This window comes from Mercurialis annua, linkage group LG7, assembly GCF_937616625.2.
Source record: "Mercurialis annua linkage group LG7, ddMerAnnu1.2, whole genome shotgun sequence".
NCBI lineage: Eukaryota > Viridiplantae > Streptophyta > Magnoliopsida > Malpighiales > Euphorbiaceae > Mercurialis > Mercurialis annua.
In genome coordinates, this window is record NC_065576.1 from 2570378 (window position 1) to 2627466 (window position 57089).

The 57089-nt window shown below is 30.2% G+C and overlaps 3 protein-coding genes and 2 long non-coding RNA genes across 6 annotated transcripts; 3 read left to right on the forward strand and 2 right to left on the reverse strand.

Annotated features, from left to right (window-relative positions):
* The first annotated feature begins 11266 nt into the window (after nucleotides 1-11266).
* Nucleotides 11267-18183, forward strand: LOC126655747 (BEL1-like homeodomain protein 4). Of its 2 annotated transcripts, none has more exons than XM_050350031.2 (5): nucleotides 11267-11591; nucleotides 11796-13151; nucleotides 14242-14627; nucleotides 15534-15594; nucleotides 17336-18183. In XM_050350031.2, exons 2-5 carry the CDS (start codon nucleotides 11904-11906, stop codon nucleotides 17909-17911), a joined length of 2271 nt encoding a protein of 756 aa, XP_050205988.1. In that variant the 5' UTR covers nucleotides 11267-11591; nucleotides 11796-11903; the 3' UTR covers nucleotides 17912-18183. The 2 variants fall into 2 exon arrangements, with proteins under 2 accessions (XP_050205988.1, XP_050205987.1); XM_050350030.2 differs by having other exon boundaries at nucleotides 11267-11581.
* A 7504-nt stretch (nucleotides 18184-25687) lies between these two features.
* LOC126655316 (purple acid phosphatase 5-like) lies at nucleotides 25688-27949 on the reverse strand. Its single transcript, XM_050349436.2, has 8 exons — nucleotides 27696-27949; nucleotides 27407-27613; nucleotides 27201-27312; nucleotides 26894-27120; nucleotides 26669-26807; nucleotides 26342-26562; nucleotides 26118-26239; nucleotides 25688-26031 (listed from the first exon to the last, which is right to left on the reverse strand). Exons 1-8 carry the CDS (start codon nucleotides 27849-27851, stop codon nucleotides 25836-25838), a joined length of 1380 nt encoding a protein of 459 aa, XP_050205393.1. The 5' UTR covers nucleotides 27852-27949; the 3' UTR covers nucleotides 25688-25835.
* A 759-nt stretch (nucleotides 27950-28708) lies between these two features.
* On the reverse strand, nucleotides 28709-33020 carry LOC126655315 (BTB/POZ domain-containing protein At3g50780). The gene is made up of 2 exons (XM_050349435.2): nucleotides 31685-33020; nucleotides 28709-29919 (listed from the first exon to the last, which is right to left on the reverse strand). The coding sequence occupies exons 1-2, from the start codon at nucleotides 32321-32323 to the stop codon at nucleotides 28951-28953; spliced, it is 1608 nt and encodes a 535-aa protein (XP_050205392.1). The 5' UTR covers nucleotides 32324-33020; the 3' UTR covers nucleotides 28709-28950.
* A 12057-nt stretch (nucleotides 33021-45077) lies between these two features.
* On the forward strand, nucleotides 45078-47688 carry LOC126654815 (uncharacterized). The gene is made up of 3 exons (XR_007632706.2): nucleotides 45078-45229; nucleotides 46346-46437; nucleotides 47406-47688. It is a non-coding gene; the product is annotated as an uncharacterized LOC126654815 (long non-coding RNA).
* A 4822-nt stretch (nucleotides 47689-52510) lies between these two features.
* Nucleotides 52511-55162, forward strand: LOC126654816 (uncharacterized). The gene is made up of 3 exons (XR_007632707.2): nucleotides 52511-52693; nucleotides 53810-53901; nucleotides 54880-55162. It is a non-coding gene; the product is annotated as an uncharacterized LOC126654816 (long non-coding RNA).
* Nucleotides 55163-57089: the final 1927 nt, after the last annotated feature.

The window sequence follows — 57089 nt, forward strand, 5'->3', positions numbered from 1 at the left end:
ATGTACATCTAAAACAAAAATTCTCAACATTGTAGGATTTCAACTTTCTGGGTCCAATTGAAAAATAAATTATAAATTGAATAAGCATTTAAATAAAAAAGATTTGGTGGTGCAGGAGGGTCACGAGGCATCAATTAAAATATTTAATCACATTATCTATCTTTAGCTATAGATCTATTAATTATATTATTTAGTCCATCTCTTTTTTTTTTTTTTTTTTACCAAAGGCTAAAATTTCCATTAATAATAACGAAAATTACATGAACGGTTTCTCAACATACTGAGTCAACTATTCTAAAAGAGATGATGAGAGCTGTAAAAATACAGTCATCGACTAGGGCTAAACTAACCACCAAGGGTCACCCAAATTTGTAGACTAAAACTAGATCTAATAATAAAATCTAGATTTATTGAACGTTCTAAGAAAGTCTAACTTCGAATGCACGACTGATCACATCTTCTGTGATACATCTGTTCTCTTGAAGATTAACAACAACATCGATATTGACGCAAAACATACCTGTTCTTGATGAAATCCGTCGTAAGATGTTGTCTATAATTGTTTCAGAGATCCAAGTCGTTTGCACCGCAAAAAACAATTTCATCTCCAAAGATGAAAAAAACTACTTTTAATTTCGATTAGATTAGATCTAATCTCAATTAAAATACTATGGTAGAAAATAATTTCTAGATCTAAACCAAAATTGGCCAAGAAAAAAACTTTATTCAAAAACTAAAGATAAAAACTATGAAAAAAACTAAATTTGAGAGATTGGTGGGGTGATTTTTGGCCAAAAATGGCCAAAAACCACCCCCCAAATAAACAAGAAGAAGAAAACTTACTAGGGTTTGAGAGGTTTTTCAAAAGAGAGAGACGGCTAGGGTTTTTCAAAAAGTCACAAAATTTTAGTCCATCTCTTAGAAGAAGAAAAAAGTTGGTTAAGGCTTAACATCATTATTAGGTAAGAATTTTCCAATTTTATAATTATTAGAATTGCAAACAAGCAACTAATTAGATATAACTAGAGTATGATTATACATTTCCAGGAAAGATTGGTACAACTTTTATTTTATTAAAATATGTGTTAATTATAACCTATGGTTGGCAGTTCTACATTGCAAAACATGAGGGGCATAGAGTATAAATTTGCCAAACTATATAGATGATGTTGGAGGGCTATATGTGACAAAAACATAGGTTAGTAACTTAATTTATTTGGTTTTGATTTGGACTTGAGTATGATTTAATTTGTTTGCTTGTGGGCATGCATCTTTTCATCCAATTTTTCATTAATTCTTGATAGTTGAGAATCTAACTCTTATTGTAAGAAATTCTAACTAATTTTAAAAGAGAATAAATATCTTAAAAAAATTATTAAAGCATCATGAAGAAATAATAAATCTATTGAAAAAATTCTAAAAAATTGCGAGAGAAGTCACCGATAAAAAATAAACTTTAATAAAAATAATTCATACATGAAAAGAGAAGAAAATGAGAAAGAAAACAAGAAAAAAAAAGTAAAATTCTTTTAAACAAATTACATATGATTGTGATTATAATTAGATCTAATGGTGTTAAAAAGTCAAGTCTTTTTAAATTTTTGGAAATAAATTCAAACTTTTCAAAAATTATAAAAATATATCCAAATTTTACAAATTCATTATCCATTTTACTAAAATTGATTTAATTATGCCTATGATATCAATTGAATATGTGAAGTTTTTTCAAAATTGAACATAAAAAGAATTGTCAATTATGATGCCACATGATTCCGATAAATTAATTTTAAAAATAATCAAATCGATTTTAACAAATTGAGTAGATTTCCAACGAATTATCGAAATCGGGGTAGATTTTTAACTTTTGAAAGGTTTAAATATATTTTCAAAAAGTCAAGAAGGTTTGTTTTTTTTTTACACAATTAGGCCTTATAATTAATTTGTCATAGTTGACCTGACAAGATTTTTAATTTAACTACATAGTTAACCAAACCTTGGAACAATGTTATTGTTTTTGCTAATTACCAATTTCATTTAAGATAATGGTATGATACTGTAAATATATTCAATTCACCCCTCTCATATTTGAAGGAATTTTCAATTTCTTTGATTCAAACTTTTGACGGTGTTGCATAAATAGTTAAATACTGACCAAAATAAAACAATGATTAAAGTAAAATTAGTTTTTTTTACCAAATAACTCATATTGAAATTCGAACTCGATCTTTTTATCTCTAAAAATAACGAATTGTCTGGAAAAGGAAAAGGAATAAAAATGAGAGACATAAAAGGAGACAAAGAGAAGGTGCAAGGGACCATTTTATTTCCATTTTCAATCAAATGTCATCTTATAATATAATGCAAAAAGGAATGAATTTGTGCAATTTATTATGAAAGTTGAAAACAAAAGAGTGAGTTTTATTTATTTTGTCGTGCTGTGACTGTGAATTGTGACAGTCCCTTTTTAAAATTTTTTTTTTTGGTGTGAATAATTTCCTTTTTCTAAAATATTCACCAATGTATGCATCAGCTTGAGCTTTAAGAAATGAAAGGGGACAGTTAGAAATTGGCGTTGACACTTCCTCGTACCCATTTCTTTTCCCTTATTATGCCCTACCAATTCTCTATTTACCTCTTCTTCCTTCCCCACTTGTAATTTTCCTCCTTCTTTCACTCCCAACCTAACCCGGTCGTGGCCGATCACGGCGGGATTAGAGCCGAACTTAACCGGATTTGACTCGTTTAAAATAGATCTATATAAAAACTGGGTCAAATTAGTTAAGAATAACCCGCACGTTAAAAAACAAATTTAGTATGAATTCAAATTCAATGCAAACATAATAAAAATAAATATCTAACCTCGGTTCAAATGGACTGATCATAGTGGTAGATATCTAACCTAGTCTTTACACTCGGTTACACCTTATTATTGGGTTGATTGTTCATTTATCTCGTCTAACTTGATCTCTTAAATTGAATTTAAACAGTTATATATGACTTCAACGTTAGTCCAAATCAAATCATAATTGAATTTAGATTCATATTTTAAAAATCAAACATGCTTGAATCTTGTCCGAACATAACTCATAAGAAAGTATATGCTCAATTTTATGAAAACCTGCTTGAATCTCGTCTCAACATGACCCATAAGAAAGTATACATTCAACTCTACAAAAAAAAACCCCATTTCTATATATATCATGACTAGTGTCTATTAGCATACTAGAACTTGAATTTTAGGACTTGATTTTATCATCCATTGATTAATTTAAAATTAAATGATATTTCGTAGAAGAATCATTTTACGATATTTTAATTTTTGAAAGAAATTTGATTAAATTAAAAAGAAAAATGAATTTGACTTTGCTGTATAATTGACGAGATCAATAAAAAGTGGTATTTGTTTTACTATTTCATAAAAATTGATGATATGTATAATTGTATATGCTGGCTGGCTTCATCATACCCTACTATATACATTCTCTAAGAAGTCGACTCTATTCAAGCATCATCAATGGAGAGAAATATAGTTATTTTTTTTTGGATAAATGATCAATGAATTAGCTCATCCAAAATGATGGATGGCAAAAGAGAGGCAAAATAGGACAATGTTAATAAAAATTACAGAATAACTCTATGCTTCTAAAAACATCACTGCTCGTGTATGAAAATCCTCGATTATGCGATCTGTGAAAATCAACTGCCTTACAAACGGTCCAAAAAACCAAAGATATCGCATCTGATGGTTCATCCTCAAAAACCCGTTTGTTTCTAGCCTTCCATAAATGCCAAATACCATAAAACCAAAAAAGCTTCCAAAGCTTGCGATGTCTTCCGTCTGACAATGAGATCCATTGAGTAAAGAATTCATCCAAAGACCCCGGAGATACCCAGCTAACGTTGCACCTCGATAATAAAGTAGACCAAAATTGCCAAGCAAAATGACAATGCAAAACAATATGAATGCTCGATTCTACCTCTGAACAAATAGAACAAGAAGATAAATCATGATGCAAAATCCCTCTCCTTACCAAAGTAGCTTTAGAAGAGATACGATCTCTAGCTAATAACCAACCGAAAAATTGAATCCTAGGCGGGAGAACCTCCTTCCATATTCGCTGCAGGAGGAAAGAAGAAGGCCGGTAAGAAGTATTGGCGTGAAGCAGCTTGGACATGGAAGCCGAGCTGTATTGCCTATCCCTCAGCCATAGAGAAATATAGTTATTTATTTATGAATATCAAGATTACTTTAATTTAACATGAATCTGTCACTAAATTGGTTGTTTCTTCTGTGCCAAAAAAAGAAGAAGCTTTAAAGCACTAAAGTTCACAAATTTAGAGCTTGTCAGCCACTAACAAATTATATACTCCCTCCGTCCCGTTTAAGAAGGGACATATCTCAATTTTTTTTGTCCCACATAAGAAGGCCAAATCATGATTTTTGTGCCATTTTACAAGGAATTCTCTTTTATACCCTCATTTTCTCTTTCCTTAATTAAAGCTAATACTCTACACACAAACTACAAGACAATAATTAATAGGGGTAAAATAAGAAAAGCCAAAAGTAATTATCATTTTCTTAATATATGTGTAAAAGGGATATGTCCCTTCTTAAGTGGGACGGAGGGAGTATAATATTACCATTTTCTATAAAAGATTCAGTTTTAAAATATAATTTTTGTTATTAATTATGAAAAAACCTTGTATTATTATAATTATCTTCAATTTAAAATATTTTTTTATAATTATGTCTAAAATTTTGAATATTATTTTTTAAATTTAGATGATTATATAAGGAAATTATGATCAAATTTTAAATTATTGTCTAATTTTTGGAAAAAAATATAATATAATTTAATAATAATTGAAAATAAAAAATTTAAAGTCCTGAACACGACTTTAAAAAAATTTAAATCAAATATATATTTTTATATATATTATTATAAAATTAATCAAAAATTATAAAAGATACAAAATCTATATCTTAAAATTAATTTGGCCAAAAAAATTATCGACATTTGTCACAGATTAATGGAATCCATAGATTTGAAAAGTGGATTTAACTTATAATTAGAAACTAAAATATTTTGGCATTAATTTAGAAAACTTGTACCTAATTGATACCATTAAAAACATCTCCACTGCATATGTTAAATTTTGTGCTATATTTAGCACAAATATAATAAATGCTCTATTTAGTATAAATTTAAGATTTTAATTCCAATGCATGATACTATATTTAATGACAAATTTATAATTTTATATTAAATTTTAATTTATATGTAAGAAACGCAAAATATTTATTAATAATTTAAATTTAATTTTAAATCTCATTAATAATTATTAATTAAATATTAAAATGCATATGTCTGTAATAGACAATTTTAATACAATAATATTATTTTTAATTTAAATATACTATAATAAAAATAGTAAAAACATTAAAAAAGTTAAAAATAAATTATTTTAATATTCTTTATATAATATGATATTAATTGACATTTCAAAAAATTTAAAGATGATTCTAAACAAATGTCTAACAACCTTGATTCAACCGAGACAAATACACAATTATATCATTAAAACATAGTACAAAAACAATATAAAGTTTTTAAAATCTATATCATTAAAACATAGTACAAAAACCCATAAAATATATAGATGGAGAGACGCTAATTTTTTGATAAAGGGCTGGAAATCTCTCCTTCCACCAACAAACACTAAACTCTAAAGTATCCAAACTTTTCTTTGAATTCTTTGTTTGTCTATATAAGTTGTAAATTGCATTTTAATTAAAAAGAAGATTAAAATCTTAAATCAAATGGATCACTACTCATAAAATATTAATAATTTTTTCTATAACTAGACACAAATATTCTAGACAAGAAATGATTTCCCTATCAAAAGAATAAGACAACAAAGATTGCCACAGACACTCACATCCGAATTATTGTGGTTTTGTTTTTGTTTATACGTATAATTATAAACAAGTGAGACAGATGGAAGCTAAGCTATAGCTAAATTAATTAATGCTACCTACATGGAAAGATACAAAAGCTAATTATAAGATGCGTCACATTTCAAGCTGCAATGCCACACCATATGTATTAATTTCATCATTTACATTTTGATGTGAACATTTTTTATAAAGTATAATCAATTAACTTGTGAGAAATTTATGTTACCCCACAACAACGGCGCAACTTAACTTTTTTTTTTTGGGTAAAAATTAATTTTTTTATTAATAATAATAAAAATTATATAAATAAATCGTTTTTTAACAAATTAAAAAAATTATTCTAAAATAATAATAAAAGCTGTAAATACAGTAATCGAGTATGACTTTTCTAACCATCAAAAGATTAACCGAATAGTACAATATAGTTCAAATATTGAAATTACGATTTTAGAAGTACTCGATCCATTAAATTTCAAGTTTTTCAAGTCTTATTTTCAACATAGATCTGAAAATTATTTAATTAGATAAGAACAATCATCATATTACATGACAAGTTATTGATTCATTAATCTAAAAAAAATACAAGTTGTTGATTCATTAATCATATTATGGAATTTATCCTTTTCTTGAAAGAATTTTTTATAGATAATTATCAACGTCGATATAATCTGAATTATTATTCTTTTTTATATATTTTTTAAATCACAAATTACTTTTAAATTGCCTCATAACTTACATATATATTCGACCATTGAGCTACTCAAAGTTTGATAGATATATTAAATTATGTCACATAGAAGTAGTTAAGATGAAAAAATTGTTACTAAAAATACTAAAAATTGGGAGAGAAATTAAAAGAGAAAGATTAAAAAGCACTTTCTTTCCCAACTACAAACCGGATTGATAGTTGACACCCTAACCTTCTCCTTCTATACCATCTGTACCTTCTTTTGGTTCATTGCTCACGTGACTCCCACCCTCCCATGACACCTCATCATTTTAGATAGCTGTCACGTGCCAAAGTCGCACGTGTACCCTTGCTTTTCTTATGCGATCACTACACCTACCATACTATACTACGTCGTGTGCATGATTAAATGTATATATATTTAGGGTATTGTGCCACATATACTATATTTATACTGATATTAAATGAATGTTTAAGATCTAACAAAATTATTTTGTTTTTTTTTGTTTATGACTAACTTTTTTTATTTTTGTCAAATATGATTAATTTGATATATATTTTTTGATTGAAAAGAATTTTTTGATCATAAATAAAAAATCAAAATAATTTTGTTTTTGTAAATATGTCTAAGGGTTACAATTGAATATATTTGCAAAAATTAGGTTAAATTTGATGTTTTTTAAAAAATTAGTTACATATAAAATTATTACATTTACACTAAATTCAAGTACTATTATGACCGTTAAAAATTATAAATTTTGTATTTTTTTTATAATTATGTTACCGTTCAAAAAGTATCATCTTTATTTTGTTAAACAATTATACTTTTTCATAATTACATCAATTATTTATGACATGTGACTTAGAATTGCCATATCATCTTCGGTCTCCATGTCAATTAGGAACTAATTGATTTTTAAATGTGATAATATAATTACAACAAGATTAAAAGATGGTGAATTTTTTTGATAATTAGAGAAAGGGGAGTGAGGTTCAAATTTGAAACCTCTTACCAAGATGTCTGTGACAATTACCACTATATTATACAGCACTGACATAAAAAATGGTGAATTAAATTGATAGTTCAAAGACAGCGATAGAATTGCAATTTGGTGTAAAAATGATGATTTTATATATTTATTAACAATTTTAAAAATATCAGATATAAATAAAAAATATTTAAAAATAATTAGACCTATGTCTTATGATTATTTTGTATTTTACTTTATATTTAACAAAATAAATGGAGCTAAACAACAGTGTCGTCGTTAAATTGCGACATGAAACTTTCATCGCTTCTCTCTCTAAAAATAAACTCTCCCCTTCTCTCTAGAAAAATTATAAAACTAATCTCATAGTTTTGAAGAGGTAGTTCTGGCCGGAAAACCACCTGATTCATCTTCTCAATCTTCACCTTCTTTATCTAATTAAGTTTCACATGGAAAACTTCTCATCTTAAATGATTGAAAATGAGGTTGTTTTGATGGCCGGAAATCTAGTGATTTTCTTTTCAAAGTCTAATAAGAGAATTTTTAGTTTTTTTTTTATTTGAAGAATTTTCGAACCCTGTTAAGAAATTTAAAAGTTTTGTTGATTGGATTAAGATTTCAAACTAAAAAATAAAGTCTTAAAAAAACTTTTAAATTTAAGTTATATTTGATTATCTTTTTAAGATGTTTTTTATTTTATAAAATTACGATTTAAAAAATCATATCCAAAATTAATTTTTTTAAATAAATTAGTGAGTTTTTTTTAAAAAGGAATAGATTGGTTAGTTTATTTCTAGAGAATGGTATTACCATAATTGATGTATAATGTCGTAATCTCAACATTAAAATGGGGATGAAAGGTACAAGTTGAGAAAAAATATAATGCATTATTTTTAAGCATCATTCTTCAAGTCTAGTACAATATTCCATTTAAAGAAGGACAACAAACATAATATCCTAATACATCACTATAATCGAGTGGAAAATCTTAGGGCTAAAATGAAGGAATATTTTTAAGGGTTAAAGTACAAAAATGACCCTACTTTTTACCCTGTGGCTCACATTTCCTCCTAATGTTTTTTGAGTCTCAAAAATAATTTTAACGTTATCAAAATGGAACAAATATACCCTCTGTCTACCGATAGCGTGTTTGAATATTAACTCGGCTGATTTGGCATACAATTAGCCGTTGCCCTAATGTTTTCTGAGTTTTAAAAATGACCTGAACGTTATCAAAATGGAACAAATATAACCCTAACATTATTAAAGTGGAACAAATATACTCCTCCGTCTAATGGTGGAGGGTATATTTGTTCCACTTTGACAAGATTAGGGTCATTTTTGAGACTCGAAAAATATTAGGGGGGAATATGAGCCACAAGGTAAATATTAGGATCATTTTTGTACCTTATCCTTATTTTTAATAAACGAAAGGGCAAAATAGAAGGAGAACACATTAATTGATATGTTGATTGAAATACTTATATGAAATACAGTAAAAAAAGTAAAACACTAATTAATTTGAACTTCACATACATAATACCTACAATGACACTCTATTTCTTGCCAAATTTTGATCTGTTTGTATCAATTTACATCTTATGTTTAATTAAAAATTTAATCTAAATTACAAATAAATTATCAACATTTAAATTATTTCTTTAACTCTCGTGCCTCTTCAACAAACTTTTTAAAATTAAATAAAGCATGATTTTTCGTAAAAAGAATAAGACTTTTCTCTTTTTTTTTTTTAAATATCACTAATTTAAATTAAACTGGAGAGACTAACAAACAGAATAAAATTCATTTAAAATATATTTTTATGTACAAAAATCGAATCAAAATCGTACTTGAATAATAGTATCAATTTTGATACTTTCAATAAATATTTTTCGTGCGTGCATCTTATTTTTTTTTAAAAAATAAAAAAGTAATTAGTAGCTGATGTAAAACCAATCATAAGAAGCATAGAAGATTGCAAACAACCTGTAATACATAATTGTATAGCTTAATTATTATTTTAATAAAAAGGTTAATTGCTAAGTAGACAATTATGGGGCCATATGGAAAGGTGTAATATAAAGGCTTAATTACCAAAAAAACCATCACCTTTTAGCCGCTTTTCAGTTGCACCATGACGTTGTAATTTTTTCAGTTGCACCCTAATTCGCACCTTTGAGTTTCAATTCCACCCTCAAAATCAAATTGGACTTTTTTCACTTAGAAAAAATTCATAAAAACCCTTATAAAGTACTCGTTTGAACTCTTTTTCACATAAAAAGTTAAAAATGGATGACTTATTTTAACTTTTTTCAAATGAAAAAGAGATCAATTTAGTACTTGAGGGTGGAATTGAAAACCAAAGGTGCGAATTAGGGTGCAACTGTAAAATTACAACGTCAGGATGCATTTGAAAAGGGGCTGAAAGGTGGGGTTTTTTTTTGTGATTAAGCCCTAATATAAAACATGCCTATCTTGACATTACATAACCAAAAAACGGTTATATGTGTTTTTCACACCTTCACTCTCTAATACACTACACTAACCTAACTTTTCATTCGCACGTACGAGAGGCTTTCTTTTATTTATACAAAAAGGTGAAATAAATAATAATGTTTATATTCTTAATTAATTTTCAACTATATTTAAATTAGAAACCTACCATAAAAAATAAAAATAAAATATTACCCAAGTACCTTATCGTTTTAATATTATTCAATTAAAGGCGATATCAATTTTTTTTAAATAGAAAAATATTCTTGATAAATCACTGATTTAGCATATTAATTTTTTTATGAATTACCATATAAAATTATACAACTTTTAATGGCGTTAGTGTAAAATTATTCTATAGAACACTTCATTATTGCAAACAAAGTCACATTTCTTTATTTTAAAAATAAATATTACTATATGATATAGTTAATTGAAATTTTACCAAAAACTAAAATGACTCCTATGCTTTTCTTTTCTATTTTTGCTTTATAAATATATTTATGCCCATCTAGCTAACTTAATTCGGTTGTGCTATTAATGCATAAAATATATTATTTAATGACCATATTACCCTCACCAACTAGTAGCTTTGGTATATCGGAATTAATAATTAGCTAGGGCAAAATTGGTCACAAAAATAAAATCAAGAGGATGGTGGCAGTTTGGATCATTGAGATGACCTTGTACTGACCTTATCTTTATTTTATTCCGTAGCTTGCGTTTGTTTCCAAAGGACGTAGACAAAATGACGATAATAGCCGACAATTAACATTTAGTAATTTCTCATTAAATATCAAAATTTCAACTAAACATTTAATAAAAAATTAATTAGTCCTAAAATAAATTACTTCGTTCCACAAAAATAACAAGAATTTGACTGTTTATTATTTACATTAATTTTAATTTGTTTGAAAATGTCAGTTTAGATTCTTTGACTTGTGAAATTTCAAGCATAAACATACCCTAAATTCTTGGAATATCCAAAATCAGGGGTATTTTAGTCATTTTTAATTTTTAATTTAAAACAACATTAGTAAATTGTATCTCAAGTCTTTCTTCTATGTTATTTCTATTTATTTTATTATTATCAAAAATAAAATATATTAAAAAGAGAAGAATATAAGCAAGAACAAACAAAAAAGAGAGAAAAAAAAAAGAATAGTGACCCTTTCACTCTTTCTTTTTCTTTAATTTTCTTTCTTCTCCTCTCTGTTTGGGACTGAATTTTCTTTGAGAAAAAGAGAGAGAGATCAGTTTACTTTAAAACCCACCATTTTTTTAATTTTTTTTCCTCATTTTTCCACAAAAATTGGTTGCATATTACAAAAAAACACAAAAAAAAACACACACACTTAAGCTAGTAAGAGCAGCAAAGAGGAAGAAGAAAAGGAAAGAAAGAGACTAGCTGAGAGCTTTATTACATCTTTTCATACTCTGCAACTTCTTCAGGTACTTATATGTAAGTAAATATTTTAATTAGTTTATGTAACAAACTCAAAATTTTAAAAGCTATGGCTATACTATATAGTATATATTAATATAAATATGTAATCAAGAAAATATATTTTCTCTCACTTTTTTTCTTTCTATTTATCTCCCTCTTTCCTTTCTTGTTTTTTAGCTATGTTTCTTGATATGTTTCTTGATTTTTTTATGTCTATAGATGAAGAATTGATCAAGAATATTAAAGAAGTGAATATATAAAAAGATTGTTGAACATGATGATGTTGATGATGATCATTAATATCAAGAAAATTTTATTGATATTATTATGGGAATAGCAACAAAATCACTCAATTATCCAATTCATTCTGAGTTCAAGAATCATAATTGTTCATCTATGTCCCAAGATTATCATCAAGCTGGTATTTTTTCGTTCTCTTCGAATGGATTCGAGAGATCGTCATCGTCGACGACCGAAGGGTTAGCTCAAGCTCATCAAGAACATCAGCATCACTTAGCTCAACAGATCCGAAGAGATAAGCTTCGAGTTTATGAACCAAACGCTTCACCACCGGGTCATTCATTAGTAGGTATTGATGTGGAGGAATCCGGTGGACTTCCGGTGTATGAAACAGCCGGAATGTTATCAGAAATGTTCAATTTTCCTCCTGGAGGACCAGTTACGGCAGCTGAATTGTTGGACCAGTCTAGTTATCACCACCATCATAATCATAATCCTCATCATCATCATCAGATTTCAGGTATTAATGCAAATTCTGCAGCTGCCATGCAGCTTTTTCTGATGAATCCACCACAACAAAGATCACCTTCTCCTGCTCCAGCTCCGGCTCCGCCTCAAACTTCTTCTACACTTCATATGTTACTTCCAAATCCGTCATCTAATTCTCTTCAAGGGTTTACTGGTAATTTTGGAGCTACTAGTAGTGATCATCAAATTTCTCATCCACAATTCAGTTGGGTTCATGATAATAATTCTCACCATGAAGAACACGGCAGCAACACTGTTGCTGAAAACCAAGGGCTTTCTTTGTCATTATCATCATCTTTGCAACACTTGGAAGCAGCAAAAGCTGAAGAATTAAGAATGGGAGAGACTGGATTATTGTATTATAATCATCATCAAACCGGAACCGGTTCATCGTCTAGCGCTCAATATTTCAAGAATTTAAGCGGCCAACAACAACAACAGCAACAACAAGCATTGCATTTACAAGCCGGAGTCGGAGTGGGAGTCGGAATTGGACAGAATCATCACCAAGTTCATGTCGGATACGGATCTTCTCTCGGAGTGGTTAATGTTTTGAGAAACTCCAAGTATGTGAAAGCCGCTCAAGAATTGTTAGAAGAGTTTTGTAGTGTGGGAAGAGGTCAATTCAAGAAAAGCAAACTCACTAGACAAAACACAAACCCTAATTCTAATACTCCAGGAGGAAGTAGCGGCGGCGGCGGCGGCGGTGGTTCGTCTTCTTCGACAAAAGATCCGCCTTCTTTATCAGCTTCTGACAGAATTGAGCATCAGAGAAGGAAGGTCAAACTTCTGGCCATGCTTGATGAGGCATGTAATCAACTTTTCAACTCTATTTTCTTAATTTTCTTTAATTTTCTTTTAATTTCTTGCTCTACTCTTCTACCTTCTCCCTCTCTCAAAAGTCATCAAGACCAAATCTTAATTAAAAATTTAATTATCAATCAATTAATTTGATTTCAAATCAGAAAAATCCTACTTGTGCTTTTTTTGTTCTCCTGATCAAATTATTTTAAAAATCCCAAATAGTATAGGAAAATAAAGCCGGCTGGTGCAATAGGGTTGCATAGGATCTAGTTGGTAGAATTATTAGATTAGTGATTGAGTGATTAGTCATCATTTATTTAATTCTTTAATTTGTTATAGAAAATTAAATTAAATATCTTTGATTAATTTAGATTGGTGGGTAGTTTTACAGTATTTTTAAGTTACCTCTTAGCTAGAGCAGCAAAAAAATGGACGTTCCTCCTGATTGGGAAGATGACTAGAAAGCCACCATATTACATTACGTGTATTTTTAGTATATTTTTTAGTTGACTTAGGCAGAGAAGAGATTAATTTTTTTTTTACTTTTTCTTTTTCTTTAACCTTTTTTCTTTAGTCTATGCTCACACATTAAACAAGTTAAGACTGTCAATTGGCTCAATTGGGCATAGATAGACTGGTTGATTGATTGAGGAAAAAAACATAAGTATATTCCTATCTATGAACAATCATTATTTCACTGTACCACTCTTTGATTCTCAGCATTTAATACTTGTTTTTTTTCTTCATTTAGCTTTCTTTAAGAACAAAATCAGAAATTACATTTTGAGTATCATGTAATTTTCTAATAGGAATTTGTTTGCATACTAATATTCAATTTATTATATTTTGATAATCGAACTTTCATTTTTTACAACAATAAAAGGTTACTTTAAACATTCTCACGGATAATTACTTATCTGAGAACAAAAATGGTGTGCTTATCTAATTTTACCGTCGCCTCATAAAAGCAGTTATTAGTCTGAATTATCTTCAACTGAATGTCGGTAATCGTTCTGTAAAATTTTAGCTAACCCGTCTGAAAAATTAGTTTTTTAATTCTTTCTTGATGACATAATTGGGATTGATGATGCAGGTGGATAGAAGATACAATCATTATTGTGAGCAAATGCAAATGGTGGTAAACTCATTTGACCTAGTAATGGGATTTGGGGCAGCAGTGCCATACACAGCCCTAGCACAGAAGGCAATGTCAAGACATTTTAGGTGTTTAAAAGAAGCCATAGCAGCACAATTGAAGCAAAGCTGTGAAATACTTGGTGAAAAAGATGGAGCAGGAAGTTCTGGTATTACCAAAGGTGAAACACCAAGATTAAGGTTATTAGAACAAAGTTTAAGACAACAACGAGCCTTTCATCAAATGGGCATGATGGAACAAGAAGCTTGGAGACCTCAACGAGGATTGCCTGAACGTTCTGTCAACATTTTGAGAGCCTGGCTTTTCGAGCATTTTCTTCACCCGTACGTTTTCTATCTAATTTCTACTTTTATTTAAGTTCACTAATAATTCATACAATAATCGGTTGAACCTTGTTCACTACGTAGAATAATAATTTTTCTACTAATCATGTGAATGCAACATGTGGTATTTATAATGATATTGAATGAAACTAACCAATAAAACATTGTTTATTGACTATATATTTTCATTCAATAATATCATGTGTTACAAAATTAACGAAAACATTTTAATTATAGAATAATTTTTAAATTTGCATGGATGTGTATACACAAGATCCAAAGTTGCCTTCTTTCTTTTCTTTTTCATACAATTTATGATTAAAGGAACAGTGCTATGCAGTGTCCTTTGCATGTTGTCTCCTCAGTTAAAAGCTGTCAAAAGCAGTTCTCTTTGCTTTCCTATTTTTATTTTTTTTTCATATTTAAGTTACAGCAAATAATCTGTTAGTGTCTAAAATAAAAATTCTACCGTGTAGGTCAAAATTACATTTTCTCCTTATATTTTTAGAAAATATAATTTCTCTAATGTTCATGTATTAAAAACCTTAGAATTTGAGCTAAATAGAATCAAAATATAAGTAAAAAACAATAAAAAAAATAGGTAAAGGGCAAATTTTTCTTTGTCTTTCTCTGTGTTTGAAACAAAATGTAATTAAATAATTAGAGAAGATGGTGAAACTTTGACCTGCTGCTAAGTTTCAATCCCTAGAGCTACAGACTGGTAATTGCAGCCAGCTTCTTCTGCATAATTTTCTTTTTTTCTTAGATTCTCACGCCATGCAGAGAAACAAGATAAAAACCATTGATCTAAATTCTAAAGGGTATTAAATTAATATATATATAATTAATAGAGCATTATATAATCTGTGTCTGATCTCTAATGTCATTTTCTGGTCTCTTTCTCAGGTATCCAAGTGATGCTGATAAGCATCTGTTGGCTCGGCAGACTGGTTTATCAAGAAATCAGGTTAGAGAATTTATTATTACTCTTATTTAACAAGAAAACAAAAATAAATATATATATATTAACAGCAGGAATTAAAGATAGAAGAAGAAACATAAATCAGAAAATGGTTGCATGGATTTAGGTTTTATTTCTCTGGTTTTTATTGTTAGAGAAGACAAAAGACAAACATGTTTTGATTTTGATTTTTTTTTAATTGAAATCTTTGGATTCTTTTTGAATAAACAATAGGGACATAGATTCTGAAATGGACATAAATACTGAGAAACTGCTCAGACATAAATAATTAAGATCAGATGAGTGAAGTACACAAATAGATGAGACATCAAAGTTTGCAGCTTTCATTCTCTCTCTCCATCCAACCACACGAGAATCAACCATTAAAGCACTCTATTATTTTCATTTTCTTTTCTTCCCATCTTTTTCTTAGGGTTAAAAATAAAATAGATTCTTATGTGGTTTCGGTGCTCACATCAGTCTATATTTTAAATTGCAAAATAATAGAAGTTTATGTTTAAAGTGACAATTTTAAAGAATTTTTTACAAAATTACAAAACACGCTAAAATTTTGTTATTTATTTTACAATTATCCTAACCTTTTAACATTACATACGTATTTTTTCTTTTAACTTTGCAAGATGGATGATTGGGATTAAAAAGTTGCACTATACTAAACCATATGTTATTTTTGCCAAAATTGTTGTAGTATAAATCTCTCGTTAATGTAAAAAAGTTAAATAATCAAAAATTAAAGAAATGAAACAATGATAATCTTTCTATAAAAAATCAAAAAAGTCTATAATTCAGTGACCATAAAAAAAAAATTTAACCTTGGTTATTTATCATCAAGAATGTGAATAATGTGCTAAAGTATATAATAAAAAATTTGTGTGTCATCAAAACTTTGAATTGGAGAGAAGTTAAAAATGGAAGACTATGAATTAAGTGGGAGAGAAAATACAAAGAAAACAGACGCACTTAGTTCTATGTCTTTAGGTTGTGCAATAAATAAAACTCAGTGATTTGATATTAATTATTAAAAAGAAGAGTCAGAAACATTGAGGTTCAGGCTGTGAATTAATGAATGAACAGAGTGCCCTCACTATGATGACTTTTGAGTTGTCTTTGGACAACTCCTTCCCATGAGTTTCCGCGGCTACAATTGCATCTCGCAATTATTATTGTCATCACATATAGCTCAAGATTCAGATTCTTATCATATACGACTAGTACTAATCTTCCCTTCTATTTAGGTTTCTCTTATATTTATGAATCCCTAAAAAAATTGCAACATAGTATTAAAATTGTAGAGTTAACACATGTAAAAATTAAGAGATTCTTACATCGTTTCTATAGAAATACATGAATCCAGCTAATCAAATGTTAGAGATAAAAAAATTGATTTAATTAATTAAATCCGGACATTTTCTATGAACTCGTTGGAGTTAATGATAACTATAATTGGAGTCTCATCTAACAGTTTAAAGTTATTTTGAATGAATTAATTATTTGATATGGTATTTGACGTTTGTATAATTAAAAGGTTTAGAATTCGATTTTGAATGGAGTACTAGATATTCACATGTGATACTTTATTAAGGATCATAAACGATAATATCTTTAGTTAGTCCACTGTGCTAACTTAATCTTTTGAATGAATTAATTATTTAAAAGGCTGCAATACAATAATTTTTTATAGTTAGGTTATAATTTAGTCATCTTAATGAAGTAATTTTGCATGCAGGTATCAAATTGGTTCATAAATGCTAGGGTTCGATTATGGAAGCCAATGGTGGAAGAAATGTATCAACAAGAATCAAAAGATGAAGACGAAGATGATGATAAAGACAATCAAAAGAAGAACAAGAACAAGAAAAATAATAATAATATTAATGCACAGATCTCAACAACAACAAACACCACAGCTACACCAACACCATCTTCATCTCCCACCATAACCTCAACAGCCAAAAGATCCGAATTTCCCTACGAAAACGACCCGTCAACCAATGTTATTACTCCACTCACCACCGCCACCGCAGAGGTGGCGCCACCACCACCGCTACTAGCACCACCTCCTCATGCTCATCATCAGAATTTTCATGTCGGCGAAGACACGTGTCGACGTGGCAGTATAGTTGCAGGTGATTATGGGACCACTGGCAATTTAGCAGCTGGAGCTGATCACTGTATTATAAGGTTTGGGACCACCAGTGGTGCTGCTGCTGGAGATGTGTCGTTAACTCTAGGGTTACGCCATGCCGGAAACATGCCGGAGAAGACCAATGCTTTCTCTGTTAGAGACTTTGGCAACTGTTGATTTATTTTATTCTTATAATTTATATAGAACTTAATTTTGGAGATTTTATTTTTTATTTTTTTCTTTGTTTACTCATAATTTTCATTCTATTGAGAAGAAAATACAGAAAAGTAGCAAATATTATAAGTTAGCTGTATTGGAGTATATTGTAATTGTATAGTAGATTTTGTTTCTGTTTTTCTGTTTTTTCTTTTAAATGTATTTATAAGGTTTTTGTACCATTAAATTGGCTAGAATAATATGAATGAATTTTTTATATTTTGGGAGGTATATTTGGAGGAGATTTAGCAGTGATTGTTTTTTAATTAATGAAGATTTTCAAACTATGTATTATGATTAGTTTACTTATTTTCCTTCTTTTGATTATGCAAAATTAAAATCCAATTGATATGATGGAATAATCTTTATCTACTATGCCTAATGTGACAATGATTGAATAATAAACATTTTGTTTTTCAATTGATGCTTGTTAGGCAATCCTATAATAGGGACATTTCTTGGAAGTTTCAAGTTTGATTTATTTTCCATGCATGGATTGGGATTCCCTCAAATTCAAATGAACTTGAAGGGATCATGTTCACGATTTATACCGTTTATTATAAAGTAAACGGTATAAATTAATTTGATTAAAATTGTGCTTTTTTGATCTACACCGTTCATTTTATAACGAACGGTGTAAATCGTGAACATGACCCCCTCAAGTGCAAAATGAATTTGAGAGAATCCCAATCCTCCATGCATTATGATCGAAAAAGTTACTTTCACTTCTAAACTTAAGTCAGTATTCTTTAAACTTTTAAAATTATTGTCTTCACCTTCATATTAATCTTATCACTTCCTCTCCAACCATAGAAATATTACTAGAGGTTAAAGTTTTATATCGTTGCTAAATTATAAGTTTTTACGAAATTGTCACTGGTCAATCATTTATTATATTTCGTTAACTATATTTTTATTTTTATATTAACATGGAGATTATTATAGCAATTCAGACTAAAAATTATTTATGTTGCAATATAGATATTGAATAAACACACAAATATTTGTTGCAACAAGTAATTTTTAATTTGAACTATTATAGATTATTCCGTTGATTTAAAAATAAAAGTTTAATTATTAAAATATAGCAATTAAGTAACGATAATCGACATATAATTTGGTAATTCCCCAAAAAAAATTAACCAACATTACTACATATAATTCAACTACCGATCTAGAAAGAGAAATTGTAATTATAATTGATTAACGAAAAATAAAAGAAACAACACAGCTTAAAAAGGGCAAAGATCTAGAAAAGGTACAAAATTTCTGAAATGAAAAGAAGATCTATAAAAAGAAACTTTATCAACTAATTACCCTTACGAGGTAGATACAAATGCAATTTTCTTTCCCTCTTGAATTTGGACTTTAATTTAATTTAGGCAACTGAACATAGAACATAGAAAAATACAAAATAAATTATCAATTTGATCAGACAAATGGAAGGTTTAGAAGACATGGTTAACATCAAATTATAGCTTTAATTTGGTTTTGTTATATTAACTGAAAACAGACGCAAAATGAAGGTTCCTTTAATTCCAAACCACTAATAAACAAAGCAACAAGTACATTTTACCTAATTTGTTGCTTTTCAATTTAGAAATACAACACTGTAACTAACCCTAAAAAATCACTATAATTACTAAATTTAGATTTACCAAGTTGTTCTGCTGCTATGATCATTTCCACTTTTGAATTTTAATGAAAATTGCATATTCAAAAAAATAAAATTATAAAAATCTTCTGAAGATAATGATGTTGCAGCGGTTAAATTGTATTGTTGCTAGGAAAAATACAAACCCTTTTTGGAGCTATATCTGAGTGTTTCATTTTCATATATGTATGTAAGTATGAAGTAATGTCATTTTCAATTTGGTTTTTAATTCTTTGATGGTGAAGTTTGCTTAGAAACAAGCAAAACAAAAATGACTGAACCTTTGTGATTGTAGAAAAAATTATTATTATTATTATGCAATTTAGATGCTAAAAGAATCTGAGTTTTTAATACTTCTTAAAAGTTGATTGTTTGTGCAAAAACAATAAATATGATGAAACCCTAGCTTATAGGTAAGACTATGAACATGGGGATTGATGTTCAATTGTAAAAAATTGACTGTACTTCCTTGATGTGAGAGCATTCTTATTCATCATAAAGGTTAAAATAAAAGGGTTCAGTTTCATTTTTAGGGTTCATTAAACAAAAAGCACAAGTTAATGAAAGTGAAGTTTCCAGTTAAAAATCTGTGAGTTAATGATAAAAAATTCATACTAGTACTATTAATTTTTGGATAAATTAAGAGAAATTCTTAGGTAGACTCGGTCTACCACGTCATCCGTAGACCAAACCTATCACATTATGACACGTCATTAAAATGATGGCAATCTTGTAATATTACTATTCAAACGTGTAAATAAGTAAAAAATGAATTTACAAGATTGTCATCATTTTAATGACGTGTCATAATATGATAGGTTAGTCTACGGATGATGTGGTAGACCGAGAATTTCTCATAAATTAAACCACCGGTGAACTATTAAACCATTTAAATCAATTCAACTTTTTGAAAGTGTATTAAAACAATAATCTTAGCCATTTTTCGATCACATGGATACTGATAAGACCAAAAAGTTTAAATTGATTTAAATGGTTTGATATTTTAATTCTATATATAATTGTCTCATAGTGTACACAATTGTCATTTATTTGTAGAATGTATAGATTTAAATAAAAGGACGTGTGATCGAGAGACGGTTAGAAGCACTTGTTTGATATATTTTCTAAAATCCGAAATATTAATATATAAGAAAAGTAAAAGTTCAAACACCAAATTAAAAGATTTAAAAAAATGCAGCACTGATGTAATTTTTTTATTTTCCAGTTATAAAATGATTTAAAGGATTTTGTTTCAATTTTATCAGGTGTTTTTAATTAAATAAATTAAATATGATTTTTCTCACGTGATAATTGTTGAATGGTGGCCTATTGAATACAAATTCATCCATTAAAACAAGTAAACACAAAAATTACAATCATCCAATGACTGTCAAACAAATAAAATTAAATTCGACTGATTCGATTAAAAAAATTAAGAAAATTCCTCCTACAAGCGCTCCCCCTCTTCCAATTATCAAAAAAAAAAATTAATATTGTTGAAAAAATTAAAAAAAATTTGGTTATAATTTATAAAAACAGTAGAAATTTGATTTTTTTTCTGTGTCGTTAAATTAAAATACGGTATAGTTCTTTATTAAAAACAAAATTAAAGAAAATACTCCAAAGGGTCGATAAAAATGTTATAAACCACCTCTCATTCAATGAGATATAAATGTTGGTAAATAGACCCCTGCTGCTTTCTCATCATCAACAAGGGTCGATAACAACCCAAGAATGGTTTCTTTGTCCTGTTTGTGCACATAAATTACAAATTTAATGTCAAGAAGCTGACAATGATAAATAAAACAGGGATATAACTGTTTCAATTCTTTATTTATTCATTTTCTGGAAAATTACAAAGAATTTGGACCTCAAATAAATATGTTCAATAGAGGACAACACAACTTTGTAGTGGCCCCCTACACTAAAATTTCTGCACTGAAAGGTGCCCTTCAGATCCAATCCAAAGGACTATCAACCAGCCAGTCACCTGTAAAAAAGAAATGGTAGGGTTAACATTGGGAAATGAAGATGTTTAGGGCTTAATTGGGACCATCCTCTCATTTGCCCTACTATAATTTCATTTTAAATGATGTAAATTTTTTAATAGCTATATAATTTAAAAATATATTACTTCTTCCATTCTGTGACAGACTCCTAAAAAAATAAACAAGATTTCACAAAAGATTATAAAATGAATAAAATTGATAAAATTTTATATGGCCAAACAATTATACTATTAAATTCTATATTTGTATTTTTTTCAAATATTTAAAATAATAAAGTGGATCAATAAATGTCGACAATAAACTCTTCTTAGATCGTTTTTGCCTCTGTTTCAATTTATTTGTTTTTTTTATTTTTGATGTTCTAAATATTTTGTCACATTTATTTATAAATTTTTTATGCTTCTTACATATAAAATAAAAATTAATATAGAATTATAGATTTATCATTTAATATAGCATTATGCATTGGAGTTAGATTCTAAAATGTGTGCTATATGTGCTATTTTTAATTATATTTTTAATATTTATAATTTAATTAAATTAACTCTTCAAAGAAAAAAAAAACTCTATTCTCATATTAAATACGTATAGTAAATGCACTGCACCAAATTTATTGGAATAATTTGGCATATTAAATATCTAAAAAAGAAATATAAATGGCGAATGGCTGGGCCAAGAAGTATTGAAGTGGAAACGAAGTGCAATAAAGCCCAACATTTAATGAAAATGTGGGCTAACTGGCCCCACACATCCCAGACATGGGCCGGTAAATGGATATGTCTATTAAATAAGAGCACATTCACATTCTGAATCTTAAAAAACCAACGGGACCATTATTTTTCATTAATTTTAAAAATTCTGCTCAAAGATCCTTTGCATTATGTGACTATTAATAAAACCCCACTTTGTTGTCTATAACTTGTTAGATAATAAATTTCACATCAGTGTTCCATAAAAGTAAATAAAATATAAAAATAATATGAATAATATATCTTTCAAGAATTGATTATAAATTTTCTCTCAAAAAAAAAAGAATTGATTATAAATTAAATTTAGTTGATAGTAAAACTTTGAAGGATAAATTAATAATAGATCAAATGCAATTCTATACTTTACTCGAATGTTCTACCTTCAGTTTAAGTGTAGATTAAGAAGTTTTGGAAACTAAAAGTGTGTCACAATATAGAGAATCGAATTTTGCAGAAAATCATCTTATTTTGTGTGATGATTATTTAACTAGTTCTTTTTTTTAATAAACTACTCTAATTGTTAGCAAGGATAATCGGGAGTTAATAATTAGTATTAGACTTTTTTAAAAAAAAATCCTGCTAAATGAAATTACACATATGCGATAAACATTCAGATAAAAATAAATAAAAATCAATAGCTGCATATAAAATCTAGAATTTTAAACTTGTGTCAAGACCTACGGGTCAAGAGACAGTCTCATATAGACAAAACGAAAACGATTGTTGTGTATGTATTTTTTGACAGACACCCCATTATTAAAAAAGTTATAATTTAATGCTAAAAAGGATAAATATAAATCTGGTCATCAAATTAGAATAAATTAATAGTTGGAATACTCTAAAAATTATTATCTATAAATTCTGCAGCTTGTAGAGTAGAGAAATAAAATATTCTCAAAAAGCATTTAGCAAAGCAATGAACAAAAAAAGCACACAACACAATATATAGTTAACGACTATGCCAATACAATCAATTCCTTGGTAATTAAATTCATGTGAATTTTACTTATGTGTCCATAACAAATTTACTGGTGTCAATGATTGTAAGAACAAAAAAAAATACACAATAAATTGAAACAAACAGAAGAAAAGACAAAATAAAAAAAAGGTAGTAATGTCTGATTTCTTCTTCTTTTTGTGTGTGTCCTCATCATTTGTGTGCACGTGAAAGTGGGGTTGTGGATAGTTTCAGTGAATGGTATTCAGTAGTAATGGCTATATAGAGCAATGACAAAACCACATTAATTTATCACAGAAGATGTAGATACAAAATTTACGTATCTATTTGAAACATATATATACAATCTTATGTGTATAATTACTTGCTCGTGTATCTGCTACTATATTTTAAAATATTCAAATTGGTTGTCAAAATTTTGAGATAATTCATTCCGGGAGTTACTAAACTTTTCCAGATACTTCTATTAATGATTGTTTAATTTTCGATAGACATGGAGTTATGTTATGTGCGGATATCAAACACCATGGATCACTAAACTTACACGTTATTAAAGAAAATATTAAACTTTATTTTACCAGCACGACGCTTGTATTGCTCTCACACAACTCCGTTTTCACGGTTTAGGCTGCTCCCATTTCGTTCGCCGCTACTATGGAAATCGCTTCTGCTTTCTTTTTCTTATAAAAAAGAAACATTTAGTTATACCTTGTATTACAAAAAATATTATACATGTTGTTGTAAATAGGATATTGAAATTCTTGTGAATTACAAAGCGGTCACTGAGGTATACATTCTATTATAAAAAAGTCATTGAGCTATGTCCTTTTTTATAATTTCGGCTTATGATCACATAAGTAAAAAAATTGTGTTTTACATAGATGAATCTTGTTGTAATAAAAGATATAAACCATTAATTTTTTTATAATAGAATGAAATTTAACATCCTTTCTGTAATAACATGTAATTCAGTAATCCATATAATTTAATATTCTATTATGTACATTATTTCACGTCATATGGGTTAGTGTTTTAAAAACCAAATCGGTAAACAAACTGGTAAGACCATCGGTTTTCGGCTCAACCAGTTTAATAATTTTTTTAAAGAAATAAAATTTTTTTTAGTTTATCAGTTTTTTACCGGTCCAACCCGGTTCAATCAAAAAATCCAATTTTTTTATAGTTTTAGAATGGACCATTCGCCGATTTTCTGTTTAACCGGTTCGACGGCCGGTCCAGTCCGGTTTTAAACACTGGTATGGGTAATGACAAAGCTCTGAAAAATAATAAATCAAGCTAATAAAATTTAAGGAATGTGATATTTATGGCACGTATGATATAATTTTGGATTGTTAACTTTTTATTATGGCTTCTAATTTTCTATCTTTTGGTTAGTTGGATACATTGATAATTTGAGACGATACATTATACACTCATAGAGCCGGTCAGAACTTCCAAGACTGCATTGGCTGATCTTTTTATAGCTAATCAAGTAATTTTAGTTATTTATTTAAAATTTTAAATAAAACATTAAGAAGTATTCAGGTCGGTTTATCTCATCAAACTTGTACTAATTCAAGTCTATAGAGAGCTTAAAGGTGTACCTTAGCATATACATCATAAAAGTAATTTACTATTTTTTTTTGGAATTCAAATGTAATTTACTTAATTGAGTTCTTGCTATTGTTAGACTTTTTTTAAATCTAAATTATACCACGTCAGTTTTTCATTAAATTTATATTTATTTATTATACAATCTCCATAATAGTTAAACTTTAAACTAATAAAGATTTCACATTTTCATTTATTACATTAATATAATTTAAAAGAACAAAACAAAAAAAGAGAGGAATATTAAGCACTCCACAATGGCAAATGTTCAATACTAACCGGTTATTGAGCTTTAAATATTTTTCATTATGGATGCTTAGCTTACCGACTAAATTATACATTTGAAAAGTGATAAGATTTTATATAGATAAGATTCTAAAAGTATAAAAACCTTTTAAGTTTTACAAAAAAAGCACATAAAACCCTTTTAGTTATTTTTTGTCACTTGAACACTTAAGTCAACGCTTTTAAATGGTGCAAAAAAAAAACTCTTTAATATTATTAGAAAGAGCACATAAGCCCATGAGTTTATCTTGTCTTTAATTTAGCCCCTTGCATTTTTAGTTATTTCTGTAAAAAAAACAATTCCACGTTAAGGTCTATTTGCACTGTTTAATTTTAGAAACCTAAACCCTAAATAACTACCTTCAAGTTAATTACTTAGTGCTAATTAATTTTGCAGTTTGTAGAATAGTTATAATCTTCTACTCACTAATGATTACAGATGCATCATTTATCTACTGAATAAGACAGGCATTGGAGACAAAAAGATTTTCATTAAAAAATGAAGTACTCTAAGAACAGATAATATCTAAATACTAGGGAAACTGATCAAACTGACTAGTCCTAGAAAATGTTTATTATAAAATCAACCTAAAAACAACTAAAGATAAATCTCTAAACCCTAGTTCATAGAGCTTCCCTCTTCTATTGGATTAAAAACTCGATTATAAATCCAAAGCGAATCCGCTGCAACTGGATTATCATCTTGATTTCGATGCCAATTGTAGTATGCATGAGTCCTATTCTTTATCTCAAGAATCGCATGCCCGAAACTAGCCTCACGGTATGCGGAGTAATCCGGCTGGGGATCGGTAAAACTGTATAAAAATATTTAAACATCGGTATTAATAAAACGATCATCAATTAATAATTAATTTAATAAATTTCAATAGTAAATGTATACCTATCAGCACGGCCTTCAATATTACCACCATCTCCAATAGTAATATATATCGGAGCTGAAGGATCTTTAATTGGAGTGCTCAATCCATTCGTTATGTTATATGCCACATTTGATACCCTCTCCTATAAAGTTCAAAAAATACACACATAATATCATATATAATGTATATACATTATGTATATAAATTTATCTAATATGCCTATATTAGAATAAGATAAACTTACGCAACGTTCGTATGAATGCACATGACCGGCAAACACAATATCGACTTTGTTTTGAACAAACCACGACTCGAACATCACTCTCATCGTTTCGCCCTCCATGTAATGATACGAATTGCTATTGTACCACGGTGAATGAAGGAGAACGATTAACCATGGAGTCTCGGACCGGTTAACCTTTGGGAGTTCTTGTTCGAGCCATGTGTATTGAGGAGTGTATTTTCCTGTGCAAATCGAACCGAATAAAACAAAATATCAATCAACAAGTAAAATGAATCGAATCAAACCAATTGGTTATGAAATTAATTATATATGCATTGATTATCATACCATATGCTGAGTATGAAGAAAGTACTATAATATATGCAGATGCCCTCTTGATGGAATACCAAAGTGGAGATGTACTCTGAGATGCCTTGTAAGGCACGTGATACCTATTCTTATATGGCTTAAACGGTACCGTTTCGCCCTGAAATTGAAATCACAAAATTATATTACAAACTTACATCACAACAAGCTAACAATAATCAGAAATAGAATGCAAAAGGGTATTACAATTTCAGGAACATAATCAAGTTCATGATTTCCAGCACACCAAATCCAAGGCTGATACGCAGCGCTCTTCTCGACGAATCGACCCCACGAATCCCATCGATTGTTGTCATGGTGTGCGTAATGATCTGCGTATGATAAATCCCCCACGAACAACATGGTTTGCGCATTTTTATTCGAAATGTAATGCTCCAACGTCGAATTCGAATCGTAAGTTTGTCCCAAATCACCTGAATTAACAAAATTTATACAAAAACAATCAAATAGACTAATCCAATGTACCAAAAAAAATTCATCAAAATGTACGTACCCATAACTCCAAATGTATACGGAGCATCCGGTCCAACTTCCGGAGGTGTCACAAACGAAAACCTCCGACGAGTTGTTCGACTTCCCATCTCATAGATATACTTAGTATTGTACTGCATTATAAATTAAATCAAATTAAAAACATTTAATCAAAACAAAATTTAATTAATAACACAATTGTGAATGTAAAACATTATAAAATTGAACCTCCAAATGCTTAAGGGTAGCATGGTGAATAAAGCCAGAAGTATAATCATAATATCTATAAAATTTAGTGGATGCACGAGCTGTATGAACATGCTTGTGTTTGCCTCCTTCTGGCCAAAACGTCACCGTATGAGGTTCTTGTTGAGCTGGTGTGATCCATGAAACAATTACACTTCGACCGTCATGATCACCTTGGGTTATATGAACCTGTCCATCAAATTAAATAAACTATTATCGCCCGTAAAACTAATTAAATAATTTATTTTAATGCAATAACAAGTATATATACCTGCTCCGGTGCATTATCGCCGGGAGGCGGAGGGAAGCCGTCGTATGGCATATCGACGGAAGCTTCGAGTTTTCGATAAAATGAACTTGTGGTTCCGCCATGAGAAAAACTAGCAATTTGGAGAAGAATTAGCAACACAAATAAAACTGAAGCCATTGTTAATAATTGTTCAATGCCTCAGTTCAGTGAGGAGATTATAAGTGTGTATTTGTATATATAGTGAGTCGTGTTGATTTTAGGATTTTCAGTTTAGATATGAATTTGAAACAGAAGAATTAAACCGGGCATATTCCTATTATGCCTTAAATATCTTATCATTAGATCATTAGGTTGAATTTTGATGCTGTTGAATATGGGTTACTTAATTTTTTTTACAATGGTAATTATTTTCAACAAAGTTATCTTATTATTATTTATTTACTATAAGTAAATATAGTGTATAATAGACCTGGCCATGGGCCGGTTCAGCCTGTGAACCGGCCCGGTCAAACCGGCTAAATAAAGCACTTGAACAAATTAATTTAATTTAATAATTTGATTTTTTCCGGTTCACATTACTAAATCCGCCGTTGTCGATTTCTAACCAAAAAACGGCGGTTCTTGAATCGTGGCCAGATTAGTGTATTATGTATAATTTAAAATAAATAAAACGTGCATGAATATGTAAAGACCGTTTGTTGGAATATGAATGTTATGAAATTTTATAGTTAACCATTTATAACTTGTTGAGTTTATGCATGCAAATTTTATGAAAATAATAGCTCCAATGATTTTGACCCTTCTTTTTCAAACGTTTTTAAAAACTACTAGTTTATATGATACGTAATTTAAAGAAAAATTACATATAAACAAACCTATTTATTATTTAATGTCAAATTTTTTAGATAACCCTTTAATTTTATTCTCAATTTTCTTTTGTTATTTCTGCAAAATCAAATAATATAAATGCCATGAATTAACTTTCCTTTTTATAATCATTTTGCACTAAAGCCTATATCTGAATGAGACGGACATTGGATGGAAAATTATAGATATACTAACAGAAGTAACTTCAAATTCAATTTTCTTTTCATTAATTTCTTACATCAAGCACTGATCTACCCATATCCATCAGCTGAAAAGAATTTTACAGGCCTGTAAACCGGTACTAGCATCGATATTATCAACTGTTTTGCCTCGGAATTTGTACCCTGTTAGCTCTTGCTAAATCAGAGATTATGCCTGCTTGTCGTAAAAGACGAGTGACTCACTTGGTTTATTGCTTTGATGTTGTTGAGCTTTCGGACTGGAGTAAATTATTACCTTGTGTTTCGACGTACGGTCTGATGAAAGTCCTCCGCCACCAGACCTCGAAGGCTCTCTGGAGATTGGGGCAATTATCACCAGCTTTCAGAAAACTGCCCAACCAAGTTAGCAAAATACTCTGCTGATTCTCCAAAGGTAGAGTCAGAATTGTCCTTCCGATGCCTTCCTCCACTGCCTTCCTATCAAATGACCGGCAACCATGTTGTAACCAATTGTAGTCGTTTATCAATGGCTGCAACCATGTTTGTAACAGCAGGTGGCGTGTATCCTTCGAAGGTAGCAGCTCCCCCTTTCCAATTCCGACAAATAATCTTGCCGTAATGCAGCTAACATGGTAGCGAGAGACTATAGCCAATTTCGCATGCAAGGTTGCCAACTCCTGCTGGCTAGCCCAAATTAAAGCAAACTCGTCAGCTGCTTGCCTGTCGGCTAAAATCTCGAGCAACCACGTCATATTATCAGCTTCAAGAGCTATTAGTTTCACCACCGGTTCCCTACCGTCCATGGAGTTATCTGCAAACTCCGGTTCAGAAGCTTGTCTGAACGAAGATAAAAGAGAATTCAAGCAACTTCTACATGAGCTGTAGATGGTTTCGTTGCAGATGTCAGTTGGACCCGCATAACTCGGAAGACTGTTCTTCTCCCGTAGGAGCTTCAGTACTACAGATTTCATTTCTCGGCGACCTCTTTCCTCGTTACTTTTAAGAACAAGTTCCATTATGTGGGAGAGTGTCTCTTTAGGAGGATTGGCATCAGACGAGATTCGTTTTAAAACTGGAGTGACTCCAACTCCTTCATTCCGGAGTCGTATAACTGAAGATACTACCTTTTCTTCCTCTTCTTCCCCAACCCACGGGACAGCTTCCAGATATTCCAAGCTTGACTGGATACATGAGTTGTAGCCAAGAAATTCGGCAACCTACAAAAGAGCTTCAATTGTTTCAGGGCTCGAGTAATTTAAAAGGATAATCCACAGACCAGAAAAACAGAGAGTGTTAGTAAGCAAACAAAGGGTAAACACCTGAAGGTTCATATCATCATCAAATCAACTAACTGCGTAATTTGGCATAAGCTTTTCTTTTTTGATAAATAATATGACAGCTATAAAAAGAACAGAGAGATAAATGAGCTATGCACAGTTTTGCACTTTATGTATATATCTCTTTCTATTTTCTCTAATCCGAACTCATCACTCTATAGTGCAGCTCCTAACCTTTAGGTTTTACGAGTCAGCACAGAAATATATAAAAAAAAAGATCTGCCCTCGTTGTGTTCCATTACAATAGCCAATTTAGTGCTGTCTCAATATATGAAAAAAGAACTACAACTACTACCTCAGAAAACTCTAGTTTGCAAGCACTTCCCAAACTACTTCAGCTTTATGAGAAGCATATCTAGATATTAACTAAAATATATAGATAAAAGAAAATATTTCTGTTAAACAAAACAAGTCATTAAAAAGCGGTATGAGAAAGAAACGAATGAAAAAAATTTACAAGAGACAACACAAAGGAATCAAGGACATGAAATCAATCGACTACTTAAACTATGGGTGAAAAAGTCTCGCCAAATGCGGAATTTCTTTTTTTTTCTTTTTCTATTTTTAATTTATTTTGGTACATGCTTATAAGTCCAAAAAAAAGAAATTCCAAGGTATTAACATTTAACACATAGTCATACTGAGTCCTGACGTAGAGATTTCAGTACTCTAATAGAAAAAGTAAAAGGCGTGATAAATTCCTCTATATAAATTAAAAAAGAAGCAATTGGAACCCATATAGGTAATATTAGGTCTCCTTAATTTAGTTTCTGTAGCTTTTAAAGCATCCAAGACTAAACTTCTATCATCCACCAGCATAGCATGTGATATGTCTCCAAGTTAAGAGGCCAATGAATCGTGTATGACCCACTTATCCTCAAATACAAACGACAGCTAGCCACCTGAAGATGATGATTGAATAACACATAATGCTAACCAACACTATGCTTCATGTTCATCGTTTACCAGAGTATAATGCTCTACAGATATCCCGAGGTAACTGAGAGTAATAGGTGCAGATGGCCGTCCAACTTCCCAGAACTTTCAGAGAATCTCAATACACATTCACAGTGAAAAATAAGAATAATTTTTTACATCCTTTTCTCCCACGCATCCTCCACTTTTTCAAAAGTATGGCATAGCCATAGTTTCGTGTTCTATGGGGAATGAAAACATCATTCATCAACCGTCTTCTCTACTTTGCAAGCAGGATTAGTTCTGAATTGGGAAGCTTCCGAACACCACAGGACAATAACATTTAGATTCTTAGTATATAATTACAACTTTACAAAGCATATGTTCCACAAGCAAAGTGATGCACCATCTCCAAGAAAGTAAAAAGATAAGCCAATACTCAAGAAAACAAACAAATTCGACCAAGATCCTAATTCCTAATTATCGTAAACCCTTAGCACCCCAAACTTCCCGTGCTAGAGCCAAGGTCGGTATGAAGATAGATAAGAGACCTTCATTCAATGCAACTTAAGCTCATCACATGATATTATTATATGAATTATACGCAACACAATTTAAGCCATACCAAGAAAACAAATCACAATCAAAGACCACCGCGATAAAAAGATGAAAGCAGCAAAATAGCAATCTACTCCAGAAAAATAAAAAGGCTCCTTGCACAGAAAATTACCTTGATAATCCGAAGAACGCGCGAGACACTTTGCTTGATTAACCGCTGCTTCACGTCCTTGCAATACATAAGCCCCACAGTTTCAACATATATCTCAACATCTTCACAATCATCAATCTCAAGGCAAGAGATATCAGGCTCCTTATTAGAAAGTTTATCAGCAAAAAAGCTACTGTTCTCCACTAAGACATTCCTGTGAACACTCAGCTTTACACAGAACCCTTGCTTTCCAAGTAAGATCACCTTCAAATCACTAGTTCCAGGTTCCCCAAATTCAATCGCCACTTTCCTCGGGGCACTTTCAATTTTAGGCCTCGGCGCTCTCTCATTAACAGCAGAAGCACTAACACTAGGAGTATCAGAACCGCAATTGCGCTGATCATCAGCACCAACTCCCGGTCTAAAGGACGCAGGAGCCGGCTTTCTCTCATCCGACGAGGCTTGTTTCTTCGGGACTGTAGCCTTAGGTGGTGGCGGTGAGGAGGGTTTAGTTTTGTTTAAAGGATTTTGATTCTTAACTGTCTTTTGAAACACAACAGGAGAAGGGCAACACCAAAAACCTTCTGGTGTTACAGCAATTGGGACATTTCTAATTTTGGTTTGGCCTTGTTCTACTCTAGCTAATCTAATTTCAGCCATGTTTAAGAACAAGCTAAAACAACTCTAATTTATCATATGAAAAATGGAAAGATGTGGTCTTTAATCCTAGGATTTCCAACCTAAAATTTATTGCTTTTTCAAGATTCACCAACCTAAAATTTAATTTCAAGTAAACTCATAAACATGGCAAAACTAAACAATCTTGTAAATTCCAAGAAAAACAAAAAGAAAAAATCTTTTCAAAATTTCAAGCATAGATCCCTACAAAAAAAAACATACATTATACATATCTAAAAACAGATCAAATCCCAAACAAAAACACATTAAATACAACCAAAAAGATTACAACTTTGACACACCCACATCAAAAAAAAAACTTACCATCTCAAATTATAATCTCCTAGTTTTGAAATTCCTGCAGTAAAATCATTGAGAAAGAATTCAAGTGTTAAGCATTAAGGGAACCAGATAACAAAAAAGTTGTAAGTTATGGGGACTTAGGTTAATGTGTATCTATATAAGCAAAAACTATATAATATATGCTTTTGATGATTATTTTTGTGATGTGGGTCTACAAAAATTTGCATGCTTTTTAGCCTATTTCTCTGCAAATATTCTGTTTCTCTCTCTACTCAAAAGCATTTTCTCAGTGATCAAACACGCCTGTCTCTCATCATCATCTTGTTCCTTTTTTTTTTCTTTAATGTAAATTTTATTTTGTTGTGGACTTTAATGTAAATTAATTTTTTTATATGGTTTTGTTGCTTTTCTGGACCGCTGCTGGATTTTCGAAGCTGAAAGTGAAGACTATCATTTTCAATGGATGTATGAAACTACAAGAGTACCCTTCTTTTGTTCAGCTGGTGAGAATGTTTTTATGGAATGATTATACGATTTAACGGTTGTGTCGTGTCAATCATGTAACAAACCAATGAGACATTCGCTATGTGTAAATATTTAATAATAAAAATATAAGCAACAAATAAAGATTTTCTATCGTAAATATGTACTGGTTTGTTGTAAAAATAATGTAGCACATCCGCTGCATAGGATAAATACTTTGTTTTATGAGATGTGATTGATGGGTATTATTGGGATTTTGTAGGAAAAGACTGAAGTATTAAAATTAAGATTCTTGGGAGATATTAGGGGTATCATTGACAAGGATGGATGGTCAAAACTTGAAAGACTAAAGTATTATAGGATTAAATTGGTTTGTTTTATTGTAGAAGCAGATAATATTGCTATTGTTAGGTATTATTTGTAGCTCAAGATAATTTGTATGGGCTTATGTGGTTGTGGAATGCACACATGGGAGATTTTCTATGTTAAGAAGTAGGCAGTATATGTTGGTGATGACCAGGGTAAGCAAAATCAGTCATTTACAAAAAATATAAATTTGAACCGGTTAAATCGATAAAAATAGAGTTAATTATAAATTAAATTACGAATTTTAGCGTAATACAGCATAAATTTTAAAATTTGGCAATCTCGAATACCAATTTTTATTTTTTGGCAAATCAAACATCGTTCATTTTCCGATATAAATCTACTGAGTTGAAAGTCGGTATTGTCACGTAAACTGACACGTTGGAAAATAAACGGTGTTTTGATTTGCCAAAAAATAAAAGTTGATGTTTGCTTTTGCCAAAATTTTAACACTAGTATTATAATTGTAAATTACGCTAAAGTTTGTAATTTGATTAGCAACGTGTTAAATTACGTGGCAAATATTGAAATTTATTGTGTCAGTATATATGGAAATTTCGGCTTCCAATTCAGCAAAAATGTCCCAAAAAAATATCGGTGTATTAATTTGTCAAAATCGCAAAGTTCGTTAATGACATTGTCAAGTTTTAAAATTTATATTATAATTGCCAATTAGTTCAAAGTTGGTGAATTTATTTTCAATTAACCCATAAAAATATACATCATGATAGTAATAATTAAAAAATAACAAATAAACTATTTATATGGTAATTTGATTAATTTGATTAATTGAATTTTTATCTTTTAACGGTAGATTAAATTTTTTTATTAAACGAATATACCGAACTAACCAAAATAATTAACCGAGTGACATCATTTAATAATGGGGTAATGTTAAAATAAATTTTTAAACTACACTTATTTTTTCAATTTAATCACGAATTTTAAAACGTTCCAATTGTATGCAGGAAATTTCATTTTTTTATCAATTCGATGCATATGTTGACATGGCACTCACTCATTGATGTGATTTTGCTGATTTTGACAGCATTTTTTGCAGCCACGTCATCATATTATGATACTCATGTATCGAATTGAGAAAAAAATGGAACTTCTTGTATACAATTGAGACGTTTTAAAGTTTGTGATTAAATTGAAAAAACATGTATACTTTATGATTTTTTATAATATTACCTCTTTAATAATATAGGTAAATTGAAAGTCTATCTCAACAAAATTCAAAAAATTATTACTTCTTCTGTCGCATAAAAATAGTCCATCTGGACAAATACAAGATTTAAAAAAATTATAGTGAAATTTGTTAATTTAGTCTTTTTATTTAATTTTTCAATTTTATCTTTTTATAATTTATATATATATATATATATATATATATATATATATATATAGTATACTAATGACTAATTTATTTATTGATGAGTTTTGTATTAGTACATTTAAGTTATTAATTCATTCGAGGATAATTAGGCATATTTATTAGAGTATATAAGACTTTAAATTTTTAAGTTATTTGTCAAATATTGAAGGTGATCTATAATTTGAGACGTCAAAAATAGAAAGATGACCTATCTTCATGAGACGATGAAATGTATTTTAAAATCGATGCTAACTCCAATGAATTTGTAGGGGTTGCATTAGTAATATATGACATTATTCATAAAGGTTATTTGCATTAAATCACGTTTTATGTTTAATTTTATATTTTAAAATACATTGTACATTCCAATTTCCATTACTTGAGCACTCTATAAGTGAGAGATTATTATATGAAGTATGATTATTTCAGAATGTTAGGTTCTTAATTAAAGTTTGATACTAATGACTTTGGCTAGATATCCAAAGTTAATGAAACAACTAATTTGACTACATGTAACCCTACCAGCTGTAAATTCCAATCTTATTCTATAATAGACAATCTTAAATACCTTAATAATAATTAAAATACTATTCTAATATGGCCAGCACTTTCATTAATGACAGGTCCTAAAGATAACTCTGATTGAAAAAACTAATCATAAATAAATGCAACAATGGATCTACATGAAACTAAAGAAAATAGAATAAAGTAAAATTATAATATTTTTTTGTAAGATACTCTTAATTTCAAAATTTGGCAAATAAATAAGGCTTAATTACTTAAAAACCACTCACCTTGAACTTTTTTTCGTTTATACCCTGATTTAGAAAAAAAATTCATTTATACCATGACGTATGTATTTATGTTTCACCTCTATCCGAGGCACTAAATTAACCTCTTTTCATTAAGAAAAAAGTTTAAAATAGTTCTTCATTTTTAACCTAAGCTAATTAGAGTTTAATTAGAAATGAATTTTTCTCTAAATGAAGGACTATTTTAAACTTTTTTTTAATGAAAAGATGTTAATTTAGTGCCTCGGGGTAGAGGTGAAACACAAACACATACGTGAGGGTATAAATGAATTTTTTTCTAAGTCAGGGTATAAACGAAAAAAAAGTTCAAGCTGAGTGGTTTTTAAGTAATTAAACCAATAAATAAAGGTTAAACAAAATGATGGAGATCAAAATGATGAAAATGTGATGTCAAATATCTACATGTCAAGATCCCTTCCAAGGAATTAGAAATTAAATGATTAAAGTAAGGATCAAGTGTATCAAGAAAGTTTTACAAGGACTGATCATGAGATTTCTAAAGTTGTCAATAAATAGCAGTAAATATTTGTCCATACAAACCCATAAAAATAAAATTATTTGAAGATATTAAAAAAAATGAACACGATAACATTTATATTATTATCATATGGTTGTAATTTATAAAAACTCAACTCAAAATTCTTAAGTTAATTTATACTGATTTAAATCTGTATAATTTTAATTTTAATCGGTAAATTTGATTAGATTCGTCTCACAGATTAAAAGATGATTTTTAAATTTTATTTTGCATAATTAGATTTTAAATTTTATTTAGTTTAGGATATCGGGCATGAAATTTAATCTAAAATTAGATGATTTTGTTTAATTTAAAATTTAATGCAAGATGTTGATCTTACTTTTTGTTCCTTTTCTATAATAATATTGCTCTTTTGCTTTATAAAAAGAAGAGGGGAACGCAACATTCTCAACTCTCAAGTGTGGCAAGTTGAAGATGGATTGTAAGAATTGGTTAGACAACCAAATATTCTTAAAGAGTAAGGGGTAGTTGTACAATCTTTTTTACCATCTTCTTTCTTTATTTTAGTACATTATTTAAAACAGTGTTTTAAGAATCGAACCAGATTGGCCGATTCAACTATAGATCGGAGGTTAATTTGATTTAATTTCTCGTGAAAATCAATATAAATCAAAATATAATGTACGAATCGGTGAATTACGGAACCGGTTAAACTTTTTTTATAAATTTGATTAGAATTTGTCTTTTTTTTAAATTACAAAAACCATATAAAATATTTCTTATTATTTTAAGAGAATCATCTATATTATACATGTATAAATTTTAAAATATATTATATATTATATGAAATTATAAATATTTGTGTTTGAATAGTTCAATCGCTTATTAAATTGGTTGAATTTCAAACGGACGGACATTAATTTGGCTATCGGTTCGGTTTTTAAAACACGGAGTATTTTATAGGTGAGGACTTGTTGTGTCAACTAGTTAGCTTGTATAGTTGTGTTGCAATTATTAGAGTTTACAAGATATGATTGCTATGTGGGAGAAAAGGAAAAAAAGGGCACGTTTTCATCATCAATGGCAAAAGAAGATGGGTTGGCTGTAATTTTGGCCCACCATGTCATGTGGTTGGTTTTTTAAGGTTAATTATGTCATTTGTGTATTACATCGCTAGGAAAAATTACACCATTGGTATTTGATACTTTTTAAATCTTCTATTTGAATATCTGAACTTATTTTCTAAAATCGGCATTTGAACTCATTTTTTTTAAATCAATATTTCAACTTCTTACTCAAAAGTGTGCTAAAATAGCAAAAGCAAATTCTGTTTTACTTAACTTTTACTATTATATTAATAAAATAACAATAAAAATAATCATAATTTTTGTATATGGTATATTTGTCTATTTAAAATTCAAATTGAAAATCATATTAGCAAATTTAATATTTATTTTTGGCTTTATAAGCAGTCTGGTGATTGCAAATAGATTAAAAATACTAATTTGATATATTTTTAAAAAGTTGAAATATTAATTTATAGAAAATAAAAGTTCAGTCATTCAAATGGAATATATTCCATTATAATTTTTCCTTATTATTACTACATGTTATTGATGATAACCTCTCTTGCACGTGTTGGTTTTGATTAACCTTTGCAATCAAATGCTTCTCTTTTCTCTTTTTCTTTTATAATTTTGCCTTATGATTAATCATATCCATCGGCCAAAGAATCAATCTCATGATGAGATGATGCACGAAAGGACGTAGGAGAGACGATTTTAAATATCAAATCGGTAATTAAATCAGCGTGACTCGAGCCGCGATTCAACCACCAATCCAACCGACCGACTAAATAAAAAATTATAACTAATCTATAAGGTAAAAATAAACTAGTAATTACAGTTTAAACTATAAAATTTGACAGTTTTTATAATTTAACTGGTTTAATAGTTTTGTTGTTCTTTTTAATTCAGAGAGTCGAATCAAAACTCTGAAATTTTAAAAAATATCGAATTATATTGATCCGTTTTCATTTCGTGTCGAATCGATTGAATGAGCCAATCCAGTTTGGTTGATGGGATGAATTACATCACAAAGTAACCAAACTCGAATTCCTTTCAAAAAAAACATTGCTTCGCTCACAGTGTTGCTATATTTTCAAGTTACGCATACTATTCATCATTTCATGCATGGTATACTCTTTTAAAAGCAGGAGCAATCTTTTTTATCAAATCGAGAAGCACTGTTTTTAAAATCATTTTATCAAATACTTTCAAAACTGAGGATAAGGATAATTTTTAAAAGAACTTTTATAGTAAAAGATATCTATTTATTTGTATTTGTGAAGTTTGTGAAGAAAATCTAACTAAAATAAAAAAATGTAGTAAATTATTTCGTCCAAATAGTTCTTTCTATATCCTAGAGAAAAAAGAATTAGAAAATTTTATACTTTTTCCGTCCTGTTAAAAAAATTCCAATTTTATTTTTAAAATATTTTTTAATAAATATCCTATTTTATTTTTTATTTAGTCACCTTAAAAAATTCTATGGAAATTCAACTATCATTAATAGGAGTAAAATATGAAACATAAAAAATAAAAATTGTGTGACTTTTTAAACGGAACGGAGGGAGTATATTGATCTCCACAAATTCCATCACTGACTATATATTATGTGTTGTGTGCGTTTAGACCTTTAATAAGAAATGTATGCGCATTAACTATGGAATCATTGATAAAGTTAATCCAGCTTGATTAGTAGATGATTAACTGAATTTAAATGAATAAACTTCAATGATTATGAGTAGTTTAACTCCAACTAATTAGGTTCAAAAAAGAAAAAACTCCAACTAATCAAGCACTAGTTGTATATTAAAATCTAATTAAACGAAAAAGGGTGATACTCTTTTGTACTTTTCATTTTTATTCTCAATGGGAAAAACAGCACCTAACTTTATTTTTGATACAAAGTTCATAATATTTTCTGAACAGATTTCAATTATAAAAAACAAATTTAAATCTTTTATATTTAAATTATTTCTCACTCGAATAGTGTAAGTCTCTTACGAAAGAGACACCTTGGCAATTTGTATCTACAAGTTATAATAAATCGAGTCCGAGTACAAAATATAATTAGCCGAACAATTAATATATAATTGGTGTTTGACATATATGATTCAAATATAATATATTTATTGTACAAGTTATATTACATATAAACATATTTAATAAACATGTTATTGATTCAACTTGTTTAAATGACCCATTTAAATCTATTTAATTATTTAAATAATATATGAATATATTTAATATAACTTAAATATAAATATTACTACCTATTGAAATAAATAATATTAAAATTATATATAATATAAATATATTAAGAATTTAACTATATTTTGAACTTTTAAAATAAATATATTTAACTAAACTATATAATTTTATTTAATCGTCTTTAAACGAATGGGGCGTGTTACATAGATTTCTTCAGAGTTGGGTTGGGTTCGGGCCTACCGGGCTTTTTATTTTTTTATATAAGCGCAAGTCTGGTTCGAATCCGATTCGGTTTTTATTTTGAGGAAATTACACACACCACCGTTAAACACATAAATAATCTCACTAATACGACTGAGCATGGCTCGCTACAAAAATACGACATTCTTCTTCTTCGTTTCTCTTTCACGTTCTTAGTTGATGTTTTTACCGCTCAATATATTGAAATGTACAGCTTCTTTTTCCCAGGTAACATGTAATTCTTAACACGGTCTTTTTCTTCCTTTAATGGCCTGCCATTACTTGGCCATTGTTGGTAGTAATCTGCTAGTTTTTGAGTTTGTTTGAAGTAAACGACAGCGTCGAGATTGTTGAGAGTGACGATGATGAAATCGGTAAATCTGACAGTCGAATATCTGATCAAATTTCTTTCGTTTCTTTTAAACATGAGATAGCTCACCAAGTGTTTGTTGTTTTATCCAAGTGAAGCTTTGAGCTTATTTTGATTGGTGCTACTTTTTCTTTGGTTTTGATGCTGATGGGTGTGTGCCATTTAGAAATAAATGATGATTATTGTGCAGAGTTGAGTGATTTGTACTATTTAATAAAAGTTTTGTGAATTTGAATTGTAATCATTTATCAATGCTATTAAACGTATGAGCCATAAAGAGTTTTTTGTTCAGGTGAAAAAAAGAGTGGTTTTTCCTAAAATAAAATAGGGTGGTTTAAGTTTGTGTGCAGTCGGGCCTTTTAAATTCCATGTCACTTTTTTTATGAATAAAATTCCATGTCACTTGCACAAAAACAAGGACATCGTTCTAAATTATTTCTGGAAAATGGATCAAAATTTCACTATATGATTGATTGCTACGGACGCGCCGACAATGTTGAAATGGCTTTGAACTTGTATAACGGTGCTAGAATTGAGAGATGGCTTTTGTTTATTTGCTAATTTGGTGTTCCTGCTCAAACTGCAACATACTTCAATGATGCCCAGAAGCAAGCTACCAAGGATTGATATGTTAGATGGGAATCGTCTCTAACAAAAAACAATTGTGTACTGCATACTTCATTTGATAAATTTATTCATTTTTTTATTTGTAAATATTCGTAGTTTATTATTGGATTGCTCTTAGTTTACTAACAACAAATTTATTTTTTTAGTAAATTAGAATAAACTAATAATAAATTTTTGTTGAGTAATTAATAGTAAACAAAGTGAAACTAGTTTCATACATATTTTATAATAGTGATAGTAAACTTAATAAAATAGTATATTATAGCTTTATAATTCCGAAACTTAGATTTTAAGCCAATCCTACATGAAATGACTGAAAGCATAGTAGACCACTAGTAAACCGTTAGTGAACTTATAATAAAATAGATATTTAGTAAATCGTTAGTAATCTGTTAGTGAACTAAAACCGTATTAAACTAATAGTAAACTTATTTCTATTGCAAAATAAAAGTAATAAAATCAAAACTAATTTAGTACATTTTTTTACAATACCGTTGGTAAATCGATAGTAAATTAAATATTTTATAATTTAAAAATAAAAATAGTAAATTAGTTGAAACTAATTCAGTAATAAAGTTGAAACTAATTCAGTATATTTTTTTATACTATTGTTGGTAAACTGATAGTAATTTAAGTAATAATTCATTTTAATATTTTATGATTTAAAAATAAAAAATAGTAATTTATTTTTTACGTAAACTGTTAGTAGACCCTTAGTAAATTGTTAGTGAACTAATAGGTTAATTAAAGTGTCTTGATAGATTACCAAATGTCAATTACAACTAGTAAACAATTACTACCGTTCTTGGTATATTTTATAAAAATTTATTAAAAATTTACTATCCGGTTACCAAACAGTTACCAATAGTTTTTATAAAGAAAAATACATATAGCTTAGTACAAGTTCACTAATATTTTACTAAACAACTACTGAAATTTATAAAAATTAAAATAGTAAATCAAATTATGTAAGGATATTTTTACTATTTGTTAATAGAATTTTAAATGTTTACAAACAGGTTATCCAATGAAAAATAATAGATATCCCAAAATTCACCAATTTGGTATCAGTATACTATAAAAATATGTGTACTATTAAGATACCCAAGGTTTCCAATAAAATTCACTAATAAATTTTCTAATATTCACAAATAATAAAACAATTTAAATCGGGATTGTATTACTTTACGTTTGTTAATAGGTTACTAAAGGTTTATTAAATGGTTACCAAATACTTTTACTGATAGGTTACAATTTCAACTATTAGGTAACCCAAAAAAAACCAATAAATATCCCTAAAGTTTTCTAATAGATTTCTAAAAGATAACCAATAAAACTTATTTTACATCCCTTTAACATTGCTATAAGTTTACTAATAGATTGTTCAAAGTGTCTTGATGGATTATCAAATGTCAATTACAACCAGTAGACAATTATTACCGTTGTTAGTATATTATATAAAAGTTTATTAAAAATTTACTATTTGGTTACCAAATAGTTACCAATAAATTTTTATAAAGAAAAATAAAAGTTTACTGAAAGTTCACCAACAGTTTGCTAAACAACTACTGAATTTATAAAAATTAAAATAATAAATCAAATAGTAAATTCATTTTTTAGTGAACTAAAAATAAATTAATAGTACACTGAGAATAAATTTATTTTTATTAAATTAATAGTAAACTAACCTAAAATATTTTAGTGTAGCTGAATTTTCAAAAGCCAATGATATTAAAAGCTAATGGCTATGATATAAAAGTGCTGCATAAAATCTAAACATTTTCAAGGATGACATGAGCACTACCACACCAAATTAAGGAAATAATGAAACAACTCGACGCCATACAACCTGCCCCTTGTTGCTGGATATTTTCCCAGTGGATACTGATGATATTCCCTTGTACATCATGATTCATGATATGACTTAGATGCATCATTTTTCACTATGCTAACAGACTTCAGTAATTATATATGAGACATTTCAACCAATATATAAAATAAAGGGAATGGTGAAACTAAAAACAGATCATAAGGCAACCTACGCCAACCAACAACTTTAAAAAGAAAAAACACAAGTCTATGTTCCTCTTCGGCATTCTATCAAACACCTGGCAAGCACCTTTCATTCTCCCATATTTTGCATTGTTGTTGTAAGGACAAGTTTGTTTCAACATCACCCATCTCATGGAACACACTGGATATGAACATGTTGAAAGTAAATCAGTCACCAATCAATCACTTTTGGTTAAAATAATTCAAAACCTAAATTTAGTTTAATTAGGACTATGTCATTAATTATTATTATCAAAATTGATTTCAGCTCAATTTTAAATCACGATTAAAATTGAAAGTTAACACAATTGTGATTAATCAAACTCACCGAAATCGTTTGATAAACCCATGCTGTCGTGATTCTTCGCTTTTTCTCCAATTTTCTGATTAATTACCTTTTTTTTGTTGAAACTCGATCTGCCGATGCTCTGTTTTGTAATTCCAGAAATGGTAGAAATCAACAATTCTCGCGATGATCAATCAAAAACAACAATTTGTATGAGGAGTTGGTGACGATCCAGAAGAATGAAACAATTTCAATCCCCAATAGCATGATTGTTCCAGCAAATAAGCATAGAAACGCGATGATCGCAAATATAAGGTATAATAATTCTGAATTTTGTAACAAACAATATCTTTCAACTTAAAAAGTATATTCATGCAATTTGAAAAAGTCAAACCGTAAGTTTTAACTAATCTTAGTCAACTGGTGTTATTGAGAATATTTAGTTTTTTTATAGGTATTTGTCTAAAAATCCCTTTTATTTTTATTACCCAAGCCTGACCCTAATGCTCTATTTTTTAGGATTTGAGCCGGACTTTTTCGAGCCTACATGAGAAACTATACAAAATCAAAAGATCTGGCCCTTCTATAAAATAACAGACTTTTTTCGCGTTCAAGCTTGAGATAAAATATTAGTGTCAAAACCTGGCCCTAAGGGGAACAGACCGAGAAAAAACTCAAACCCATGAACATGTATATGCGTGTATAATCCGTTTACACACGAAATTAATCATATTATAAAATAATTAATTTATTTATGACACAAATATATCTACCTCAAATTCAAATTTGTTTAGCTTTGTGCCGTGTAGTATTGTATCTAAAATTGTAGGTCTAGTATGGAGCTTCTGAAAACCAAAGAAATAAAACAAAAAAGACATGATCTCATCATATATGGTGAATTACTATCTCTTTCATATCTTTTATTTTTCAAATAATATTATTAATGAATATGATTTATTTTATTTTATTCACCTTTATAAAATTATAATAAAATATATATTATTTTTTATGTTTACCAAATATATAAAGCCATTGCTAATCATCCATGAAAACAAAAACAGAAGCTATAAAAGTAGAATGTTTTGGCTCACAAGAACAAAGCAAGAGTAAGGAATCCAACAAGCATGTGGACATGGCACTATGTTTTTGGACAAGCTAGCTAAGTTATGTCTTATTGCTCAACACCATGTGAATTTCAATCAATTATTTTAGTCTATCCTAAACAATAAAGAGCAAAAGGCTGCTGCTAATATTGTCTACTTCCATATATTCCTTTTTCTTTTTTATCTTTTCAAAATTAATTTAAATTTAAAATAATGGCAACAATGTCGAAGTCAGACCGTAATTTAAAATAAAATACAGTTTAGTTAAAAAAATTTAAAACACCATATTACGAAACATATATATACACATATGTAATACCCCGTACGTTTGACGTTGCCGAAGTGAGCAACGCAATTTAAATTAGTAGTCAGAGCGACTAGAAAAGGGAGTTAGCAAAGGAATTAAGTAATTAAGGACGAGGATAGGTCGATATTGGAATATAAAGAAGGAATTTCAATATTTTTAATGCCTAAAATAATTAAACGGGACTAAGGAAAAGTTGGAATTAAAAATAAGATTAAGTCCCCGAGAAATTAGAAAATGGAATTTTATTGCCCGAAAAATATTAAATAAATAAATTATTAACGGGAATCAGTAATTAAGAAAATAATATTGATAATTTGGATATCAATATTCATAAGAGAAAAATAAGGACGAAAAAGTGACGGAAATCGTCGTTTTCGCTCAAATTGGAAAATTGAGCGTTTTAGCCAAAATTTGGCAAAATCGATTAGCGGAGTCTAAATAGTGAGTTGGCGGAAGAGTATTATTTATTTGGACATAAATAATACGAAATTTATCGAGATTTAACGATTGAGTGATTTTTGGACTAAATTGAGCAAAAGAAAAGCTTAGGACTAAATGTTGAGGAGGTGGCTTCATTAAGGGTTGAAGTGCATTTTTGCTAATATATATATAGTCAATTAAATGATTAAGATCAGAATATACACCCCAATTCTCAGCTCAAACCCTCACCATCTTCATCATATCAATTTCTTATGAAAACCAAAATTTCAATTCATCATAACTTATTCGTTTTAGCTCGGTTTTGGTTGATTCTTGCGGCAACGGAAAGAGGAAAACCATACCTACTGATTGAGCCCAATAAATCAAGGTATAAATCTCATCTTAAAGTTAGGGTTGCTGCTGTAAATTTCTGTTTTGATGATAATGGTTGAAAATGATGTTTATAAGCTTATAATTAATAGTTTTGGCATGATTTTGGTTAAGTTTAAACTAAAATTAAGGGTGGTTGAGTGAGGTTGTGAGAGTTGTGTTTGGGTTGATGATTTGGTGAGGTTAAAGGGTGTTTGGTGGCTGTTTTCCAGCCATGGTGGCCGGATTTCTCACCGTGCCGAAGCACGGTGAGTTGCTGCCGTGAGCAGCAGCCCTGGTGCGACGCACCAGGGCATTGGCCGGCCCCTCCCTTGTCAAAACAGGGGAGGGCTGAGTTGAGGGGGAGGGGGCTGATGCCACCCTCCGTTCGTGTTCGAATGCGTAATTGTTTCGATAGTTAACGGAGTTACGAAACTAGGAATCGAACTAGACTTTAAAAACAGTTTTTGGAGTAAAATGTTAGTGAATTGTAATTGAAGTTGGTTTAAGATTATGACATGATTAAAAATGAATACATAAGTAATTATATTGAGTTATAGGCTGATTTAAATCGATTAAAACGTTAAAAGAATAACCATAAAATTGACGTTTTAAACATAGAACGTAAATGACGAAACTTATGTTAAAAATGTGATATCAAAATAAATAAGTAAAATGATTATAGAAGGTGTAATAGGGATGTCCTAAGTTGATAATAATGTTAATGACTTAGTGTAATATTTATGCTAAACGAATTTCAAATGTTGCTTTAGTATCGTGTTTGAACCGAGCAAGAATCAATAGATAACGTTTAGCGAATTAAGTGCGTTTCGACTAAGGTCAAAGGGGTGAACCTAAAGTAAGGACACTAAGGATTGAATTTGCTGTTTTAAACTCAAAATGCTAAGGAAAAATATATTAAGGTTAAGCATTTTGAGATTTAAAAATGAAAAGGCGAAATTGATGTAAAAACGCGACGAAATGAATTTGGACGTTTGAGAGGATTCTAAGGGATAAATTGAGCGTTATAGATAGGTTGAAGTTAAGGGAACTTAACTTAAGATATTAATTTAGTAGTTTTGATTTAATAATGCCAATTTAATTTAAATGCATTTTTGAACCTCGTTTGTGACAGACAAACCGAGAGGAGACGGGATCGACGGTTTTGGTCTAGGAGTACTCGGCCAAAACTAATGCGTGTAAATGATTTGGATTGGAAAGCAAGGAGTGAGTATACTTTACTCTCGCGTATTATTACGCTATTAGTATATTATAAAATATTTTATTTATAAGTTATAAAAATACATCGCATTATATAATAACTATTGTGATTTGAAATTATATGAATTAAATGGTTATTCTACCGTGAGATACACGGAATATGACTTATTATATATATATATATATATATATATATATATATATATATATATATATATAGACGAGTATATATATATATATTAATAGTTTATGTTTGATAATTAAATTGTGAATTGATTTATTATATGTGTGGGAATGAATTACATATTTGGTGTTGGATCAAATTGAGTGGTGTTTTGGTTGTTGTTTGTTCTATGTTTGACATTTTGTATATCGTTATTGCTATTTGTTCTATGCTTGAAAATGATGTGTGATCCGAAGAAACAAGCTACCTATTGGGCGTCAATAGGCCGTGTGATCACCGGTGTTTGTAAGAGTCTAGATGTCTGTACTTAGAATTGTTTGACATGAGCTCAATATATGATTATGAAATGGAATATGTTTGGGTATCGGAAAGGAGGATTATAATTTTGGCAGATACGAGGTAACTCGGTCGAACTATTTCGGGACTCGTATCTGGTGAGTAACTCGGTTGAACTATCTCGGGACTCACACCTTGGGATTAAGCAGTGGCATGATGTAACTCGGTTGAACTATCTCGGGACTATGCCACGTGGTAACGAGTAACTCGGTTGAACTATCTCGGGACCGTACCACTTGGATCAAATTGATTTGATATGAATACGATACATGTTAGGAAAGGTTAGGAGTTTAAGATTAAGGTTTCTATCGGATCAATTCTTTGTTTGAAATATAATGATATTATGTTTGTTTGAATAAATGATTTTCACTTGCGATGTTATTTTGTGATAATACCGTTAGTAAGGTATATCTCACTCAGCTTAAGCTGACCCCGTGGTTTTTAAACATTTCAGGTACTTAGACTTGGAGTGACTAGAAGTCTATCGTTTTGCCGGGAGTCTGTCTTGCCATGTACAGTCCGACTTCCGTGACCGCTGCAGTAGTACATTGTGTGACCAGTCATGACCTAGGACAATATTATAGTTTTGGAAAATGTTTATAACGATGTTAGATTTACGTAGCCAGTGTTTACAAAATAACTATTAATGTTTTCATAATTAAATGCTTCCGTGTTATAACATAATTGCGAAAAATTTATAGTGAATTTCAGGCTTGCTACGGGATTCGGAACTACAATTCCCATTCCCTAGCGCCGGTCGCGGCCCTCGATTTTGGGTCGTGACAAAGTTGGTATCAGAGCAGTTGGTCCAGTTACCACTGCTAGTCTGTGAAAGGTGTCTGTTTGACCTTAAGTACCTAGGAACTACTGCAGCGTATAGAGTCGAGCCTTATATTGCCTATATGTGTTTGCTTGAGTTTGTTTAATGTTATAAGCTATCCATTGCCGATTAGAACGTGTGAGTATGAGATTGCTAAGTTTTTAAATGAATGTGATATGCTTAGATAGTTAGTCAAGCTTTAAGTTAGATAGTGCATATCATATATTAAATTATTGGATATTGTGGAAGGGTGGTTTGGACAGTATCTCATGATTAAGAATTGTTTTTATTCAACATATCCGGGTAAAATGGAGCTCAGCTACATGCTGTATCAGAAGAGGAGGAAGTGCCTCCTATTTATCAAAATGAATTTCATGTAGATACTGGCAAATGATCAGGAATTCATCAAAATAGTTTTCACACTAATGTCAGAGGATCACCCAAGAGACATGGGAACAGGTACATGTCAGATAGTGACAAATTTTTACAGCTCGGGGTAGGATCATCTTGCCTAAGATGGAAGTTAGTAAGGAAAGTGAGGAAGACCCATCTAAGGAGGGTCCATTAGAGAATCCCGATATTGAAGTATTTGGAAATAGTCAATTTTGGGCTAAGATATTTAGGTACCGTGACATGAGAAATGAGATAATTTGAAAAAAAAATTAGGCCGAGGCGAGAACAAACAGTATCCAAGCACAGATAGAACCTTTTCTAGGGGTACACTTATGATTGAGGCATATACTACTGCATTATGCGTATGGTGGACGCAATGCTTGAGTGTAACTGAGATAATGGAGGAGTCAATATTAAGTACATTAAGGGATTAGGACCCGACATTGTGGAGTTATATGACTATGAGTTGAAATATTTTGGATCATTATCCGCTGGAGCTTGTCAAATAGCTAGTAATTCGAGTGGAATGATGATTTCCTTCCACCTTTTCCTCCCGACGTGAGAGATCGATATTCCCTATATTTAGGAGTAATGATCTTAGTATTTGGCATGACCCGAAATTGGTGCATAGAAATAGAGGCAGTGCTAGACGCGCTAGAGAACGCGAACGTGGCATTGTGACCCGAGAGAGGGGTAAGTCCAATCAGGCACCCCATATACGAAATGATTCCTATGTTGTATGCCATACATGTTTGTGTGATTGAAATATTTATATTGTTTTGCTCTAATATGCGATTGATTTGATTCACGTGTTTACATGAATGATATAAACTGTGTGTTGCATATTTTATGTGGTTAATTGCTTTGTTTTGGTATATGATTGATCGTAATTGTGTTTGATCGATATGGCGTGCATATGATAAATAGTATATCGTGTAGGCAATGCCTATAGAATTTTGATTATGATAAACTATGTTTATTAGGCTTTATCCTATGCACAATTTATAGTAAAACAATTGAACGAAAAATACATAAAACACATAAAATACATATATCGTCAAACGTAATTCCTGATATTACGTTTTATTTAGTGAGAAGGATGGTAAGCGATTAGTGAATAAAGATTGTTGTGAAGAATCGATATGTATGCCTAAGGGCTACGAAATACAAGTATGTGATCGAAAAGATGGATCGTAAAGATAAATGGAGATTAGAAGATATAGAGTGAGATGTTTTTGAAGTGTTGGAGAGGAATAGTTTTGGCTGCGAAACACTTAGGCAAGTGTTCGCAGACGACGAAACTTTCAATATCGAAATCATAATAAACGCCAATAAATAATAATAAAAGCCAATAATGTCGCAGAGTGTGTAATCTGGAGGGACTTACAGTTTTGCAAAAGATGTGAAAATCTTATGTTTTTAACTGTGCAATTGTGCTCAGACATCGCATATGGCCAATCATAATCACGTTAGCAATGCATACAATTTTTATACGAAAAATATTTTCTAAATATAGGTCATGCATCATGTTTGTATAACGATTAAAGAAAATGTGATTTTATCGAGCAACTCTTTGGTGATGAGAGCTGTCATCACTCTGAGCCACAATTGTACAAAAGTTTTCAAAATGATTTGAAGTCAAATGAAAAGTTTGAAATGGCCGGCCAAACCAATCAAAGATGATTGGAAATTTTGTTTTGTTTTGTAAGAGAACTCCGATGTAAAGCCCTGCGACAATAATAAAAATATGAATGTATATGATAAAATGCACCCCAATAAAAGCATTGAGCCTAAATAATAATAAAATATTATAGAATCGATCGAGATGAATAGTAAGAGGTGTCGATGAGATACCTATGATCATACTTACACATGGGTAAGAGGAAGTGAAAGTAAGAAGCGTATAATGAAAAGAATAAAACGTAAAGACCCAAAAGAATACGGGATATGAGTGGTATTGAGAAGAATTGGATAATATGCGTTTAACGCTTAATACTCGATTAGAGTAAACGAAGAAAGGAAGTAAAATGTGGGATGATAGGCTATTAGAAAAATTCATTACATGAAGATTAAAGTGAAGATATAAGAGGAGATTTTATTTGGTAAAGTTGTCAATGAAAGGAATTAGGTGGGTGAATTTGATATTAGTATAAAGTTAACCTTGTTGATAAGTGGAGTATCAGTAAGAGTTTGATATAAGGATTTACACTTAACCGAGAGTATTTCGCATCGACAAAATTTGAAGGATAATTTGTCGACCTTAGATTAAGAGATAAGATCAAAAATACTAGAATGAGGAGCGAGAAACACTATAAAAGAAGGAAGTAAATTCTATTAAACGATGGTGAAGACGTCATCAGTCTAATATAAGTAATTGACATCCAAGGGTCGGAAGATGAAGAAGGACATGACATAAAGTAAGTAATGCCTAGCGTGCATTCGACTTCATGAAATTAAACACCAAGAGGCCATGAAGAGAGCGATTGGTATAAAAGGAAAAGTATTCCTATATACCAGAGGACGTCAATAAGAATGTCATGTATAAGTATGTAAACAATTAGATACGATAAGACGGAAAACAACAAGAAAGATGATGTTAGACTTCGATAAACTTTAAAGTTATGTGATACGAGAAGGAAGGAAAGATAACCAAAAATTATACATGAATAGACAATGGGAAGGTAGGTAGCAATGCTACCAAAAGACGATATTTGGGTACAAAAGGCATTAAGGATGCGTAACCTCGTTGAAGGAAAGTAAAAGGAGAATGAACTTCGAGATAAAGTGGAGAATCAACCTTATATTCTACAAGAAGAGTATAAGTGAATACTAAAGGATGCATTTTCTAATATGCCTAAGAGATCACGTTTTGAGCTGTATTTGGACCTCGAAACACGATTATTACTAATCGAAATTAATGGAGGTAAGTAGATGGTACTGTATAGATTGAATTTGGATAATTCAATCAAGGCATGGTTAAATTAAATTGTTGTCTTTAAATCTCAAGAGTGAGTGAAAAAAAAAAAAAAAAAAAACACGAAATTAAAGGAAGGATAAAAGTGTTGACATAGTATCAACTTTAAGGACGTTTTTGGAAGTCAAGGAAATCTCGAAAATAGGTCGAGTCTCAATGAAAGTTGTAGACGAGATGATAAAATATGGGAATGCTGAATTAAATTCAGCTTAAGACATTTTTAGACGTTTGGTTTATCGACTTAAACAGCAGCCTAAAGGACTTGCAAGTGCAATTCGAAAGCTACCTCATAGAAGCAATTTCAGCGCAAGTTTTCAACATCATCGAGGATTATTTTGAACTCGATGTTCAAATGAAAGTTGAAGATGGCATTGAGGACTATAAGACTGCCAACTTTGTGTAACAACGAGCTACTCGACAAAAGCAATATTAAGGGTCAAAGTTGACCAAAAGAGCAATTTTGGATAAGTTAAAAATAACTTAAAACATTAAGTTATTCAATTAAATTGTTCTAAATTAATCAAATTAAGATTTTGATTATTAAATAAAGGACAGTATAAGGACGTTTAAAAGTTGTATCAAGTACGATACAAAAGAGAGATACGACGACCAAAGTACCGCGGGGAAGCGACAAGTCTACGCATGACAGAAATCACGAAGAAAAACGTATAAGAAGATAGTAGAAAGTTTACCTAAGAAAGTACTTAAAGTATTGGAAAATTCGAGGACGAATTTTTATAAGGGGGGAAGATTGTAATACCCCGTACGTTTGACGTTGCCGAAGTGAGCAACGCAATTTAAATTAGTAGTCAGAGCGACTAGAAAAGGGAGTTAGCAAAGGAATTAAGTAATTAAGGACGAGGATAGGTCGATATTGGAATATAAAGAAGGAATTTCAATATTTTTAATGCCTAAAATAATTAAACGGGACTAAGGAAAAGTTGGAATTAAAAATAAGATTAAGTCCCCGAGAAATTAGAAAATGGAATTTTATTGCCCGAAAAATATTAAATAAATAAATTATTAACGGGAATCAGTAATTAAGAAAATAATATTGATAATTTGATATCAATATTCATAAGAGAAAAATAAGGACGAAAAAGTGACGGAAATCGTCGTTTTCGCTCAAATTGGAAAATTGAGCGTTTTAGCCAAAATTTGGCAAAATCGATTAGCGGAGTCTAAATAGTGAGTTGGCGGAAGAGTATTATTTATTTGGACATAAATAATACGAAATTTATCGAGATTTAACGATTGAGTGATTTTTGGACTAAATTGAGCAAAAGAAAAGCTTAGGACTAAATGTTGAGGAGGTGGCTTCATTAAGGGTTGAAGTGCATTTTTGCTAATATATATATAGTCAATTAAATGATTAAGATCAGAATATACACCCCAATTCTCAGCTCAAACCCTCACCATCTTCATCATATCAATTCCTTATGAAAACCAAAATTTCAATTCATCATAACTTATTCGTTTTAGCTCGGTTTTGGTTGATTCTTGCGGCAACGGAAAGAGGAAAACCATACCTACTGATTGAGCCCAATAAATCAAGGTATAAATCTCATCTTAAAGTTAGGGTTGCTGCTGTAAATTTCTGTTTTGATGATAATGGTTGAAAATGATGTTTATAAGCTTATAATTAATAGTTTTGGCATGATTTTGGTTAAGTTTAAACTAAAATTAAGGGTGGTTGAGTGAGGTTGTGAGAGTTGTGTTTGGGTTGATGATTTGGTGAGGTTAAAGGGTGTTTGGTGGCTGTTTTCCAGCCATGGTGGCCGGATTTCTCACCGTGCCGAAGCACGGTGAGTTGCTGCCGTGAGCAGCAGCCCTGGTGCGACGCACCAGGGCATTGGCCGGCCCCTCCCTTGTCAAAACAGGGGAGGGCTGAGTTGAGGGGGAGGGGGCTGATGCCACCCTCCGTTCGTGTTCGAATGCGTAATTGTTTCGATAGTTAACGGAGTTACGAAACTAGGAATCGAACTAGACTTTAAAAACAGTTTTTGGAGTAAAATGTTAGTGAATTGTAATTGAAGTTGGTTTAAGATTATGACATGATTAAAAATGAATACATAAGTAATTATATTGAGTTATAGGCTGATTTAAATCGATTAAAACGTTAAAAGAATAACCATAAAATTGACGTTTTAAACATAGAACGTAAATGACGAAACTTATGTTAAAAATGTGATATCAAAATAAATAAGTAAAATGATTATAGAAGGTGTAATAGGGATGTCCTAAGTTGATAATAATGTTAATGACTTAGTGTAATATTTATGCTAAACGAATTTCAAATGTTGCTTTAGTATCGTGTTTGAACCGAGCAAGAATCAATAGATAACGTTTAGCGAATTAAGTGCGTTTCGACTAAGGTCAAAGGGGTGAACCTAAAGTAAGGACACTAAGGATTGAATTTGCTGTTTTAAACTCAAAATGCTAAGGAAAAATATATTAAGGTTAAGCATTTTGAGATTTAAAAATGAAAAGGCGAAATTGATGTAAAAACGCGACGAAATGAATTTGGACGTTTGAGAGGATTCTAAGGGATAAATTGAGCGTTATAGATAGGTTGAAGTTAAGGGAACTTAACTTAAGATATTAATTTAGTAGTTTTGATTTTATAATGCCAATTTAATTTAAATGCATTTTTGAACCTCGTTTGTGACAGACAAACCGAGAGGAGACGGGATCGACGGTTTTGGTCTAGGAGTACTCGGCCAAAACTAATGCGTGTAAATGATTTGGATTGGAAAGCAAGGAGTGAGTATACTTTACTCTCGCGTATTATTACGCTATTAGTATATTATAAAATATTTTATTTATAAGTTATAAAAATACATCGCATTATATAATAACTATTGTGATTTGAAATTATATGAATTAAATGGTTATTCTACCGTGAGATACACGGAATATGACTTATTATATATATATATATATATATATATATATATATATATATATATATATATATATATATATAGACGAGTATATATATATATATTAATAGTTTATGTTTGATAATTAAATTGTGAATTGATTTATTATATGTGTGGGAATGAATTACATATTTGGTGTTGGATCAAATTGAGTGGTGTTTTGGTTGTTGTTTGTTCTATGTTTGACATTTTGTATATCGTTATTGCTATTTGTTCTATGCTTGAAAATGATGTGTGATCCGAAGAAACAAGCTACCTATTGGGCGTCAATAGGCCGTGTGATCACCGGTGTTTGTAAGAGTCTAGATGTCTGTACTTAGAATTGTTTGACATGAGCTCAATATATGATTATGAAATGGAATATGTTTGGGTATCGGAAAGGAGGATTATAATTTTGGCAGATACGAGGTAACTCGGTCGAACTATTTCGGGACCCGTATCTGGTGAGTAACTCGGTTGAACTATCTCGGGACTCACACCTTGGGATTAAGCAGTGGCATGATGTAACTCGGTTGAACTATCTCGGGACTATGCCACGTGGTAACGAGTAACTCGGTTGAACTATCTCGGGACCGTACCACTTGGATCAAATTGATTTGATATGAATACGATACATGTTAGGAAAGGTTAGGAGTTTAAGATTAAGGTTTCTATCGGATCAATTCTTTGTTTGAAATATAATGATATTATGTTTGTTTGAATAAATGATTTTCACTTGCGATGTTATTTTGTGATAATACCGTTAGTAAGGTATATCTCACTCAGCTTAAGCTGACCCCGTGGTTTTTAAACATTTCAGGTACTTAGACTTGGAGTGACTAGAAGTCTATCGTTTTGCCGGGAGTCTGTCTTGCCATGTACAGTCCGACTTCCGTGACCGCTGCAGTAGTACATTGTGTGACCAGTCATGACCTAGGACAATATTATAGTTTTGGAAAATGTTTATAACGATGTTAGATTTACGTAGCCAGTGTTTACAAAATAACTATTAATGTTTTCATAATTAAATGCTTCCGTGTTATAACATAATTGCGAAAAATTTATAGTGAATTTCAGGCTTGCTACGGGATTCGGAACTACAATTCCCATTCCCTAGCGCCGGTCGCGGCCCTCGATTTTGGGTCGTGACAACATATATATATACTAGTTTCGCTTTACGTGCTTTGCACGTGGCTCGTATTGTGACACGTCAATATAATAAAATATTTTGTAATCAATTATTAGAGTAAAAACAATAGCAATTCTTTTCAAAATTATTATATTGAAGTAGATATAATTTTATTATTAAATATGTAGTAGCTTAGCAATTTTTAGTTAATAATTAAATTAAAAAAATTCGAATAGTATTAATTCCTTCATATGAAGAAGAGTACTCAAATATATTTAATAGTACTCTTAACTTTATTTCTTTAAATACAATAATAATAAACTTTTAGTAGGAGTTATTATAATTATAATTTGTAGGAGTATAATATTATAGACTTTTTGTAAAAGTAATAATTCTCATTAGGATAAGGTGTTTATGAGATATGATGATTATGCATTTACAATACAATAAAACGGATGAAACAGAGAAAACAATAAATAAAGAGAAGTTTTGAAGTTTTAAGGGCATAATGGGCACCTTGGTAATTTTTGAGATATGAAAAAGATTCAGAGAATTCGTTTTTTATTTTTATAGACTTCGAATGAGGGCTCTTCTGCAAGGTGGTGGTTTCCTTTTTGGCTTAATACATCATTTGACCCCTAAACTATACCATTTTATTCTCTGCGACCTCTAAACTAATTTCGTATTCTTTTGGACCTCTTAACTCTTTTTTTTGTTCTATTTAACCCCTCATTCGGAATGTGCACACCACGCGCGATGACGTGGATAAAATTGTTGACATGGCTTTGCTGACATGGGGTTAAATAGAATAAAAAAAGTAGTTAAGAGGTCCAATGGAACATTAAAATAGTTTAGAGGTCATAGGAAATAAAAAGGTAAGGTTAGAGGTCAAAAAATATAGGCAAAAAGGCTCAAAAACTACCCACCTTTCAATTTTTTTTCAATAGCACCCTTACCTTGTAAAATGTTCAATGGCACCCTATTTTGTGTTTTTACATTTCAATAGCACCCTAAAGTATCAAATTAAACTCTTTTCACTTGGATAATATTCAGAAAATACCCTTCAAATTTATCAAATATTTTAAATATTACTTAATGTTATAAATTATACAAAAAGACCATCTTTTTCCTAAACTAAAGAAAATAAAAATAAATTATTTCATATAAATTAAATAAATAAAATACTTTCGACCCCATTTTTCCGGAATCACGTCGGACCCATTGTCGGGAATCGTCTTCCATGGAAGACGACTTCTTCGTCTTCCATGGAAGACGAGCTGATTTGCTCGCCTTCCATGGAAGGCGAGCAGATCTGCTCGTCTTCCTGAGGAAGACGAGACGAGCAGATCTGCTCGCCTTCCATGGAAGGCGAGCAGATCAGCTCGCTTCCCATGGAAGGCGAGCATGTCTTCCTCAGGAAGACGAGTCTGCTCGTCTTCCCCATGGAGGACGAACAGTAGCTCGTCTTCCTCAGGAAGACGAGTCTGCTCGTCTTCCCCATGGAGGACGAGCAGCAGCTCGTCTTCCACGGGGAAGACAAGCAGCTCGTCCTCCCATGGAGGACGAGCGACGGTGGGTGGTGGCATGGTCGGGAAAGAGGACGGGTCGAGCGGGTGGGTCGGATATGTTTAGTTTTTTTTAATTAGTGAAGAAGAGGGTATATTTGAATATTTTTTAAGTTAAAGGACTTCTTTAAATTTGACCATACAACAAAAAGTATAATATAGCCCCTAATTTTAGTTTTTTTAAATACTTTCATCCTTATAATAATGGAATTGTTTAATTTTTTTAATTTAGGGTGCTATTAAAACGTAAAAATACGAAATAGGGTGCTATTGAACATTTTGCAAGGTCAGGGTGCTATTGAAAAAAAAATGAAAGGTGAGTAGTTTTTGAGCCTT

What these genes read in the sequence shown, in the direction of transcription:
- LOC126655747 (XM_050350031.2), top strand. Translation starts at nt 11,904, where the DNA reads ATGGGAATAGCAACAAAATCACTCAATTATCCAATTCATTCTGAGTTC. An exon ending in TTCTGGCCATGCTTGATGAG is followed by an intron (nt 13,152 to 14,241) that starts GCATGTAATCAA and finishes TTGATGATGCAG; the next exon opens with GTGGATAGAAGATACAATCA. An exon ending in CTGGTTTATCAAGAAATCAG is followed by an intron (nt 15,595 to 17,335) that starts GTTAGAGAATTT and finishes TTTTGCATGCAG; the next exon opens with GTATCAAATTGGTTCATAAA.
- LOC126655316 (XM_050349436.2), bottom strand. Translation starts at nt 27,851, where the DNA reads ATGGCTTCAGTTTTATTTGTGTTGCTAATTCTTCTCCAAATTGCTAGT. An exon ending in CTACCCTTAAGCATTTGGAG is followed by an intron (nt 27,313 to 27,406) that starts GTTCAATTTTAT and finishes TTTATAATGCAG; the next exon opens with TACAATACTAAGTATATCTA. An exon ending in ATTGAAGGCCGTGCTGATAG is followed by an intron (nt 26,032 to 26,117) that starts GTATACATTTAC and finishes ATTTTTATACAG; the next exon opens with TTTTACCGATCCCCAGCCGG.
- LOC126655315 (XM_050349435.2), bottom strand. Translation starts at nt 32,323, where the DNA reads ATGGCTGAAATTAGATTAGCTAGAGTAGAACAAGGCCAAACCAAAATT. An exon ending in GCGTTCTTCGGATTATCAAG is followed by an intron (nt 29,920 to 31,684) that starts GTAATTTTCTGT and finishes GCTCTTTTGTAG; the next exon opens with GTTGCCGAATTTCTTGGCTA.